Genomic DNA, 72089 nt, shown 5'->3' with positions numbered 1-72089 from the left:
CTAAGACAGTAGGCTAAAAATCCAAATTCAGGGTGTCAGCTCCAGCAGAAAGATTTGTCTCTCTGTCAGCTCTACAGGAAGGTCCTTCTCATCAATCTTCCCCTGGAGTAGGAGACTCTTCTGCAGGAACTCTGGGTCCAAAGAATGCACTCTGCTCCCTACAATGCTTTCTTGGTGGTATGAGGTCCCTGTCTCTCCGCTCGCTTCTCTCTTTTATATCCCAAAAGAAACCAGCTCAAGACACAATTCAATCCTGTAGATTGAGTCCTAACTCATCAACACAACTGCCGCCCATCTCCCCTTGTTAACATCATGGAGGCAGGATTTACAACACATAGGAAAATCACATCAGATGACAAAATGGTGGACAATCACACCATACTGGGAATCATGGCGTAGCCAAATTGATACACACAATTTTGGGGGACACGATTCAATCCATGATGTGGGGTGACCCAAAATTTTTATTCCCAAAAGATCTAGGTTGTCAGTTGTTCATTTTGTAATGAATTGGTATATTGTCTATTAACGTTAATAAGCATATATCAAAAAGCCAAACCCATTGCCGTCAAGTCGATTCCTACTTGCAGTGACCCTATAGGACAGAGTAGAACTGTCCCATAGGGTTTCCAAAGAGTGCCTGTGGATTCAAATTGTCAACCTTTTGGTTAGCAGCCATAGCTCTTAACCGCTATGCCACCAGGGTTTCTAATAAACATATAATCAGGTTAAATTATACTGGCCAACTTGGCATAGTTCTCTTTATTGATTCATAGGCATGAAGAGCCATGAATGGCTAGAGGGCAGTTTCAATTTCCAACTTAATGACACTGTGACTGTGTTCCTTGGTGAAAGCTTTCTCTTTCAGAAACAAGGAACTCACACTTACAAACGCCAAAGATGAGGGATTACAGAGAATCATTCTGTGGGTGAGTTGTTAGATACAATAGTAAAAAGGAACTCTCAGCTCCATGCCTTTGTTTCCAGTCCCGTGTATTGTGGCTATGGTGGAAACAACACCATAGATTAGTTTCTATTATAAATAAATAAATACAGCACATACAAAATCTTGTAGGAAGAACCCCTTACAGGGTGTTTGTTCTCAGCTGGGGCAATAAATGAGACTTCGGTCACCATTCTACCATTCCATCATTTCTGGGTGATGTGGTACTAACTGAGGCCAATGAATCCCATGGGAGTGAACTTACTTTTGTAGGTCTTTTACCATAAAATGAGTTCCTTGGTCAGAAGTAATGTTGTATAGGATACAATAATGGTGAATATGGCATTCTTTAAGAATATGGATAGTGATACTGGCTATTCCTGCTTCAGAATATAACTATTCTTAAATACTTATAACTGTACTTTCCATGATATAAGAGGCTCAGTGTAATTAACTTGGCATCATTGTGATACTGTATCAGGGGTCAAGCGTTGTCCTCTGCTACTGGCAGGTTGGTCTTCAGCAGTGGCAATAACAGGATCAGTTTTGATGAAAAATCTGTATCAGTGAACCCATACAAAGACTTCATTCCTCCTTCAAAAGCATCTTTTTACATGGACTCATTGATGAAACAGCAAAGTGAATGGGAGAGAGATTCACAAGATCGGTCATCTTGTGCATGTGATTATTGAAATCTTCCTCTTCTCTCTTTACCTTTTGGTGAGCATTAACATAGCATTAACATGAGATTTTCTTCACTCCTTGATAGTATTCAGAGAGATTCATACACATTTTCTTCCCCAGAAGATGCCACCAACTTCAAATTAAAGTTTTTGCCAAGTCAATCCTTAACTACAGCCAATTAGTCAATGCAGATCCATACCTCAAGACAACTTTCCTTCCTAATTTAGTGAAAAACCACAAGTGTTGTTTAAAAATGTGCCCACTGGAAAGATTTGCCTTAATAACTGTCTTTCATGGTACCTCTGGGTGAAGCTGTTAGACAGTAGCCATCCAGTTCTAGCTAGTTTCAACATATAGAGACCCATGTGTAAACTGAGCCCTCAGCTTTTCTCTTTTGCTAACTCTGTAGGGGCTGTCCAAATGCCAAAGGAGAGGTCAAAGAAAAGGCAACAAAGCAACAAAAGAAGATACTATGGGTATCTGAGCCAACTAGTTGTGGAATTTACTTGTGTTCTCTGGATCTATTTGCATTCAATCTCTCATGCATCATTTCAACTTAATGATCGAGTTATACTATCTATACCCGATTTAATTATTTATTGGACTCCAAAGGAGATAGTTCATGAAAGGCCACTCAAGTTTAATAACCACTTGATGTTTCATGGTCATATGTTCAGTATTTAACAGCGCCCATTAGCAAGCCAGGAGCTGCTTCCAAATGAAGAACAGTTGTTGACAGAGAATGTCAAGGCTCTGCCACAAATTATGGGCCTGCCCATTGTTTTTCCCATTGGAGATATCAGAGGCTCCATAAAACATCCCCAATTGCTACAGGCTCTTCAAATATTATTGGTCATAAACGCAAATTTCAGGCAGCTTACACAGCAGCTTGGAGTTGAAGAGTTCTTTCTTTTCCTGGGATCCATTTCAAACTGGAAGTCTTAGAGATTACTCAGAAAGGGTTGGAACAATATACTTGAGTGTGGTACATATTGCTTCTAAAATCCAAAAGGCCTACCAAGCATTGTGACTCTGTCTTTGTGGTGATCTGTAAAAAGTACAGCAAGCTGCATTTACCTTTGGAGAGTCTAGCCCAACAGGCCCCAGAAAAATGAACCTCACTACATTGATGTGGTAGAAGACTGGATTTTCTCCTGTTTTAATATCCCAGCCTCTAGCAGGCTTGTATCTTTCTAAGACACTTTGGTTGCTTATTAGCTCTTGCCTCTTGTCATAAAGGAAATAGATTATGTGAAGTTAGTCAATATCAAGAGATTCAAGGTTCCTATAGATTATATTATTACTAAAAGCATAGTTGACAAAATGTAATTTGGAACAGTGATGATGCACTGCATTTCTACTCAGGTAAAGATGACCTATCTGCTTCTGATTGTTCTTATTAATACAGGTAAAGAAAAATATTTGCAAGACAATAGCTACATCCAGGGTGCTAGAGGCTATATTGTTTGCTCAGTATAGACGGTATAGATACTATATCTGAGATGGCCAACTGCCATTAAAATCACTAACTTCTTAAAGTATGCAGTAATCTGAAACATGTCTCTTAAGACTCATCTGATTTCTGTACTGACCAAAAGAACATGTGGTAGGTATCACCACTCTTGGCATCTTTAGTTTCTGGTCTCTAATATCAGTAATTTCCACCTGAGATTACTTTTGGCTTAGTGTTATGTGGTGTATGTATATGAATGTGTGAGTGGGAGAAGGGAATAAGGAAGTTAATAAGGTGGAGGGGGTGGTAGTTCAAGGGGCTTCCACTTTAGCACTTCTTGGTATAAACGTCCTTACTCCATGAAACAGGGACTCAATGTGGAGAATGTACCAATTGTCAATTATGCCTATGCCAGCTGTATGTTCAGGAACTAGGGAAAAAATCACGAGTTGGTTCCACAGATCCACTGAGCCACAGTAAGAGGAAATTCAGCCAAAGCTCCACAAGCCCTTGTACCATTGAGTAGATCCTGGTAGCTGTTTTAAGTCTCAGATAGCTTTGTTAAGCTCACACCTATGATTTAATATCATGTCTCCTACACACAGAAAAAATGATTGTCTTGTTCTCATAACACACCAGATAATCAATATTTTATGGGTTAAGTTTACTTTTTTTGGTTAATTTCTATACCCTAAATGTTTTCTAATAAATATTTAATATTTAAATTATGAAAAAATGTTATTTCTAAGCTGAGTAAATGAGTCAGTTCCTTCTTTAAATAGACTCTCTTATTTTCTTTTTTGTGCAAGTTTTAATTTTTTCCTGGGTCTTTGCAATAGACAGACCTACTAGAAGTAACTTACAAAAGTAAATAGAAAGTTTCTTAATACTCAAAATATGTTTTAAAAAGACCAGTATCAGAGTCATTAAAACAATATTTTAGACAACATCAGATGAAAAAACAAGCAAACATATCCAGGAGTGGATTTGTTCAGAAAGAATGATTATTGTAAGGTGGGTTAGGGGCTATTACAATAATGCAACAGGTCTGTTGTAATAGGGAGAATACTCCAACCATAACATCACCAAGCAGCTGAAGAGTTACAAAAAAAAAAAAAAGATATTTTATAGTGATGAAAGGAAAGAGTGATGTGATTGGATAATAAATCAGAGGATTTTTTTACTGAGGCCAGCCAATTCTCTTGGAAGGGCTCTTAAGGATGGACTGTATGTTGGCTCAGGTGGAGGGTGGGTATGTTGGCTCAGGTGGAGGGTGGGCCAAAGTTCAGGGACTTGGGGGAAGGAGAGAAGCTTAACCAAAGTTTAGTTAGCAATCACTTTGTTTCTGATTTATCGGGGGGGACGAGCAGTTCAGTTATCATTTATGAGAAAAGAAGGGGAATTTGGAGGAAACCCTGGTGGAGTAGTGGTTAAGTGCAATGGCTGCTAACTAGAAGTCGGCAGTTCGAATCTATCAGGCTCTCCTTGGAAACTCTATGGGACAGTTCTACTCTGTCCTGTAGGGTCGCTATGAGTCTGACTCGACGGCAGTGTTTTTCTTTTTGTCTGGCCTTGTTATAAGTTAAAAAAAAAAAGGAGGGACATCCTTTAGTCTTATCTAAGTTATAGAAGGATGGGTATTTGTAATAAACCATTTTTATGAACACAATGGACAGGGACATTTTATAAACTATTGCTGTTTTCCAGTATCACAGGGTTCAGGTAGAATTCAACATTGTCAAGAAGCGTGGGATTAGTATGCACCATAAATTTCAAATTATGATAATAGAATAGTAATGTCTGGAGGACTGTGTTGAGAATGATTCAAAGTCACGTTTGGCTTCAGCTGGAGACTCTGTTGTGATGGTTTAGTGACAATTTTCACGGAGATTAGAGGGAGTACTGGTGGCTGATATTCATGTATTTGCTATCTAGGCTTAATGGCTGTATCTGGAGAATTACCAGTTTTGGGACAGGACCTTGTATACTCCATTTAATATGCTAGTCTATCTGGAAACAGAGGAGGATATTTTTGCATTTCTTAGATATATTTTCATGTTAATATGAATCAAAATATACAAATAATCTGAAGGCAGAAAAATGAGAGTTTAATAACTTTTATTATTTCCTCTTTTCATTCCTAATTTTATCCAGTTTCAGTTTTAAGTAGCCTCTATACCACACGGTAAGTTTGAAAAAATGTGAGTGACGCAAGTATCTTGTACAGACTAGCAATGAGCTGACACGGACCAATGCACAGGGCTGGCATTGAACAGTTTTTTTGGTAAACAATCACAATTTGAATTCTCTAGTGCCTTGAAAATGTTACGTTTAGTAATAGAGATGAAGTTGGTGAGTTAGTCTGTTGAAACATCTATCAGCCAGCAGTTTAGTTTCTTATGCTGTCTCTTGAAAAATGGAGACTCCTTGTGCATTTTTCAATGCCAAAATGAACCCAGTCCTGTCTGAATGCCTCAAACGGATTTATTCAAATTAAATAACTTCCTGAACATATTAACATCAGGTGCCATCTGGGCTGTGTTTACATCTTCAGATTAAGTCTTTTGATGTGAATGCTTTCAGAAACATTTTATTGAGATCATATTTTCATTTCCTTCTCTTTTCTGCATTGGTAAATAATGTTATTTGATATTCTTTCTTCAGAATATGCTATATGTTATCATAAAAATTTTTGTATTGATTAAGACTTATCCTGGATAGAGCAGAGGTAACATTATTCAGTCTGAGAATCTACAACAATTAACAAATTAGCTTTTAACACAATCTTATCAAGAGCACTCAGCAAAATGTTTCCTCCCATGATATATAAAAAAGAGTTATTTACAGGTTGAATTTATTAACTGATAATTGTATAAGACCCACTTGGGAGGCTATCATTACTATTTCACAAAAGTCCATAATTGAAAATAATTTCCATAATATTTTGAGGCCAAAACTTTTATATATATACACACATATGCATATACATATAGTTTTTATGATTCTAATACCCTGCTAGCAGAGCATTAATAACAAGAAAATTCTGGGACAGTTAATAATAAAATAATCCCTCTGACAATAACTGTAATTTTTAAATGCGCCAGTCACAAATAATTCCTTAAGCCAAAATAAAAAAGTGCTTGGAAAATATTTCTACCACTTTATTCTTTATATTTTGGGTAGTGGACATGTGTCTGTCTTTTTACACAGGTGTTCTCTGAAACTGCTTCCTATATTTGGAGATTATCCCACCGTATGAGAAAGGGCCTTACTTCACATCATGTTCTTAATTCTACATGTTATTGCCTCTTATTGTACATAATATTTAAAAGGATTAAGAAAGCAAAACAACACTTATTGTGAGGTAATTGTGGAAGTAGCTTCTCTAGTTTCATAAAGCAATTTGTGATCCTCACCAAGATGTAAACTTCTCTTTCCATAGTTTTTTTTTTTTTTTTTTTAGTCTGTTCCTCTCTCCTGGAACTACATGCTTTCTACTTTATTTCTGAACATGTCTCTCCTCCTTCAGTAGACTCTAATATCTTTAAAGAAGGCAAACAATTATTTGATTCATTTTTGTGTTTTCCATAATGCCTATTCCAGTGCTAGATACATGGTAAATGGTATGTAAACGTCTAAGCATGGAAAAATGAATGATTAAATGAAAGTGATATATGGCTCATGTCTTTATCAAAAATGCTAATTCCAATGGAACTCAACCATGACCGTCATGGATCAAAGTAATCTACTGGTTAAAATTCTAATTATTCCTAATTCACTCTAATACAGAGAATAAAAAACCACTGGATTCATGGGCCTTAGGAAGGGTTTAAGAAGCTTCATATTTTGGTGTCATGTATCTGAGTATTAGTGTCTTGTTTTTTTCACTGTCCAAGTATTAGTTGGAAACATACTGTTTAGTGTTATGTGACTTTTTTCATTGGAAGCAGGACTTGGTTTCTTTTCCCATTCCTTTTCAGAGACTAGTTCAACACTAAAGGCGTCTCTTGCCGTCAATAGAACACTGATTTTTCTGTGTGGTATTAGGATCAAACATTCTTAATACTCTTAATCATATGACCCTAAGTTTTTGAAGAACTGAGATTGTAGAACTTAAAAGAGTAAATGAAGGTCGTGTGTCTGAGTTTTAAAAAATGGGAAAGCACATGCACCAGCAATTTAATTAGAATGATCTAAAATTATTTGGGTTTTTATTTTTCTCACACTTTAATATTTGAATAACCTCAAAAATATTAATGCAGCATATTATTTCCATTCATCTTTTAGAAGATAGATGGAGTTTCATCTCACACTCATCAGATCTTTCAGAGAATTTTCTTAGAGCTTGAATTTATAAATGTAAAGTCTAGATTGTACTACTATATCTATAGATAACTTCCTAATTTGTTGCATATTATCTATCAATGTGTTCAATTTAATGAGTGATCAACCCCATAGCAGACACTGTGATTGACTGGGCAAAGTCAATCTCCCTTCTACTCAGTTGGAAGAGCTTATTTGGTTTAGGAATTTACCCCATGCCTAGAGTCTTGTGCCTCTAAGGAGTATCTTCAACCTAAACCTGAGTTAATTAATCATGATTGGCACTCTAAGTTAGTTGTGATTGTCCTATTCATCTGGCCAGTGATTAGAAAAGTCATAGGAATTTGATGAAATTTTAGTCAAGGAGGCAGGAGGGAAAATTCTGGAGGGTTTCTGGGAAAGGTTTCCTTGCTCCTAAAAAGAGATGCAAAGGAGGAGATAGTCCTTTTCTTCTGATGAACATTTGTGGTCTGTATGTGAACATCTGCACTGTCTTACAACCAGTATGACAAAAGTGACGTAACAAAGATGGCAAATGGAAAGATTAAAAAAACAAACAGACAAAAAATAAAACCAAGTGTGGTTTTATCACTAACTGACCGTGGAGCTGCCCCAATATGTTATATTTTTCTTATGATTTATGAATTTTTTTTCTTGTGGTTTTCTCTAATTGCAGGCAAAAAGCATCCTCAAACATTTGCCTAATTTTTATTTCTCTAATGTATCTACCTATTAAGAAATATGATATTTGAGATGGAATGGCTGTGAAAAGAAACCCCAAAATCCGAAACCCACTGCCGTCGACTCAGTTCTGACTCATAGCGACCCTACAGGACAGAGTAGAACTACCCGATAGAGTTTCCAAGGAGCGCCTGGCGGATTCGAACTGCCGACCTCTTGGTTAGCAGCTGTAGCACTTAACCGCTGAGCCGCCAGGGTTTCTGTGAAAAGAAAAGAAAGATATAAATTACCTGAATTTGCTTTAACTGTTACCAAATTTTCCAATTTCCTCTTTGACATTATGATTAATGTAAGTTCTAATATAGTCATTTAAGGAATTTTAAAATTGCATTTTTCAAAGTTTGATGTGTTCCAATAAATTGTAAAATAGTTTTGTTTTACACTTGTACACAAGGAGTATAATTTTATCACTTTTTCAGTAGTCTTTGTAATATGTTTTTATCTAATCATTATTCACAATGTTCTGACATATTATTATTGGAGTTTCTTTCTCTGCTTTTATTACAAAAACAATCTGGTTTTGTGAAAAGTTTAATTTTCTAAAATGTAATAAATGTACATCAAACTTTAACCCTAATTTGAAAAAATTTAAGAAAATTAGATATGCTGTTTGACATTTAACAGTATTAGACTTTGCAAGTTTCACATGTAATATGTGAAAATACACATATTTACCAAGATTCCACTTAGCAACTTCCATGTAATGTACATGTTTTACTTTAAAGAGACAGGAGTATGTAATTTTAATGTAAACCTCAGAATCACCAAAAAGTACCCTGGCAATCAGTGCAAAGGTTTAATAGGTTTTCTGTCTTGTTCTTAATTTGCTGAAATTACAAAATCAATACTTTCAGTTGTAGCTGCAGTTACCCGTTTTACTGCTTTAAGATAAAGTCTACAAGAAAGTAACCTTCACTTTCAATTTGTATCTCAGAACATCAGGTTGTTCTTGGCCACTACTTAAATAGCCTGTTCTCTGCCATCCTCTATAAGATATTCCAAACGTGTTGTCGTTCCTTTTCCAAAGAGATACACACTAAAACGAACTGTGATTAATACTGAACAAGCAGGGATTCAGACTTTTACACTCCCCCCACCATCCTCATCACAACACACTGATGTGCGTTTATTTCTTTAGCTTAAACTCATTGGAATTCTTACTATGATTCTCAACACCATATCTTAGATTGGTATCAAATGTCCACAAACACTCTCCATTCAAATAAGAAATAGTCACATACTGTGTGAACCCTGTCTTACCTCTAAGATACTTGTTACAAGGGCACATTCCTGCCACTTTTGAGATAAGGAAATCCTCCCCAGCTAGCTCAGGTTAACACAGAGTATACAAGTACATTTCTAAGATTTTAGTTTAGAAAAAAAAATGAGATAGTTCAAGCACTTTAAAATGTCATATATGGAAGTGACAAAGGGATTTTGAGTACTAGAGGTATACTTTTTTTTCATTAAAATAAGTGTCAATAAACATGCGCGAAATTGCTACTCTAATGTTTATCACATAAGTACGCATCGTTTTGCACATTAAGACCTACATACTGTGTATAAGAAAAAGACGAGGAATTTGGGCTTCTTGATTCAAATGACTTTCAGTCTCAAAGTTCAGGAAGGTTCTGCTCTAGACATTTTAGTAGAAAAGGAAAAAATTCGAGATTGAAGATTCCTTCATTGTTGCTTCTGTGATAGTCTATGTGTTTCCATTTCAACAACCCTCTTGGCTTCAAACACATGAGACTTAATATTTCTTTATCTCATAACCACGGTGTCTGAGCTACAATAGTACTAATCACATTCTGTTTTAATTTATCTGTTTCCATGCCTATCTGCTCCAATAGATTGTAGCTCTATGAGGGAAATAATTTCTTATTCGTCTAGCACAGAACCTGTTCAATATAAGGGACTCAGTACATGTTCTAGAATGGAAATAAATCAGGAAAAGAAAAACAAGACTTGAATTTGAATCGAATCATGATAAACTGCTAAAAAAAACTTAATGTATGAAAACGTATAGCAATTTTAAGGTTGCACTTTTTAGAAAATTCCTGGGATTCTATTTAAGAAAAAAAAAAATAGTTCTGTCACTGAACATATCACAATTTTATCTTGTTGTATTAGTTTGGACAGTATTTCTCAAACTGTAGGTTGTGACCCATTAGTGAGTCATGAAATTGATTTAAGGAGTGGTGACTAGTGTTGTTTAATAGAAGAGAGGGCAATAGGATAGAAAGGAATGGAAAATATCAGAGTACATTGTGGTAAACACAATCACAGTTGTGTAAAACTATTATTTAGTTATATCTTTGTGTATGCATTGGGCTGCAACTGAAAATGTATTTTTACTGAGATTAATGGCCAAAAAGGTTTTAAAAACACAGAGTTAGAATATGGGCATGGCTACTCTAAAAATTACCAAAAACAATTTTGGTTTCAATAGTAAGGGGGTTAATTTCTCTCTTGTTTAAAGGTTCAGGACTAACATGGCATCTCCACAGGGACAATTCCTGTGATCATTCTCAATTGTTGATTTGCTATCCCTGGAGAATTTCCATCACTCATGTGATCCAAGATGGCTTCTCTATGTCCACATTTCAATCATTGGAAGTTCAAAAAAGGAAATAAGAGGACATCACTCATGAGTTGCTCACAACATTTCACTCACATCAGCTACTATGACTATCTCAAAAAGATTGGGAAATGTGGTCTTTATTCTGGGCAGCCACACACATAGCTCAAAACTAAGCGTTCCATTAGTATTAGAAGGGGAGAATGGAAATTTGGGGACAACTAACAGTCTTGCCACACTTATGTTTGGTAGACTTAAAAGAAAGATATAATACAAATCAGATTACACTATATTCTGATTTAGAAGATAATATTGGAGCCGTTATTACCTGTCGTTGATCATAAAGAATGTCACCTAGCTGGAACTGGGCTCACAACAACCCTCAAGGACTCACAAAGACACAGCAAGTGGGCCCTGAGATACGACAATCTTGGAAAACATCTTTTAAGGAAACTTTCACATAAGCAAATCATAAACACAGCACAAAAGACCCACATACTTTCCACTTTCATCTTTTGCCATTAGCATTTAGTGAATAGTAAGATTTGTTGGACCCATGAAGACCCCCCGACTGTAGTTACTGAAACTTGTACCAATGATTATTAAGGAAGACCATTCAAAATGTAGAATCACAGTGATTTGGCAGTTTTTAGCCAATCTGTGAAAAGGTGAAATTTTCAATGCTTTTACCCATTTGTAAGGTTAATATATACTGATGATTCTGTAATGGTCCTTGGACTCAGACAGACATGGCTCTGACAGCATGCTTGTCCGTTTCCTACTTTTGCCTCTTTAAACATATGCCGGGTAAAATCTTTCTTTTGGCTTTACTATAACTTTGTGGTGTTTTTACCCTAGAACAATTCAAACAGCTTATTCAGCTTAGAATTTAAAGTCTGCCTTGGCTGGGCTTCTTTGTCACCTTTTGATTTCCTGGTATGGGTTTTGTTTTATTTTAAATGATTAGTAGCACATTGTGGTAAGCAGCCTCCAAGATGTTCCTAAATGATACCCACCTCCTGGTATTTACACCCTTGTGTAATCCTCTCCTGTTGAATGAGGACTGAATTTAGTAATTGCATAATGATCAATAAAATCTGGTAGAAGTGATGGTGTGTCACCTTTAAGACTCTGTAATAAAAGACACAGCAGCTTCTGCTTTATTTGCTCTCTCACATTCTCTCTCTCTCTCTCTCTCTCTCTCTCTCTCTCTCTCTCTCGGCTTACACACACTGAAAAAACCACGTCATGGTCAGCCCTGCGGACAGGCCCATATGGTGAGGGACTTTTGCCTCCTGCCAGTAACTACGTGAGTGAGCTTGAAAGGAGATCCTCCAGCCCCAGTCAAGTCTCCAGAGACTCTAGCTCCTGCTCACAGCTCGACTGTAAACTCATGAGAAATCCCGAACCAGAACCACCCACCTAAGCTGTTCCCAGAAATCTCAACCCTCAGAGACTGTTTAAGATAATAACAGGTTGTTTTAAGCAGCTAAGGTATGAGCTAATTTAATAGATAACTAATACATACGCTTTACAGTATATGATGGAGCCCCTGGGAGGTGCAGAGGGTTAACATGTTTGGCTGCTCACTGAAGGTTTGCAGGTTCAAGTCCACTCACAGATACCTCAGAAAAAAGACCAGGAGATCAACTTTCGAAAAATCAGCCATTGAAAACCTCAGGGAGCACAGTTCCACTCTGACACACATGGGGTTGCCATTAGGCGGAATTGACTTGACAGCAACTGGTAACAGCATATCGTGTATTTTAAAACAAGTTTAGAAACATATGGTGTCATTTTCTACACGCCCCCTTTTTTGGGGGAAGCATTTCCTTAGCAATTCATTCTTTTATTTTTTCATGTTTGACATGTAATAATATTCTGTGTCAGACACTTCCTAAAGGTTTTAACTACATTACTTCTCATAAATGTTTACAGAATAAATGAATGTACCGTGATTTTATAGCTGAGAAAGCTATAGCCTAGTAGTTGAACAATTTACTCAGGGTCACCGAGTTTGGACTTGATACCAGGTCTGTCTTAATCAAATTATTTCTTATTTTATTTTTACATGTGGACTTTGTAGATTAGATCAGTCACATGGATTTTCAAGTTGTTTTTGAAGCCAAGACTCTAAGAAAGCCATGTTATACCTGGGAATTGAAGCAAAAGGTATACCCTATGTATCCAAGATGCCAGGAACACACAAAATAAAGATAGAGGCACCAAGGTGGCTCTCCAAAGTGAACATCAAAATCCCAACTCACCACCACTTTCTGGCTGTATTAATAATGGCCTTTACCATTTACTACGTTAGTGAGTTTTAAGATCAGGAAAACAAACAAACAAACAAAAACCCCAAACCCGCTGCTGTTGAGTCGATTTCAACTCATAGCAACCCTATTAAGATCACGGGAGTGGGGTAAATTGGGAAAGGTTCGCAAAGAAGTTTAATATGGCATAAAACCCCAAAAACCCATTGCCATCGAGTGGAGCCCAACCCATAGCAACCCTATAGGCCAGAGCAGAACTGCCCCATAGGATTTCCAAAGAGCAGCAGGTGGATTAGAACTGCCAAATTTTTGGTTAGCGGCTGAGCTCTTAACCACTGCGCCACCAGGGCTCCAATCAGAGTGTGAAACCTTGATGGAACTAAATTCAGCAAGAAGCAGGAGAAACTAATTTCAGAACAGCAAGCAGTTTTCAGTCTCAAATACGGCAACGACTTTCATTCAAATTGGGGACAGTCTTCAAATTTCTAGAAAAGCCACAAAATGAGACTTAGTTTTGAACATGTAAAGCAAAGACCACAATCAAAAAGGATATACTGAGGAGTGATACCTCTAAGGAGTTCAAGTCTCCTGTGTGAAAATATAAAGGGTGATAGCTTAAAACAAATAAAAAAAAATAAAAGAAATAGACTATGCTTACTTCCTAAACATGGATTCTGACCACATGTGGATGCAAATTATTATTTATTTTGTGCATTGGAGTTGTGTTTTGGTCAGAACCTTAGATGTCAACAATTTTTAGAAAAATATACACAAGTGTGTCGTCTTCATGTTGGAGGAGGGAGTATGAAAAAGACCCAAAGATGGAGGATAAAACTGAACACAGATGTCACTATTTATGTCTTATAAATAGTATTACTTAAAGCTATAAAACTAAATATTCAGAAGATATATATACACATGTTTTAAAATCTGGAATTTCCTTGGAAATAACTAGACATGATCCATGCAGGATATTTTTCATTATTACATGACCTCTCTCCCCTCCACTTTTCTGTGCTTTCCAGTACGACAGGAGCTAGAGAACCGAAAACTACGTATTCCAGATTCTGTTACGCTTAAGTTTCCAGCAATTAGATACACACACGCATATCTGAAACCACAAATGAGATGAAATCCATTATATTAGCTTTTTTCGATTGTTATATAACAAATTATCACCATTTAGCAGTTTAAAAAAAACACAAATTTATTACAGGTTCAGTGGTTCAGGAATCCAGTCCTCTGTTCAGGATCTCATCAAACTGAAATCCAGGTGTTCACCAGGACTACCATCTCATCCAAAGTTCAGGGTTCTGTCTTTGAAGCTCACTGGATGTTGGCAGAGTTCAGGTCTTTATGATTTAGCAAATGAGGTCCTTGCTTTCTTTATATTTGTCACCAGGAGGCCATTCTCAGCTCCTAGAGACCATCCTTCCATCTTATAGACTCATGAGGGAGTTCCTTATGACCAGTAGACTGAGGAAGAGAAAACACCTGCCTGTTTTACAGATAGAAGGTTCTGTGTGATAATGCAGGCACCTCTTGAAAGTGGACAGTTGCAACACACAGACCCTTTCTGGGACTTCCCTGAAGAACAATGGGCAGAACTTTGAGCAGTGCACCTGGTTGTTCATTTTTCTTGGAAGGATAAATGGCCAGATGTAAAAGTTGTATACTGATTCATTTTCTGTGGCCAATGGTTTGGCTGAATGGTTAGGGACTTAGAAGGAACATGTTTGGAAAATTGGTGACAAGAAGGTATGTGGAAGAAGTACGTAGATAGACCTTACTGAATGGGCCAGAGAAGTGAGAATATTTGTACCTCATGTGAATGTTCACCAAAAGGTGACCTCAGCAGAAGAGGATTTTAACAATCAAGTGGATAGGATGGCACTTTCTGCGGATACCAGTCAGCATCTTTCCCAAACCACTGCTATCATTGCTCAATGGACTCAAGTACAAAGTAGTCATGATGGCAGGATTGGAGGTTATACATGGGCTCAGCAATGTGGACTTTCACTCACCAAGGCTGACTTGTCAACAGGCGCTGTTGAGTGCCCAGTCTCCCAACAGCAGAGACCAATGCTGAATCCCTGATATGACATCATTCCCTGGGGTGATCAGTCAGCAACCTGGGACGGATTGATTACACTGTATCTCTTCCATCATGGAAAGTGCAGCATTTTGTTTGTTCTTACTGGTATAGACACTTACACTGGATGTGAATTTGCCTGCCTTGCTCGGAACGCTTCTGTCAAAAACTACCATCCATGGACTTATCCACCATCATGGTATCCTATAAGGTATTGCCTCAGACAAGGAACTTATTTCACAGCAAATGAAGTACAGCAATGGGCCCATGTTCATGAAATTCACTGGTCTTACCATGTTCCCCAACATCCTGACGCAGCTGGCTGGATAGAATGATGGAATGGTCTTTTAAAGATTCAACTACAGTACCAACTAGGTACAAACACCTTGCAGGGTTGAAAAAATGTTTTCCAGGGGGCTGTATATACTCTAAACCAACGTTCAGTGTACGGTGCTGTGTCTCTTATAGCCAGGATCCACAAGTCCAGGAATCAAGGGTGTAAATGGAAGTGGCAGCACTCACTATTACCCCTAGTGACTAACTTGCTAAATTTTTGCCCCCTGTCCCTGTAACCCTGTGCTCTACTGGTCTAGAGGTTTTAGTTTCAAAGGGAGGAATGCTCCTACTAGGAAACACATCACTGATCCCACTGATGCCATGCAGCCACTGAATCAACAGGCAAAGAAGGGAGTTACCATATTGATTGGTGTAATTCACCCTGATTACCAACGGGAAATTAGGCTGTTATTACATAATAGAGGTAAAAAAAAAAGAGTATATCTATAATACAGGAGATCCCTTAGGGCATCTCTTAGTACTACAATGCTCTGTGATTAAAACCAATGAAAAACTACTACAACCTAGTTGTGACACAACTACTAATAGCCCAGACCCTCAGGAAAGAAAGTTTGGGTTACCCCACCAGGCAAAGAGCCACAAACAGCTGAGGTGCTGGATGCAGATGAAGGGAATATGGAATGGGTAGTAGAAGAAGGTAATTCTAAATAATAGCTATGACAAGATATGCAAATATCTTTGTTTTCTTCCCTTCCTTATCCATTACTTAAAATAAAAGATGTAAAAGGTGCTAGTGCATTTTCAGTTGTATACATGTTAGTTGTATCATGTAGATGCAAATATGGCTTTATAATTGTCTTTATTTTTATATTTTTGGTTTAAGGAGATGGGCATAGGTGGTCAAGTTGACAAGGGGTGGACTATGATGGTTAATGTTTTGTGTCAACTTGACTAGGTTATAATTCTCAGTGGACTAAGCTGGTCTAAGACACTGGTAATAATTTTTTTGTATGTCTTTGAATGTTTGGCTATATCAGAAACTGGCAGAGATTTTATTTCATTTGTTTAAATAAATGTAAAGATATATACTGTGTTAAGTTCTAGAAGTAATATGTGAATATAAAACACTAGTTGCTACAACCAGCTAGCAGAGAAAACAGTTGGTAAAAAAAAAAAAAAAAAAAAGTAATTATACTTGCAATGTATTTTATGAAAGACAAAACAAGATATATATATTAAACCTATCCTAGTCAGGAAGTTCTCCCCATGTAAACAATATTTCAACTGAGACTCGAAGGAGGAATAAGATGAAGGGTGAATTGGTAATGGTGTAGTAGACTAGAGGAGAATGTTGAAACATAGGAAAGAACCTAAAGGGGAAACAAAATATATATTAGACCTAATCCAGTTAGAAGCTCAAAGAAGTTCTCCCTGTATAAACGATATTTCAACTGTGACTCCAAGGAGTAATAAGATGAAGGATGACTTGGTGATGGTATAGTAGGCTGGAGGAAAGTGTTTAAAACTTAGGAAAGAACCCAAAGGTTGGGAAATAGATAGTGGTGAACGTTTCACAAGATTCTGAATGTAATTAACTCCACTGAATTATATATTTAAAAATGATTAAATCACAAATTTTATTCTGCATTCGTGTTAGCACAGTTAAATTTTTAAAAAAGAACAACTTCTGTATACTTTCAACTAACTTAGTACTTGGAGCAAAAGGTTTGCAGAAAAATTATTAAAGTTCATGAAAAATAATTTAATATTTTCATATATAGGATAAAAATTATTACTATTCAGAATATATAATAAATGTCTAGATATGTTAAGTAATTTAATATTTTAATGTTTTATTAATTTAATGCAAAAGTAACATATTGTGTAATATGCAGAAGAAAAATTATTACTATACGGAATGTTTAATGAATTTCTATAAATCAGTAATGAGAAGTAACTAGAAAAAATGTATTGGAAAATACCAAGATCAATAAACATTTAAGAAGCGTGTATACCACCTTATTAGTTTGGGAGATGGCGATTAAAACAACAGAGTTTTTGTTTTGTTTTCTTTTGCTCATTAGGGAAAAAAAAAATATATATATATATATACATACACTCCATTGTTAGCATGACTATAAGGAAACAGAATTTTCATATGGAATTGTTAGAAACTAAACCAATAGAGCTTTTTCCAAAGCAATTGGCCCACATTTATCAAAAAAAATGCACAAATCAACTTCTCGATAGCTCTTTAGCTTTAGCAGCTATTTACTGAGCACCTACTAAGAATCAGACACTGTGTTTTAGGCACTGAGGATATAGCTATTAATAAAGCATATAAGGTGCCTATCTTCATGGGGCTCACATTCTTATACACACCTTAGGAAAAAAAAGCCTATGTTCATAAAGAAGCATGTTTATCAAAGGACTTTATCAAGGAAGTAGAGAGACAACCGGCAGAATGGGAGATGATTTTTGGAAATCATCTATCAGATAAGAGTTTAATATGCAGAATATATAACTAACACAACTTGACAACAAATAGACAAAGAACCCAATCAAAAATGTGCAAAAGACTTGAGAGATTTCACGAAAGAAGAAATACAAATGTTCATCAGGATCGTGAAAATGTGCTCAATATCAGAGTCATGGAAATGCAAATTAAAACCACAATGAGATACCAGGAGACCTGGTGGTGCAATGGTTAAGTGCTTAGCTACTAACCAGAAGGTTGGCAGTTCAAACCCGCCCAGTAGCTCCACAGGAGAAAGACTTGGCAGCCTACTTCCCTAAAGATTACAGCCTAGAAAACCGTATGGGACAGTTCTACTCTGTCATATGTGGTCGGTATGAGTCAAAAACAGACTCAATGGCACCTAAAAATAAAAACTGGATGGCTATGATTTTTTAAAAAAGGAAAACAACAGGTGTTGGCAAGGATGTGGAGAAGCTGAAATCTTAACCCACTGCTGGTGGAAACGTAAGATGGTACAGCACTGCGGAAAGTCTGGCGGTTCCTCAAAAAGTTAAACATAGAATTACCATACTGGTTGCCATCAAGTCGATTCCGACTCATAGCGACCCAATAGGACAGGGTAGAACTGCACATACGATTTCCAAGGAGCGCCAGGTGGATTTGAGCTACTGACCTTTTGGTTAGCAGCCATACCTCTTAACCACTATGCTACCAGGGTTTCCAGAATTACCATATGATCCAGCAATTCCACTCCTAGGTATATACCCAAAAGAATTGAGAGCAGGAACACAAACAGATATTTGTACAACAATATTCCTTGCAGTGCTATTCACAAGAGCCAAATGATGGAAACAGCATCAATGTCCACCGACAGATGAATGGATAAACAAAATGTGGTACATACATACAAGGGAACATTCCTTGGTCATAGATAGAAATGAAGTCCTAATACATGCTACAACATGAATGAACCTTGAAAGCATTACACTGAGTGAAATAAGTCAGTCACAAAAGAACTAGCATACAGCCCATCCTGTCTCAACACTTCTCAATTTAAAACAGTTTCTTCTCTCTTTTCTATCTCTATAGAAATAGGTTTAATATTACTATTTAGTTAATAAGTTTCTAGTGGCTGTTCCTCGACAATAAGTGGGATAGTGGAGAAGGATGGAAAGGGAATATTATTATTTTTTTAATAAATTTTATTTTGCTTAAATTTTAAAAGAATATCTGTAATTCATACTGCAAACAAAGGCCAATAACCCGGGAACGTATACTCTACACTTGCTAGAGCAGCACTGGCCGAGACCAGTAGCAGCTGAGCAGGCCTCCAACTCCCATTTCTTCCGGCGCAGCACATAAAGCTCCACCAGGACTGCACGTCAGGTTCCAGGTGAGGAATCCTGAAGTTTGGGCTGAGTGGCTTTTTGGTTGCAGGTTTCGGAACATTCCAGCTGCTCTCCTGGTAACTCAGGGTTTGGAATACAGTAGAAACATGAGGTGGCAAAACCTTGATTCTAGTTCTAGTCTGCTACCTAATTAATTGTAGTTGGGGTATGTCTTAGTCATCTAGTGCTGCCATAACAGAAATACCATATGTGGGTGGCTTTCCAGTGTGGGTGGCTTTAGCAAATAGAAATTTTGTTGAAAATTAGGAAGCTAGAAGTCCAAATTCAGGGCACCAGCTCTAGAGGAAGGCTTTCTCTCTCCGAAGGCTCTGGGGTAAGGTCTTTGTTCTTTAGGTCCTTGGTGATTTTGTGTGATGTGGCATCTATCTGTCCCCGGTTCTGCTTCCTTCTCTGTGCTTCTCTGCTTGTCTTATATCTCAAAGGTGATTGGCTTAAAACACACCCTGCAAAGATATGGCTTCAACTACCAAAGAAAACCCTATTCCCAAATAGGATTATAGGGATCAGGATTTACAACACGTATATTTTGGGGACAGAATTTAATCCATAACAGGGTACCACCAGCATTCCTTAGTGTGATTAAGGGCTTGCAGTCCAAGCTTTGCTGTTTTACAATAATGTAGCCAGCTAGTTGCAGAATTTGTCACATCAGCTTTCTTGTTAGGGAAGCAACAGCTCCTTCCCTACCAAGACCAAGAAGCTGGGGTCCAAGTTTGAGGTTACTCATGCTCGATTGCTTTAAGCCCTCTGGTGTAACCAGTTTTCATGACATTTGGAAAGAGGTCATATTGTTTTCTTGGAAGCGAACCTACAGAACAGAAGATCAGTCTTGGACAAGTTATGTTACTTCTCACATATATTACTCGAGTAATTAATGTACTTTAAAAATTCAATTTAGAGGTAAGACGATAATTGTTATCTGTGGAATTTGAAGGTAGTAAGGTCAGTAGTCATCTTGGTGAAGGTGGTAGTGTTTGTGATAAAAGTCGGATTGAAGACGTATGAGAAGAAAATAGAGCTAGTAAGTGTAGAAAAGTATTTGAGAAATACAACTGAAGGAGGGGTGAGAAACACACAACTTCTTCAAGGTCTATCAGTGGATGAGAACAGACCTAAAAAGATAATTTACATTGTTTGTCAAGAGTGTGTGGTTGTGTGTGGGGTACTTGACTGAGAGGGAAATGAGAAGGGGCTAGATAAGCGGAAGAACAACATGGTAGGTGAATATGTGGGTACTGAAAGGCCCATGGGCACTACAGTGTAGCTGGAAGGACTATGCTTAGATGGAAGAATGTATTCCTCTTCCATTACAGCCTGAAAGAAGGAAGGAATGATGGTGCAGAGACTGAAGTTTTTGCAGATTTTTATGATGAAACATTGAGAGAGGTCCTGTCTGATAGCTTCTATTTTATCTGAAATGTTGAAGGAAATCTTTTTTTTTTTTTTTCCTGCCAATTAAAGAAAGAGTAATTGGGTTCAAAAAAGGAGGATATTTGAAATAGAATAAGAATGAGAGTAAGAGTTGGATATTTCCAGCAGTGTTACACCTGTATACAAATGGTAGCATCTTGTACTATTGTAGTAGTTCCCTAACGGTGCTAAATAGGCAGGGTGCACATAGATATTTGGATTGATACAGAACTGGGGAATCTTCCAACTTAGTGTGAGGGGGAAGCCATGGGCTAATGTTATCCACAGAGCCTGGAATATATAAAACACTCAACACATCTTAGTTATTATAACCATCAGTGGATTACAGTTTTCTGAAAGGATCTAAAAGCCAATGTGCTGGAAGTATCTGCGTGTCTAATCTAGAAGGTCAGAGAGGAGGATGTCTGGAAAAATTTGATTTCAGAAGTACAATGGTTTCAAGTTAAGAAAGATAGAGGTTAGGCATTAGATACGTAGCAAAAGTGGAGTAGGGTAGAAAGTCAATAAGATGAGGTGGATACTCAGTACTCCTAGGGTTTAATTGTGACATATATAGGTACACTGGCTTTGGAGTGACTGGACATTTCCTGTCTTTGTAGGCTTTGGGGATAGGTGACAGAAAATAGAAATTGTCAGGGAAATCAAGAAATCTTTATAGTGTTGGTATTTGGGGATTATCTATTTTTGGGGGATGTAGAATGTGGAAAGACACGATTCCAGCTTGTGGATTCATATTTTTTATGATCTGTATCCTAAATTTGGTTTTGTCTCAGAATGTTTGCTCAAGAAGTGTTATGCTATTTTGAAAAGGCTCACATAAAATAACACTGTCTTTTCCATGATGAATAGCAATTATTAAACTCCTATTATGGGCAAGCAGTTATGCTTCATACCTGAAGAAGATACAAATATCTGGCCTCCATCCTCAAAGAACTTTCAGTCTAACTAGAGACCTTGTACAGTAAGTACCCTTACAAGTTAAACAACTTTATTTGTGTCAAAAAATACTGTCAATAATGCATGTCTTTTGAATTCTCAAGACACTTTATTGATACTTCATTTATAAAACCCAAGCCTTGTGTCATAGATTTTTAGAGCACACTTCCTAACTCCCCTATTGTAAAATAAGCTTGTCATAGACTAGGTCTGTGGTTTTTTTTGTTTTTTACATATTTAAATTTAATGAAATGCTAGATAAAAAGATGACTACGAACTATCAATCCATGATAGACAAAGGAGGGCTCTGAGGAAAAAAAGTGCTTTAAGCTTAAAAGCGTGTTGAGACACAATGGGCTGCGTTATTCTGCTAGTAAGTTATAGCTGCATAGATGTGATAAAATTCAGTGTATCCTGGAAGAATATAAGACTAGTTTCTAAACATAAAGTTGTCACGGACATCTTTAAAGACTGGAAGTAGTTATATGGACTGACAGTATTTGTTTTGAACTTGGATATGATGACAACACTAAAAATAGACTAAGAATACAACCGGATTCACTGTGCTACAAAATCCCAGAAGGAAAGCAAAAGCAATGATGAAATTTGTTTCTCTTTAATGTCACTTTAATTGTAGTTTTAATGGAGCCCAAGAATTGGCTTGGTTAAAATGTAAACTCTGACTAAATCATCTTATCTTGACAACACTAAGGCCGTTTGTTTCAATTCAGGCTGAGAAAAAGTCAAATTGTTTGTTGACAAAATAAACAAGTGCCAACCAATTCAAGGACCATCATTGCAGTTTGTTGTGATTGGTCAGTTGATGTTTTCAGCACACTCGACTCAGCAGGCTCAGAACCCCAAATCTATATTTAATTTAAACATTGCACCATCACATAGAAATCTTTCAACAATCTCACTGCCAGTTAAAGGGAAAGGGCAAAAGCTATCATTTACCTAAAGTACTTCCTGGTTTCAAAAGAAAAAAAAAATTCCAAATATATGTCTTTTTCTAATCCAAGGAAAATAATAATAATAAAGCTACTCTTTTTTCCTTTCATTCTTCATCTTAACAAAATATTTTTCATTTTAAGAGTTTAAGAGAAACTTGCATTTTAACTTAAGAGAATTCTCATTTTAACTTATCTAAAGGTAGGAAGATAAAAAAAAAGATTTAAGAACCAAAAATAAACTTATTTAAACTAAAGTTACATTAACCTCAATTGAAAAGACTACCTATTTTTAAAATGATTATTTTATCTATTGTTCACATTTTAGTTTATCCTGGTGGGAAAGAGAAGCCAATTCAGATACTTTGAAGAGACTTTAAAGAAGGACCTATTAACAGATGATTTGTTGGATTTAAGAGAATAAAGTAGAGCTGCTGAGGACAGCTAGGCCTGAAAAGACAATAGGAGGAAAGAGAGTTACTGGAGCCCAGCTGGAGCCACTGGCATGGTGGAGTTGCTCAAGAGGCACTATAAAAAACCAAAACCCGTTGCCATCCAGTTGATTCTGACTCATAACGACCCTATAGGACAGAGTAGAACTGCCCCATAGGGTTTCCAAGGAATGCCTGATGTATTTGAACTGCTGACCTTTTGGTTAACAGCCATAGAGCTTAACCACTAGGCCACCAGCATTTCCAAGAGGCACTATAGCCCCACGATATTGGCCAAAAAATGAACCCCAAAGCAGGAGTGAGCAGAGAAACAATACTCAAAACTCTCCCCATCCCACCTGTTCACTCTGCCATCCTCTGCTGATGCCACCCATTAGCTGAAAACAACCCAAAGCTGGTAGATAAGGGAGACTGAGTGATGGGGAAAAAGAAAAAAAAAAAGTCTTTGTATTCCCAGAGAACAAAATAGAGTAGGGAAGGGTGAAGTCGAGATCTCGAGGAGGAAGGAAGGGGACCAAAGAATATCCAGCACAATATCACTTCATGATGAATGAGAGTTTCAGTCTCCCGTGGAACAGATGGTGATTGTTCAAATACTGACTCTGCCACTTAGTGGTCTTATTGTTGTCATTGTTAGTTGCCATAGAGTCAGCTCCAATTCATGGCAATCTCAGGTATCACAGAAGGAAATGTTGCCTGGTCCTGCACCATCTTCATGATAATTGGTATGTTTCAGTCCATTGTTGTGGCCATTGTGTAGTGGCCTCCACAATATAGGTGGCTCATCTTCCAGCACTATATCAGATATATTTAGCTGTGATACATGGAGTTTTCATTGGCTAATTTTCAGAAGTAGTTTACTAGGCCTTTCTTCCTAGTTGATCTTAGTCTGGAAGTTCTCCACTGAAACCTGTCCACCATGGGTGACCCTGCTGGTATTTGAAAAAATGGTGGCATAGCTTCCAGCATCACAGCAACACCTAAGCCACCACAGTATGACAAACTGACAGGGGTGTGGTAGTTTTATTGATGTGGGAAATTCACTTCCATTCTCTGACCACCACCCCCCTCCCCCGTTTGCCTTCATGGATGTCTGCAAAATGGTTGCATTCTTGAACAAAGGATTTTTAAATTTCCCTGGTATTAGAATTGAGGCTGGGGTAGGTGAGCTTGTATTGAAAGAAAGGAGGAAGAAAGAAGGAATGATGGAAGGGAGGGAGGGAGGAAGGAAGGAAGAAAAAAAGAAAAAGAAAGAAAGGAAGAAAGGAGAGAGAGAAGAAGGAAAGAGAAAGAAAGGGAGGGAGGAAGGAAGGAAGGAAGGAGGGAGGGAGGGAGGGGGAATGGAGGGAGGGAAGGAGCGAGGGAGGGAGGGGGAGGGAGGGAGAGAGAAAGAGAAAGATAGGAAGACAGAAGGAAAGAAAGGAAGGAACGAAGAGAGAGAGAAAGAGAAAGGGAGGAAGGAAGGGAGGGAGGGAGGGAGGGAGGGAGGGAGGGAGGGAGGGAGGGAGGAAGGAAGGAAGGAAGGAAGGAAGGAAGGAAGGAAGGAAGGAAGGAAGGAAGGAAGGAAGGAAGGAAGGAGAGAGGAAGGGAGGGAGGGAGGGAAGAAAGGAAGAAAAGGAAGGAAGGAAGGAAGGAAGGAAGGAAGGAAGGAAGGAAGGAAGGAAGGAAGGAAGGAAGGAAGGAAGGAAGGAAGGAAGGAAGGAAGGAAGGAAGGAAAATGCTGTCCATGTGGAGTTGAAAGCTAATAAGGAAAAAAAAAAAAGATTGAAAATGGTCTAGAGATGGAGTTGGTTGAAGCAAGCACGACTTTATTAGTCACCACTTACCATTGCTTTGTCAGACACCAGAGCAAGCAATGACTCCTTCATTAACGTTCGTGAATATGTGAGCTCGCCCTCCTAGGAAAGAGCAAAAAATGATGCCTATTGACTGAGTATATGTACCAAAGGCATGACAAGAATTCCTAAATGCTGTACTAACATTGTTTATACCCTTTGTATCATTCATATTTTCTCTTTTGGCTTTCATTAGTAGTTTCTTTCACTAGTCATGTAATCAGCATCTAGAGTGAGCCATACACTATGATAGTTTCCTAGGGCACAGAGGTGAAGAAGACATTATTGGTCCCTGGGAGGACATCTTACAGATGGAAGCTAACTTACAGTTGCACATTTGTCAATAAATTCTCTCCAAGGATAAGGGGAATGTTAACAGAAAACTCTCACACTATTATCCACATTTAAACTTTTTTTTTTTTTTTCCTACTTGCCTGGTTAATTTGTATGTAAAACTATCAAACTTATAGAATGTGTTGGAACTTAAGTGGCAAGTTACTTTTGATTCTAACACAGCAGTTGTTCTTACTGATGGCATGGTTCATTTTATTGAAATTTCTTCTGGATAAGTTTTTTCTTAGCATTTTGGAAACCCAAGGGATCATTTGGAAAATTAGGATTTCACAAAACAAAAACTGCAAAACAATATAGGTTTTTTTTAGCCTAAATACAATCCTGAAATAGTCATTGTATTTTACTCTGTTAGCTCTTGCTCATTTCTCCAACTTTTGAAGGTCTTTACCAAGCAAAAAGTGATCTCTAAAAAGTCAATATATTATCATTTTTAAATCATGAAAACATTACCCAGAAAACATTATAACAGTTTTTCCTTACTGCTGAGATATTTTAAAGTTGTCATCTAACCTGTTTATATGTTAGTTGCCATCTAACATAAAATAGAGACTATGTTTATAAAGTTGTCTGTGATTATAAGTGTGATAAAATTCTAAATGAATGACTGAGAGTTGATTGCTTTTTGAAAAGGTACCACACTTTTGTACGGGATTTGTTGGTTTTATTTGTTAGTGTTGTCTGTCTACTTTTGTTTATTTGGGAAAAGAGAACCACATTTGCAATGATACATATTGCCATGAATTTTAATTTTCAATAATTTGAATTCATGATAAACAACAAAATCAATTACAGGAGCCTAAAAATGCAATATATATGCAATTTGATTTAGCCCAAATGAGATGGTAAATTTATATTTAAAATCTCTATTGGGATCCCTGGTGGTGCAGTGGTTAAGAGCTCAGCTGCTAACCAAAAGTTCAGGGGTTCAAATCCACCAGCAGCTCCTCGGAACTCCTATGGGGCAGTTCTACTCTGTCCTGTAGGGTAGCTATGAGTTGGAATCAACTGGACAGCAATGGGTTTGGTGTGGTGGTGTGGGTTATTAGGTCAATAGCTACATGTGTGGATAGACTAGGCTCATCCAGGGCTACTACATTGCATAACCCCAGGTAGTACCATGTTGAATGAAGTGACGCCACTGTGATGAAATACTTTAGCCTTGGGCCAGCATTAGCTAGCACAGGTCATAATTACATATTATTTTCGTATTTATTTATTTATACCATACTTTTTTTCCCCAGACGATCTCAGGCAGCAGGATCGGCACAATGAAAGCTTTGAGACATGCGTGCCTTTTTTGGCTCCTACTCTATAACAGTTCTTATTCCCTCCTGTTTTGGCTCAGTCTTAAAGCACTGGGATTCTGTTTTGGGTTCCTTAATTAAGACTCCAATAATTAATATAATTTAGAGTCAAAACACATCACCAACATCATGTCATCACCATCACCACCATATTAGTTTTGTCAGTTCAGCCATTATTACCATCACCGGCACCAGCACCAAATTTCAAGTACCAACAACTTAAATCTCCTGTTTTCATGCCCTGACCAGTTGATTTGCTTCCTGTTGTTGTTAAGATCTCTAATCCTTGTCTGAGTTTATCATCCCATTGTGTTACATGTATTTGTCTACTCAAATGATTATATTCAGTTATTAGGTTGATTTCCCCAGTGCAAATATCCATAGTGTTTTGACTTTTGCATACCATAGTTTCTAACTGATCATATTTAAGTTAGGAAAACACAAAGCACTACATCACACTTATAGCATATAAGTAAAACCTGAGAAAGCTGGAAATTCTGTAAGGCAAAAACCTGTCAGAGAAAGGAAAACTCAAGTATTTTCTACTAATAGAGAGTAATAGAAAAATGGTAAGACTGCACTCTGTCAAAGGCGGAAACTTGCGAGACCTGGAAATATAAGGCAGTCCAATAAGAGTCCTGGTTCTCACTGGAAAAATTAGCCACCATAATTTATACAGGAACATTCTCCAAATGGATTGTGAATTAATTGTAAAACTGGACATTCTGTAACTTTCTTCTGGCTTCTATGTTAAATTCCATTTCAATGCCTATAATAAAACCCACCTCAATTCCATCACTTGGTCATTCACTTCTGCTGGCATTATAAACACAGCCTGTGCTCTGCTTTCTCTACATCTTGCTTCATTTGACCCCACTGACTTTTGTAACCTTTGTTTATTCACATATATTCTCTGCTCCACTCAGGCAGTTCTCTTTACTGTTTCTAAACCTACCATGTTCTTTTAGATTTCTACTAGAAACAAAAATTGAGCAGTTTTTTAGTATTTTATACCTCATAAAGTTGAAAGGTATATTTTAGAATACACATTTATATTTAATATGTTATTGTTGTTAGGTGCTACTGAGTGAGTTCCAAATCATAGCAGCCCTGTATACAACAGAACAAAACACTGCCCAGTCCTGGGCCATCCTCACAATCATTGCTATGTTTCAGTCCATTGTTGCAGCCACTGTGTCAATCCGTCTTGCTGATGGTCTTCCTCTTTCCTGACCCTTTACTTTACCAAGTATGAGTTCCTTCTCTAGGAACTGGTCCTTCCTGATAACATGTCCAAGGTAAGTGAGATGAAGTCTTGCCATCCTTGCTTCTAGGGCACATTCTGGCTGTACTTCCTCCAAGACAAATTTGTTTGTTCTTCTAGCAGTATATACAATATTCTTCACCAACACCATAATTCAAAGGCATCAATTCTTCTTCAGTCTTCCTTATTCATAGTAGCTTTTACATGCATATGAGGAGAATGAAAATACCATAGTTTAGGTCAGGAGCACCTTAGTCTTCAAATTAACACCCTTGCTTTTTTTAGAACACAGATTTAGCATCTGGAATTATGATAAACACTGAGATGCAACAAAAAGATGAAAAGTTAGGCCATAATCTGTCTTCAAGAAGCTCATAATCTATTTCAGGGAAAGAAAACGTGAAGAGAAAATAACAATAAATATATAATTCGGCACAATGATAGATTATCAGAAGGCTGCACAAAGTAAGCAATGAATTAGAAAATAACTGTTGCGACAGTTTAGATAAGGCTAGCTGGTGGATAGACAGGGAAGAGAATATTCTAGGTATGTGTAATACCACAAACACAAGTAATGAGATACATAAACACAAGGAGTATGAGTTACATTTTTACTGAAGAGAATAATTTGTTTAAACAAGAGGTGGGGAGTGGCAAGGCTGGAAGAAATGCAGTGGAAGGAATGAAATGTACAAAGTGTACAGGACCTTAAAGAACAAGCCTAAGCCATCTCACCTTTATGTGGTAAATAGTTAGATGCTATGGAATGTTTTGGAAGTGGATAGCAATATGATCATTCATCTAATAATGTATAATGGATGGCTTGGAGGGCAAAAGCTAGCAGGGAGAAAAATGAGGGTCTTAGGGTAAGTCTTAAAACTTACCAAGTAGATCTTAGGGTAGAGTAATAACTTCCAGAATCAACAGAATGGCAGTGGGAAGAGAAAGATGAGCCAATGTGCAGTCCTCACGGAGAGCAATTTAATTTATTAATTAGGAAAGAAGAGGAAAAATGAGGAGTCAAAGATGATCTTAAGCCTTTTGAGTTGAGAAAATGCTAGCTCTCTTTTGGAGCTGCTTTTGGAAAGTCATCTCAGGGAAAAAACAAATGCAGTCTTAAAGATTGTTATAGTCAGAGGTAGATTAGCCAATAAGCAAGGTAAGCATAGGCTTACTTGTGTTTACTTACTAATCTATAGTGAAAAAATTCACATGGGTTTCACCACACCACATCAAAGTGAAAACCATGTGAAACTGCTCAGTACAGATTAGTACGTAAGCACAAGTAAGCCCGTGTTTACCTTGCTTCCTCAGTCATCTACCCCTGTCAGCCTACCCCATGTGAAAAGAGGCTTTGATTCTGCAGGAGGGTGCTGAGGGGTTGAGAGAGAGACAAATGCCAGCCATATCTAGAAGCAGAATCTTTGACGTGGTGAAGAAATATGAAATTGTTCACTACAGATTAGTAAGCAAGCACAAGTGAGCCTCTGCTTACCTTGCCTGTTGGATAATCAGACTCTGACTACAGTAATATATATGCATGACATTTAGAAATGCAGGTCTGGAGCTTAGGGGAGAAGCAGAGTCTGAAGGTACGTATTTTGAAATTACAGCACAGAAGTGCTATTTGAAAGCACAACATGACAAACTGGAAACTCTAAGACAGGGGAAGAATGGAGAGATAAGCAGAGTAGTATCACAGTTTCAGTGCAGAGAGATATTCAATATACGTTATTTGGTGATCATGAAGTACCATGCCAAACAAACCTCTGAACAAAGAGGTTATAATAGAAACTTTGGCAAGCTCCTGATCTCTGATGGAACAGACTGTTCCCTAAGAAGATAACAGATGATTTATCAAAGCATCTAGGGTTTTGCAAAGTTAGCTTTAATAAGTATGCATTCTAGCTGTGGAATATGGAACTTCTGATGAAAGTATTATTAATTACCAAATTTAACTAGACAGTGTATGGCTTCATGTGTGAGAGGCAGATGAGCTAATACATTGACTTTAGCTATAGACTATGTCATTGAAATAATTATATTTATTATAAATATAAAAACTCTATTTTCTAGACATGTCATGGGATAGCAACATTATTATTCCCTGACATGTTAGATTTAACCATGTGATGTTTTGAAGGTGAAAAATAGTTGAATACTGACAATTTCATGTAGTTTCATCTATAATTTAAATTTGTATCTTTAATAGCTCTTTAAATTTTAGAATTTGAGTTAAAATATTTTTATAAGCTAATGACTATTTCCTGGTTTTGTTTTCTTCTGACTTACAAGTATTCTTTTCCAATTGTATTTAAATATCAAAAAATAAAATAATTTCTATAATAAATTAGATTTGTAAGCACATGAAAAAAATTATACATTGTCTATTCTACTACAGGACAATTTTGTCAAAATACACACTTTAACAAGTAGTCCCCAAAAACAAAGTGATACAACTTCTACTTAACGTTGTGTCTGCAATGATCATATTAACAAGATAATTGCCAAACTCTATTTTACTTTGTACACTGTGGACACAAACCCAGTTTATTGAAATATCTTGAAACGCTAAACAAAAAAAAAAACAAAGGATACAAAAATTACTTCTAAAATATTGATCTGATTTTAAAGTAGATTGAACAGTTTGGCATAGGTGTATCATAAAGCTCAGTACAAAATGAATTTTCTTCTTTCAGGGCAGACACTACCATAATATACTTGCTAAATGCATGCATTTGATATAAGAAAATTATGGTAATGTAACATTCCTACTACATGATAGAATATTCTTTTAGATAGCAAAACATATTAATAACACACATGATAGAGATCTTTTTGGCTCCTGACATTTAGAACCAAAATTTTCAAAGGTTGTCATTATGTATGTATACGATTAAGTATAAACTATACCGTACAAACACAGAAAAGCTTCTTAGCCTTTGCCTCAGTAAAGTTTTGCACAAGTCAACAGGTGACCACAATTTTCCAGTTTAATTGAAAGTAAAGTCTTTAAATAAAACTAAATGAAAACATTTCTTGAGAAATTATATGCACTGACACAACCTTTGGAGATAAGCCTGTCCTCTGTTGTGATAAAAGTATTTAGGGTGAAAAGAAGGTTAAAGAGCTACTCGAAATCCAATACAATTCTGTCTCCTGCTGAAAATGTGTAAAGCAAAATTTACTAGAAGATCTGTGTGTATTTTTTTGTATATACATGTATATATATATATATACAGACCTACTTACTATTACATATGCACATAGGTGTGTGTGCATGTCTGTATTACTAAAGTTAAATAACATTCTAGGGAAGTCATTGCAAAAGTCTTGTGTGTCACCAATCTGCTATCTTTGAGATTCTGATGAATTCTATGAACTGTTTCCCCACAAATGCACTCATCTGCACATATGGTACAGCATTTTGCATCTAATTTCAGGGGCTCCGTACAGCTCTGGGGTCTAATCACACAGAACTTGGCAGCTGCTGCATGCAAAATATAACATTCGATAAACTCAAATATTTGAACTCTAATCTCATTTTAGAATTGAAATTTTCCATATTCTAAGGCTGAGGTTTGGGTTTAAGGCTGAGGTAGAGAATATATCTCAAAATCCCTTGCTTTCGATTGCAGATATACCCTATCGATCATACACATAACACAGTTTTAAATACTTCATACTATCTTCCTACGGCATCAACACTATGACTTAACGATTTTGATTTCTTTTGTAGATTTGTTTTAGATGGTATAGTTAACCCATTGGTTGATTCCAACTCATAGCTATCCTGCAGGACAGGGAAGAACCATCCTATAGGGTTTCCAAGGAGCGGCTGATGAATTCAAACTGCTGACCCTTCAGCTAGCAGCCAAGCGCTTAACCACTGTGCCACTAGGGCTGTCTTTAAAAAATATATAAACTTACCCTATATAAATAAGTATTTTTAAAATTATCCATCATTGATAGTTATTCGAAATGACAAAGAGGCAGTTATGGAGCAATGACATGGAGCTTCAGGAATGAAGTTAGACTGTCTGGACTTGACTCTCAGCTCTCCTCTTATTGCCTTTCTGAGTACATTACTTGACTTCTCTGTGCCTCAGTTAGCTCATCTTCCAACGCTGGATAAACACAATCATAAGACATATAAAGCATACTCATATAAACATTTAAATACCCAGAGAGCATTTAAAATTGTGCCTGGCTCTTAAAAATATCAATCAAGATAAGCTGTAATTATTTCCAAAGCCTCTCTCTTAAAAGTATTACTGTCATTATTGCTCCCTATCTTCTTTTTTTGCCATCCACTAAACTTTCTTTTGTCATATTTTATTACATCCCATTGCTCTAAGCTGCTATCCATAAGGTTTTTGTTTGTTCCAATTGCTCTAAGTTATACTTTATTAAAATTTCCACTTTTGGTGACTAGAATTGGTTGGAGTTTGTATGTTTGTTTTTGTCAAGTGTCATGTCTTTTTGAGTTGAACTCCACAAACTGAGTAATAATTTGACATTGACCATAAGACATCATCAATTGGAAAATGTGGCAAGATGAATTGGAGGTCATACCTGCAGATTATAAACCATTTTTTCTTATGCAAAAAGGTAGATTTGTTTTATAATAAAAAAGCATAGTGTTTCTCAATGGAAAGTCAATTTCAGGATGTGCTTTCCTTTTCTTCACTTGTTTTTAGTCCTTAGTATCAAAGGTCAATTCTGAAAGTTCTGTCTCAATTCCCCCCCACCCCCACTTTAGAGGAGAATACAGTGAGAAAAGGAGGCCTGCGTGGTTCAGTGGTAGGATTCTCATTCTCCATGAAGGATACCCAGGTTTGATTTCTGGCCAGTGCACCTCATGTGCAGTTACCACCCATCTCTCTGTAGAGGTTAGCATGCTGCTCTCATGTTGAACAGATTTCGGCAGAGCTTCCGGACTAAGATGGACTAGAAAGAAAGGCCCAGTGATCTACTGAAAATCAGCCAGTGAAAACCCTATGGAGCACAATGGTCTAATACCCAACTGATCATGGGAATGCAGCAGGACTAGGCAGCATTTCATCCTGTTGTCCATGGGGTTGTCATGGGTTAGGAATTGACTCAAGGCAGCTAACAAAACAACAAGCAAAAAGATGAATAGACATTTTCTTAGTTATCTAATACCACAAGTGGATGGCTTTAACAAAGAGAAATTTATTTCTTCAGAGTAGAGTAGGTTAAGAGTCCGAATTCAGGGCATCAGCTCCAGGGGAAGGCTTTGTCTTTCTGTCAGCCTTCTCATCAATCCTTCCCCGAACTAGGAGCTTCTCCTCACAGGGACCCCAGGTCCAAAGGATCTGCTCTGCTCCCGGCAGCTCTTTCTTGGTGGTGTGAGGTCCCCAACTCTCTGCTTGCTTCCCTTTCCTTTTATCTCCTTTATATCTCAAGAGATTGCCTCAAGACACAATCCAATCTTGTAGATTGAGTCCTGCCTCACTAATACAAATGCTGCCCATCCTCCCTCACTAATATCATAGAGGCAGGATTTACAACATATACGAAAATCACACAGTACTGGAAATCATGGCCCAGTCATATTGATACACACACTTTTTGGGGGGAATAATTCAATCTATGACAGATATGTTTATATAACAAAAAAGTCAGTGTTCTGCTCTCAGCCAGAAAACAGTGACTTGAGTTTTATTTGTTTCTTGAATTTAACAAATCAGTAGAAATTTTAATAATACCTTATACCAACATTTGATGAAAGCTAGAAATTGGCTACTGGCTCTTGATAACTGGCTTACTATTAGAAGAAATTAGAAATATGCTGCCTTAATAAATTTAGCCAATGAGTTAACTTGCGTTTTGTTGATAACATGTGATTATCACCACAGTAGGGAAAAACTTTGATTCTGAAGCCTAATAAGTTGACTCAAACAGTAAAGACCTATGAGCATAGTACAATGTAAGTCAATCTGTAAACTGGTTGTCATTTTTTTTTTAATAGATTTTTGTTTGGCAGTGCTTTCATAGTTCAGCAGCACAAATATTTGACCAGAAAATGATATAAGAAGAGCACTACAGTAGAAGATCAGGGTGCTACACCCTATCATACGTCCCTTTCCAAGGCAAGGGTTTCAATTTTTCTAAACCTGAGTTTAGTGCCTCCTATGAAAAAAATTTTTTTTTTTTTTTTTTATGAACACACCCAGAGGCACCTTGGAAGACAGGCCTGTCAATCCTCTTTTGAAAAGTCACAGCCTGGGAAACCCTATGGATCAGTTCTACTCTGCACACATGGGGTTGCCAGGAGTCTGAATTGGCTTGACGATAACTAACAACAATAATTATAAAGGGAAGTGATTTAGCTAGATTTGAATAGTAAACAGGATTCAATATCAACTTTAATCAGTAAATGGAAACTCCCTGGAGTCCTGTGTTCAGGCTCATTTTTAGACTGCATCTGGCCATAGGGAGAAAGACGCCATGGATGAAGTTGGAGACAGTGGTAGCCCCATGTTGTGTTTTCACTACTGTGGAATTACAGAGATAAATAAGATCCTTTGTAACTGTTTTTAAAAGTATAAATTTCCTGTGGTCACCATAAAAATAATTTATATTGATACTGTTTGGTGCATCTTATTTTAATAATAATTTTTAATAAATACAAAATTCAACTGAAATTTCTTGGACTTGATGAAGGACTAAATATAATACAGTCTGTTTTTTAAAGGACCAAATTTTTTTACACAGAAAAATCTGAATTACCCAATATGACTTGGTTTAGATCACATCAATGTGTTTTATGCTGGGAAAATTGTTTGTTCCACACAGTTGACATCTATTTCCTCCTAAGTAACATGTTAAAAAAAAAAAAAAAAACAGAACACAAATGAATACGGGTTGTAAATAAGCTAAAAATGCTGCTGATCAAGCAGCTTCTTGAGAACAGGGGTCATATCTTAGCTAACTTCATATTCCTCCCAGGGACCTGCCGCATAAACAATACACAATAAACACGGACAAAATTATCCTGCTATACTGAGACCAGTCAATGTAGCATTCAATTCAAACTTTTTTTGTTGTTTTTGCTTTTGTTTTGATATTCTTATGTTCCAGTGTTAAGCAATGTTACGTGCTCGTGTAAAAGTTTTGATTCGTTTTCTTCAATCAGTTATTCACTTTTAAGATAATTTGTGGTAATAATAATAATAATTCATTTATTAAATGTTGGACAATGGTCTGATCTAGTTTCCGGCTGAAGAGCACGGTGGAGAGAACTTTCTATTACAAGGCCCTCTGGCTTCTAGTTCAATTGACATCTTATCTTAGTGTGGGGCAAAGATTGAGCAACCTTGGAGGCAGACTCAGAAATGGAGATTAATGTGCAAGAGGTTTATTCATGAACACCTGCAAAAGAGAAGAAAAGGGAGCAGAAATAGCAGAGGGAGAAGCTGAGCTATCTCAGTGAAGGTCTATGGGACGTTCTGCAGAGCCTTAAGAGTTGTCTCAAGTTGGTGCTAAGATGCCCCAGTGTTGACTTTTAGACATGGGTCTCCCCAGAAAGGAAGTGTGACCTTGGGCCAGAAGGCTCTGCTCAGCAGAAACAACCTCTGTAGAGCAATGACAGCTGAGGCCTATCTCAGGCAGCATTCACAGCAGGTAAGGAGGCAGGTTCTTGATTTCTAAAGGGACACGAGCATTCATGACACAGTCTACCATGGTGAATTAATAGCCATAGCTGAATCTACTCTGTAGAGACCTCGGTCTTAATAGAAGAGTATCATGCGTGTTGATAGACCATCTCTGACTTAGATCACTGTATCACTGATGTGGCTCTCTCTTGAGGTAGTAGAACTTGTCTAAACACAAAACAGCATAGTCACGAAGACCATCAAATTATATATTATATATCCAGCCATCAATCCTGAGAATTCTGAGAGTAATGTCAGTTGTTCATTTGTGTAACATAAATCAACTTGCAAGGCCTCGTGCAAACTGTTGCTTGAACCAGGCCACATTGCCAAGGTGGCGGAGAGGCATGGCTGCTGAGATAAAGCCACATTCAATTCTGCAAGCCTTGTCCTCGTGACAGCTGTATCTGCCCAGAGATAGGGTGGCCTTACTGCCATTGGTCTTCTAACATGGACAAAGGTGCTGCATGTGCTAGCAAGGACTCAATCCTTATTGCTTATTCTCACTCACATATAAATACTGTGAACATACACCCCATTTTATTCTTTTTTTTTTTTTTTCTTCAGATATTAACAATGACCATGTTGTCAGGAGAGATAGAATTCCATTTCTGTACTGTCCTCCTAATGGGTCACATATTGTCCAGCATCACAATATCTAACATTTAGAGATACAGACAGACAGAGAGATCGCCTTACAGCCTTCTTATTTGTACCACTGCACAAAACAACTCCAGAAAAAACACGTCAGTGAAAATGAATTTTATTAATCAACTTAAGCATTCTGAAATGTCGTTTGATTTTCAGAACACCTTAAATTTTCCAATACTAGATTCCATAGAATTAGGAATTTATAAAGTTTTTTTTTTTTCAGGAAAACAAATTCTGTTACTCAGATTAAAAAGTTGAACATTTTTGTGAATTATATTAAATGTGTGCCCATTTAATCATATTTATTGCCATAAATTTTAATCTTCATTTCTATTTGACATGCTGCTAGTTGTATGAACAAAAATAATACTAAGCAATTAATAATGGTAGTATATGCCCAGAATTTTTAAAGTTTTCATCAGTGTTTTCGTTTGTTTACATATATGAAATTATATACAGATACAGCTCATTTCCACTGTTGTTCAGTTCAAATCAAAGAGTATTTAGGTAACAGTGCCACCTATTGCTATAAAGTTAAAGTAAACCTATTTGTTATCATTCCTTTAGTATTTGATACTACAATTCTAATTTATTTTCTGACTGCTTCTGTTTCTTATCCTACGTTTTTATTTTCATTGTAAAGTAATAGAAAATTTCAAGTAATTTATATATACGTGTGTTTTCGGGAAAACTATAATTAAATAGAAAGATTCATCTGAAGGTTTAAACATACAATGTGTCAATGACAAATTTTTAAATAATTCAAGCTTGCATTTTTTTTTATTTTAGCTGTGACGGTATGTACTCACATATATTAAAAGCAGATCATTGGATTAAGGAAATCACATTTCCTTTGCCACAATAAAAATGATGATTTTCTTTTCTAAAAAAAGGGATCATAGTATTAATTTGGTCTTCATAAGAATATTTAACCAAAAATAATTTTAGATTTTTTTATTGTTTCTATTCTGTAATAAACAGACTTCAACATTCATCATAAATATATATTCGTATAGATTAATAACAGTAGATTACTTTCAAAAAATATTATATAATACAAAAATATATTTGGGGGATGTAATTAAGTTTTTAATGTAAGTGTATAAATAAAATGGGTTTGCTAAATTTTAAAAAAAGACTATCAGCTCATTTAGCTATATTGTGATATTTTCTGTTTATTCTTTATCTTATATTAGAAAATAACTGCTTATGGACTTGTAAATGATGAGACTGCTTAACAACGTAGGGGGACATCTTGAATTTTCTAGCAGTAAAATCTTCAGGGAAGTTAAATAAAAGAAAAGCAGGATTTCCTTTATCTCCCCAAAATGACTGTGGTATAAAGTGGTAATTATATAGCTTAGAATTTAAAGATACTGTAAATGAGCAAAAGAAGGGTTGATTTTTAACATACACTTCTCAATTCTTAGAGTAGATGTCATAAATCATGTATTTCTAAAACCTAATTATATAGATTATATAATTTTCAAAATTGCAGTTATTATAGTTTGTGTGTAATCATTGTAACTTAAATATAAAAATTATTTCAATCCTTACTTTCAGTTATATTGGTCAATTTTTTATATTAAATTGTATTGAACTGATTTGTCAAGTGTATATGTCAGCCTGAGAAACAGTAAAATTCTTAGATCATATCAAATTGTATTCTCTTTAAATCCAAAACAAGCACTATGAGTACCGTAAAAAGTCTAAGTATGCTGAAATATTGAATTAGTTTAATATCACTGAGTGACTGAGAGTGCGTATAGCTGTGGATGTGTTCAGAATACACTCAAATTTAGTGAAAATATCATCAATTACATGTCTAGGAGACTGATATATATATATTTTTGTTTGTTTTTTCTGGATTCTTAAATCATTTGTGCTATGCTAAAATGTAATATAATATCTTACATTTTGTTCATAGCTATAGCCACGATATCTAGCAGAGTTCCTGGCACATAGTAGGTGTTAAATAAATATTTATTCAAAGTTGAAAATAAATATAATTACCATTTGGCCTTAGAAGGAATAAACACATGTTTTTTCCTTCTTTGTTTTTGTTTTTTCCCTTAATTTCAGCCCCCTTTTCTGGGTTTTCTTATATAATGGGTCTTCTTATTTGATGCAACTAATTATTTTAAACAAAATTCCATGCAAGTTTAGATTGTTTTCAGAAATATATTAACTGAACCATACAAGACAATATATATATTGAGCTAGAGAAAAAAAAAAATGTGAAAAAGCCCTGACTTTGTTTCAAAAATCTAGTCTACAAAATATTTTTTAAAAGACCTTTGAAAAACATTGTCAGTGTCTCCACAAACTTTTTCAAATCCCTTATCTTTGGAATAATTATATTTCACCTGAAAAAATAGAAACAACATAAAATAAAAAGGACAAGTTAGGGAAACAGTGAAAATGTTCTAAACATCTATTTTAAATATCTTCATTCAGCTCTGTAATCTAAGGTGATCTGTAAGAGACATTGCTTATGAAAAACCTATAATACTGTTAATTAAGGAAAAGAACACTGATGATATATGTTAAAAACAAATAGCATGCTTGCTTGAGGAAAAATAAGCTTTTATAGATTTATATAGGCTGATCTTGCTCATTTTTGGACTCTGAGTAGATTGGTTTATTTCATACTGTTGGAATTAAAACAAGTATTTTATATAAAGATCTTCAAGGTCTTAAATTTTAGGGTCATGGTCTTCTATATAAAATTCTCATTAGGGTATAATTCAATTTGGGATAAGGGTGGGGAGAGATGGGTAATTAGATCTAATTTAAATTACGGGTATTTTGTGCTGGCTTCCCTGAATAATTTGCTAAGAATGCAGACCAGGAATGCAAGTAAAAGTGCAAGAGACGATGGTTATACACCAACAGCTAACATCATCATTGCCGTTATATCTTGCTTTCCTAGATCATTGCTTTAAATGAGCATCACAAAACCAATGTGGCCTTAGTCTCCATATTACCTTCTCCTCATTATCATTTTCAATTTATTTATTTTTCTTGCATGTCATCATTTTAATGTAAATTTTTCTTTTTCTTTTCAATAAAATGAAATGATTAAGCAATTCTGCCTTTTGCATGATTAAAGATGACGGATAAGCTTGCATGGATAAAAACCAAGGCTTCTAACAGAATCTGTGCACCTCGCATGTCAGAATCTTTTCAGCTTGCTCACTGTTAATGACAGGAAAAATTAGAATGTCTGTGGAGGGCCTAAGAAGAATCAGAAGATAAGAAGACTATCTTTTTTCTTACAAAAATCTAGATTGCTCTCAGTTTTTTTGCTGTAATTAATCCCTAGCATAAAGAGAAGAAATTAAATTATATATAAGTCCTAGCCACAAGGCAGGTTCATGTAAAACCAAAAAGTCAGTAGCTAATAATTGTTTAATAAGTAAACATGTATAAGCAAATAGAGAATAAAGAGAAACTATTCAAATGTGAGGGCATTTACAAAATTATCGACTATATAAAACATTGATAGCTGTAGTAGCATTATTTTTGTCATTTTATCATAATGATTTAGGGGAGAGAAAACACAAATAAAATTAATGGTATTTATTCCTTTTTTAAATAACTCCTTTATCATCTGTCTTTGGATAGTTTACTCAGATGTACAGATGAGAAAGACTCAAAAATCATGCCAAGAACTGGGCTATTGGACATTAACTAGCCTCTCGTAATCACTTCGTTTTTTTCTTTTACTTTAACCCTAGAGACCTAGATTATTTAGTTGATTTAACATTTTAAGAACTCAGCTATAGTTTCCTCAGCCAGTCTTATTTTTACAAAAGGAAAACCACTAATTTCTAAGCATATGCGTGTGCTAACAGCAAAACATTCCCTGAATTAGCTTCCCCGAGAAGGATCACGCAGCCACCGATCCTGACCTAAGTTTTGTAGATATCCGTACCATGGTAGCTCTGTGTTCCTTTTTCGACAGATGAAATTACTATTCTTTGATTTTTTTTAATCTGAGTATGTTCTGGATGGCAAAATTTGGGCCACAAAATGCTAATTTCTAACTTAACACCAAGACAGCAATCACAGCCGTCACAAGGATGGAATAAAGAGAGCAATCCAGCATCCAGGGATATGAGTTTCTCATCAGTGGCTGGCAGACTGCCGTGAAGGCTTACAGTAATCCCATTGGACAGCCCTGGTTGATGAAGCCTGGGAACAGGCAGCCACAATGTAGGGAGTTCACAATTGCAAGCATTTGTCCATAATTTAAAGCTATACGAGAAGTGGAGAGTATTCATCTGTACAATAAACTGTAATTTTACTGGAGTAACATTTACACAGTTTTTAACCCATTAACTCCTTCCTTCCCTACACACACCGAGTTTCCTGTTTTATAAAATACCTCTCTCCAAAGCAGCATGCATACCTGTAACACGGTTTATCTGCTACGCTGTGAAAACCTGCCCTAAGAATAAAAGCTTTTTGTTTGGAAACAGCATCAGTGAGTGACATTTCTAAATCTCAAACTTGGCAGTTTTTTGATAGTTTCCTCTTATGTATTGCTTTTAGTACTTGAAATTCATTTTTAGCATATCAGAAGCATATCTAGGCTGGTATTTAGTTTTTTTTTTTTTTTTTCATTTTCCTGTCTGCTGGGTCTGGCCATCTTTTACTCTATCCTCAGATGTTGCCAAAATGTAATAATTCAAGTAACTCCAAGTTTGCCATTCTCTCAGAACGGTTTTATTTTTCCCTTGCTATTGTACAGCAATACTGTATACTTTTACAACTTATAACTTATTTGCTTTTCTTATTACCTTAAAAGTTGGGCAACAAGAAAATGAAACAACAAGTTGTGTTTTGTCAAAAATACAGAATGAGAACCATTGGATGTAAAAAGTACTTCTGCTTTTATGATCATTACTAGTTATATTATCATATAGGTCATACTGAATGAAAGAATTTTTCATCATCTAAAGCTCAAAAGTTTTTTAAAGCTCAAAATAGGAAAGTTGAGACTACTTTCTCTTCTTCACACAAAATCTTCCTTTATTTCCTCCTTCCTCTCCTCTCACTTTCTCCTCAATACCCTCACATGTATAAATACTGTCATCAGACTAAATTTTCTTCTCTTTCCAGCCAAAAAGACCAAAGGCAATCATATATCCTGACATTGTCTCAACTATCCACCCACCACCCAGTGTTCAAAGAGATTCTATTTTTATGTTTACACAACGGCTACTTCTTCAGACCATCGTTTCTTAACCCTGAACTTCCTCTTTTCATGTAAAACCACAGAAAATTCAATGATAACTAATATTAAATTTTGTTTTCACTTTGGCCTTCTGATCCAAGTTAATTTCTTTTCTAATAAATTCATTGAAGGCTATAGTAATTTTGCTTGCCCATTACTACAACCATCTTAATAGCATGAAAACTATTTGAAACCAAGGCTATTATCTATAGTGTTAGAGCAGCAATACACAGGAAGAACATTGACAATTGTCTAAAAATTAGCATACTATTGGGGTAAAGATCACTATGGGCAAACTCTACCATCTATTGCTGCTGTATACAAGAACCCAAAAGACACGCTGACATTGAATCACGGCATATCTGGTATGCAGAGGTACTCCAACCCTTCGAACCAGCCTGCTCCTTTCGTGAAGCCACAAGGTTTGTAATGCCTGAAGAGACTTTTTTTTTAATTTAAATCTGATCTGCAGTCCTCAAGAATAACCAACTATTAATACCAGATGGCCCCCAAAGTGATGCTTCTTTTCACTCTGCTATTCTCAAATTACACTTTGTGATTTAGATTTAACCTCATTTTTCATGCAAACCTGATCATTATATTAAAGATATCAATAAATAATTGTACTTTATTAAATTAAATTCAAATGCCTTACCGTGGTAATCAAGGCTCTGACTGCTCTAATTTTTTTTTTAACTCTTTTGGTTTCTATTTTTTTTCCTTTTTGATTGTACTTTAGATGAAGGTTTACAAAACAAATTAGCTTCTCATTAAACAGTTAGTAAACATATTGTTCTATGACGTTGGTTAACAACCCCATGACATGTCAGCACTCTTGCTTCCTGATCTTAGTTCCCTATTACCAGCCTTTTTGTCCCCTCCTGCCTTCTAGACCTTGCCCCTGGGCTGTTGTGCCCTTTAGTCTCGGTTTGTTTTATGGGCCTGTCTAATCTTTGGCTGAAGGGTGAACCTCAGGGGTGACTTCATTACTGAGCTGAAAGGGTGTCTGGGGGCCATACCCTCAGGGTTTCTCCAGTCTGTCAGGCCAGTAAGTCTAGTCTTTTTTTGCAAGTTAGAATTTTGTTCTACATTTTTCTCCAGCTGTGTCCGGGACCCTGTATTGTGATCCCTGTCAGAGCAGTTGGTGGTGGTAACCAGGCACCGTGTAGCTGTACTGGACTCAGTCTGGGGGAGGCTGTGGTAGTTGTGGTCTGTTAGTTCTTTGAACTAATCTTTCCCTTGTGTCTTTAGTTTTCTTCATTCTTCCTTGCTCCCAATGGGGTGAGACCAGTGAAGTATCTCAGATTGCCACTCACAAGCTTTTAAGACCCCAGATGCTACTCACCAAAGTAGAATGTAGAACATTTTCTTTATAAACTGTTATGCCAACTGAGCAAGATGTTCCCCGAGACATCATTTTATTTCTTGACTACTGTTTCCGTGGGCACTGATTCTATCCAAATAAAATGAAAGCCTTGACAACTTCTATCTTTTCTCCATTTATCATGATATTGCTTATTGGTCAAGTTGTGAGGATTTTTGTTTTCTTTATGTTGATGTGTAATCTATACAGAAGGCTGTAGTCTTCGATCTTCAAGTCCTCTTCTCTTTCAGCAAGCAGAGTTGTGTCATCTGCTTATCACAGGTTGTTAATGAGGCTTTCTCCAAACCTAATGCCACGTTCTTCTTCATATAGCCCAGCTTCTCAGATTATTTGCTCAGCATACAGATTCAATACATATAGTGAAAGGATACAACCCTGAAGCAAATTTTCCTGATTTCAAACCATGTGGTATCTCCTTGTTCTGTTTCAATGACAACTACCTCTTGGTCTATGTACAGGTTCCACACGAGCATAATGAAGTGCTCCAGAATTCCCATTCTTCACACTGTTATCTATAATTTGTTATGATCCACAGAGTCAAATACCTTTACATAAGTCAATAAAACACAGGTAAACATCTTTCTGGTAGTCTCTGCTTTCAGCCAAGATCCATCTGACATCAGCAATGATATCCCTCTTTCCATGTCTTCTTCTTAATCCAGCTTGAATTTCTGACAGTTCCCTGTTGATGTACTGCTGCAACCATTTTTGAATTATCTTCAGCAAAATTTTACTTGCATGTGATATCAGTGATATTGTTTGGCAATTTCCACATTCTGTTGGATCTCCTTTCTTTGGAAATATGTATCTCATCCAGGCAGTTGGCCAGATAGTTGTCTTCTAAATTTCTTGGCATAGATAAGTGAGCATTTCCAGAGTTGCATGCATTTGTAGAAACATCTCAGTTGGTATTTCATCAATTCCTGGAGCCTTGTTTTTCGCCAATGCCTTCAGTGCAGCTTGGACTTCTTCCTTCAATATCATTGGTTCTTGATCATATGCTACCTCCTGAAATGGCTGAATGTGGACCAATTCTTTTTGGTAGAGTAACTTTGTGTATTCCTTCCATCTTCTTTTGATGCTTCCTCTGTCACTCAATATTTTGTCCACAGAATCTTTCAAAATTGCAACTAGAGGCTTAAATTTTTTCTTCAGTTCTTTCAGCTTGAGAAATACTGAGGGTGTTCTTCCCTTTTTTGTTTTCTAACTCCAGGTCTTTGCACATTTCAAATACCTGCAGTGTCACTGTCTTAGTCATCTACTGCTGCTGTAACAGAAATACCACAAGTGGATGGGTTTAACAAACAGAAGTTTTTTCTCTCACAGTCCAGTTGGCTAGAAGTCCAAATTCAGGGCGTCAGCTCCAGGAGAAGGTTTTCTATGTTGGCTCTGGCAGAAGGTCTGTGTCATCAATTTTCCTCAGGATGAGGAGCTTCTCAGGGCAGGGACCCCAGGTTCAAAGGACATGCTCTGCTCCCAGCATTGCTTTCCTGGTGGTATGAGGTCCCCCTGTCTCTCTGCTTGCTCTCTTTTATATCTCAAAAGAGATTGGCTCCAGTCACAATTCAATCTTGTAGATTTCATCCTGCCTCATTAATATAACTACCGCCTTTCCCACCTCATTAACATCATAGAGATAGGATTTATGAAACTTAGGGAAATCACATAAGATGACAAAATGGTGGAAAATCACATAACATTGAGAATCATGGCCTAGCCAAACTGATACATGTATTTTTGGGGGACACAATTCAATCCATGACAGTCACCCATGGTGGACAGGTTTTAGCACCGCTTTCCAACTAAGATAGACTGGAAAGAAGATCCTGGTGTTCTACTTCTGAAAAAATTGACCAGTGAAAACCTTGTGAATAGCAGCAGAATATTGTCTGATACAGTGCCAGAAGATGAGCCTCTCAGGTTAGAAGACACTCAAAAATACAACTGAGGATGAGCTGCCTCCTCAAAATAGAGCCCCCCTTCTTTTTTTTTTTTTCTTTAATAACATAGATGGAGTAAAGTCTTGGGGATCTTCATTTGCTGATGTGTCAAGGCTCAAAATTAGAAGAAACTGCTGCAAGCATTCATTAATAACCAGAGCATGGAACGTACAAAGTAGGAATCTAGGAAAATTGGAAGATGTGCAAAATGAAATATCCTAGGACATCATGCTTGTTAAAGTAGAGGGCCAGCAAAAAAGAAGACCCTCAACAAGATGGATTGACACAATGGCTGCAACAATGGGCTCAAGGATGGTGCAGGACTGGGCAGCATTTTTTTCTGTTGCACATGGGGTCAATATGAGTTGGAAGCAACTTGATGGCACCTAACAATAAGCTGAAATTGACTGGTGGTTGCCATTTGGAATTGGACAGTCTTATGGTCTACTATGCCAAGAATGACAAATTGAAGAGGAATGGCATTGCATTCATCATCAAAAAGAATATTTCGAGGTCTATCCTGAAGTAAACCACTGTCAGTGTTAGAATAATTTCCACACTCCTACAAGGAAAACAAGTTAATAAGACTATTATTCAAATTTAGGCACCAACCACTAAAGCCAAAGATGAGGAAATTGAAGATTTTTACCTACTTCTGCAATCTGAAATTGATCAAACATGCGATCAAGATGCATTGATAGTTACTGGTGATTAGAATGGGAGAGTTAGAAACAGAGAGGGTTTGGTACTTGGAGAATATGGCCTTCATTATAGAAACAATGCCAGAGATTGAATGATAGAATTTTGCAAGACCAATGGCTTATTCATTGCAAATACCTTTTTTGAATAACATATATGGCAACTATACATGTGGACCTCACCCAGTGGAAAATACAGGAATCAAATCAGCTACATGTGTGGATAGAATGGTGCACAAACTCAGTATCATCAGTTACAAGAAGGCCGGGGGCCAAATGCGGAACAGATCATCAATTGCTCATATGCAAGCTTAAGTTGAAGCTGAAGAAAACTTTTAAAAAGTCCACGAGAGCCAAAATACTACCTTGAGTATAACCCACCCGAATTTAGAGACCACCTCAAGAACAGATGTGACGCATTGAGCACTAATGACTGAAAACCAGATGAGTTGTGGAATGATATCAAAGACATCATACATGAAGAGAGCAAAATGTTATTAAAAAGACAAGAAAAAAGGAAAAGGCCAAAGTAGGTGTCTGAAGAGACTCTGAAACTTGCTTTTGAATGTGGGTTAGCTAAACCAAGTAGAAGAAATGATGAAGTAAAAGAGTTGAACAGAAGATTTCAAAGGGAGGCTTGAGAAGGCAAAGTATCGTAATGAGATGTGCAAAGGCCTGGAGTTAGAAAAGACCTACCTTAGGAAACCTAATTTCTTCCTTCCACAATTGCTTCTCTCTCCTTTAACCTCTTTCAGCACGTTAGCTGAATGGAGTACTTTACTGTGTATGACAAATCCAAACTTCTTACCTACAAAATTTAAATTTTTCTTCTTGTATTTATTTCATGAAACAGTTTTCCATTGAACAGGACTATTGAGGAAATGAGTACTCACAGTTGCCTCTAATATCCCTAAATTCCAAATGTATTCCTTTCAGCTCACATTATGTAGCTGCAGACCAATTTCCTTCATGATAGTTGAGATCAGTTTCCATGGTCAGTGCATGGCCTCTCTCCTTCTTAGGCCTTTCTTCTTTTTCTTTCAGGGTTTAAAGTAAGGAGAGAATTCATTGGAATCATTTTCATTTTCCACTGGAGGCCTTGGATCTCCAATCTATCAAGTCCATAGTCATAAGGACAGAAATTGTTGATATAGTCCACACACATCGACCTCTAGGGAAAGAGAGCAGGATAAAAAAGGAAGGAGAGCTGATCTGGATGGAAAGCCAAAGACAACTGGCAAAATTCATGGTCTATATATTGTTTTATAATCTGTTTTGTTGTTGTTTTACTTACTTTGTCAATAACTTTTCATCAAAACAGTATTGCAATTACTGAAAGTTATCCCATTACATGCATGTTCTGCTACCGTACTCAACTAAAAAAACTAGTAGATATTTAATCTCCTTGTTTGTCTTAATTTCCTACTCTTATAAAATCAGAATGAAACTATGATGAAAATCCATGTGACTAAGTGTTTGAAAAGATTTATAGCTATGCCTTAGGTTAACTTTTAGAAATCTAATACATGTTCCAAAGAGTATGTACGTTTTTGGTACTTTTGGGATATTTTGTGAAATTGCTCTCTAGAATTATGTACCACCATACACTCTCTTCAACAATATTTTTTCATAATTTTGCCAATATTGGAAGCACAAGCAAGTCTTGATTAAAACTGTAAGCTATGATGTCAGATATCCTCCACTACTTATTAGCTATATACTCACTTATTGGCTCTCTCAGTCACTTAACCTGTTACAGCCTCATTGTTCTGTAAACAGAGATAGTAGTAATGGTATCTACTTATATCATTGTCAGAAAGATTAAACAGAGTATTGAATGTTTAAAAAATTTAACATATAGAAAGTACTCAATAAATGTCAGCTAAATAATAATGAGTATTATAACTATAAAAATCCATCTTTATGAATTTGATGAGTACAAAAGTGATTTATTATTGTTTTCACTTGAACTTCTTTAATAATTATATTACTGATCATTTAGGTTTGTCCTTTATGAATTTTCTATTTATCCTTTTTCACATTATTTTTATTTCATAGTATTTATTTTAAATATTAAGGAGCCCTGGTGGTGCAGTGGTTAAGCACTTGGCTGCTAATGGAAAGGTTGGTGGATTAAAACCACCAGCTGCTCCTGGGGAAAGATATGGCAGTCTGATTCTATAGAGATTTTCAGCCTTGAAAACCCTGTAGGAGCAGTCCTACTCTATCCTACAGAGTCGCTATGAGTCACAATAGACTTGAAAGCAGTGGGTTTGGTTTTTGGTTTTGGTATTTTAAATATTAAGCCAAACATCTTTATATTAGAGCTAGTTTGTATATTACATATTTGTAAGATTATTTTCATTGTCATTTTAATTTTAATTCTGTTCATAATATTTTTAACATATAACTGCAAATTGTAGGTAATTCTATCATATTTTCTTTATGATTTCTACTTTTGTCTTTTGTCTAGAATTACCTTCCACAGTCCAAGATGACACGGCCTTTGTGCTATAGTACTATCCAAGCACCCTAACAATGTTGTTTTCATGCCTATATCTTTAACAAACCAGTTTATTTAGATGTCAGTTATAAAATAGAGGATCTATCATTTTTCCAACATGATTAAGGCCTACCCTAGCAACGATTTTTTTTATAAAATATTATCACTGATTGAAATTTCTACCTTATTGTATGTCAGATTGTTTATGTAAACATAGGTGTAATTTGGGACTTTCTATTGTTTCGCCCATATGCCTACAGCTTTATAATACATACAAACATATGAAATGGTAAAGATTCCTTTATCGCTCTTATTTTTTTTACAATTTTATTGAATATTTTGCAAGGTGGTGTGTTTTAAGTTTAGGTCATAGATGATTTGAGAGTCTGGAAATTAATATATTGGAATATGGTCAATATTAAAAAAATAAATCCAATAGAAAATATTCCACTTCACTACATGTATTTAGGGTAAATATTATATTATCTTGTGAAACTTTGTTTTCTTTTGTGTGTGTGCTTATGTATGTGTGCACTAGGTCACAATTCTCAATCTTGTCACAGACCAAAAAGATTGAAGGTCACTGTTGTAAATTCTTTCAGATAGCATTAGAAAATTTTTTCAAATTACACGTTCTCCCAAATTTTTCTATTGGGGTTTTTACTGGTATTATATTAAGCAGTTCTATCTTTACTTTCTATTTTAAAAAGCAATTTTGTCCAAAGAAATCTGCAGCCTTAATCCACCCCCACTACACTTAATTTTGTTCGATGTGTTAAAACTAATTTTGAAATAATATGAATTTGTCTTCTGTAATTTCATCTTGGCATCTCTCTGAATTTTATTCACTACTTAGCAAAGTAGCATTTACTCATACTGAATTTACAGCTTCCCTTGGCAGTTGGAAACCCTGATGGCGTAGTGGTTAAGTGCTACAGCTGTCGACCAAAGGGTTGGCAGTTCAAAGCCACCAGGCACTCCTTGGAAACTCTATGGGGTAGTTCTACTCTGTCCTATAGGGTCGCTATGAGTCGGAATTGACTCGACGGCACTGGGTTTTCGTCTTGGCGGTTAAGATACACTTAGTCCATTGGCATGCAGGTAACAACCATATCCCATGCCAAATGGGTGAATAACAAATTCCACCTTGGAGCATTTGTGCCCTAAGATTAACAAAGCATTTGGCATATCACTGAGATATCCAGATAGCAAAGAATATTGCATAACATTTGCCTACACTAAGAAATTGAGAAAATGAGACTTTCACATATCACCTGGTGTTATACATACTTGTAACAGGGAAACAGTGTTGGGTGAACATTTAAAAATTAAGTGCTTAAAAGTCAAATATATACACACATATATATATTTATATGTCCAGAAAATACATCTTTATATTTGCACAGAATATATATATATATATATATATATCCAGAAGATAAAGGTAAAACAACAGTACAACAAATAAAAGCTTCATCTACTAGTTGCCACGAAGTTAATTCTAACTCATGGTGACCTCATGTGTGTTAGAACAGAACTGTGCTCCATAGGGTTTTTAATGGCTAATTTTTTGGAAGTAAATTTCCAAGGCCTTTCTTCTAGAACGTCTCTGGGGAGATTCAAACTTCTACCTTTTCAGTTAGCAGCTGAGTGTGTTAGTCACTTGTAGCCCCAAACCAAAACAAAAACTAAACCTGTTGCCGTTGAGTGGATTCTAACTCATAGCAACTCTACAAGACAAAGTAGAACTGCCCCATATGGTTTCCAAGGAGAGGCTGGTGGATTTGAACTGCTGATCTTCTAGTTAGCAGCTCTAGCTCATAATTACTATGCCACCAGGGTTTACTTGAACTCCCAGGTACTTCAAAAAAAATCTTTATAACCCATTGCCATCCAGTCCACCCGACTCTGACTCATAGCAACCCTACAGGACAGAGTAGAACTACCCCATAGGGTTTCGAAGGAGCAGCTGGTGGATTCAAACTGCTGACCTTTTGGTTAGCAGTCAAGCTCTTAACCACTGTGCCCTAGTACTGTTGGTTTTTTTTTTTTTTTTTTTTTGGTAGTACTGTGCTAAGAGCTCTTCATTCATTGTCTTGTTTAAACCTACAGCATGAGGTTTACGTCTTCATTGTATAAATAACAAAGCTGATACTTGTGAATTAAGAAACTGATCCTAAGGAAAATCAAGCTGGTATATTGGCAGATCCAGGCTGAAAGTCAGATTTGCTGACACTTAACCACTGTAGGTGACTTCCAAAGGACAGAAAAAGAGTTGCTTCATGGTTTTACTGTTTTGGAAAACCAATGGACAGAATTTTTCTTTCAAGTCCAGAGTCCCTTGCGGCACTTAATGTCCCCATTGAGTGGATTGGGACCTAACCAGCCTCTTTTTGCAGCAGTTACCCTAACTCTCTTCACTTCAAATGTACTGGCTTTCTTTTCCTTTCTCGATCTCATGTTTGCCATTGGTATGCCTTTTTGAGAGAATAAATGATTTGTTTAATTGAACTTCATATATGGGACAAAGCAAGACAAGTTGAATGTTTTCATTTTTCACTTTGAGGGAAAAAAATAAGCTTTTAGTCAAATCAACTTAAGAAACAGCTTGAATTGCAAGATAATACTGCTCCTATAAGTAATTGCTTATGTGCTTGTCCTATTCATACTGGAAGTGCTCTGATTTATGAACATTTTTATTTAAAGTATAATCTTGGATTTATTCCAAATAATTGTCATCTTTGAAATGTTGTCAACCTGTGCTAGCCACAGGGATGCCAGAATTAAAGTATTATATCAGCTCACCACATGGTCTGCCCATTGGGCTCAAGTACTTTTTTATCCGCCTCTCTTTTATCACATTTTTCCTTACTTCACATTTATATTTAATCCATTGCCTTCCATGGTTTCCTTTTATACCAGAAAGCATGTAAAACACAGGAGAAAATGAGTAGACATATTCACTTAGCAGCAGCTTTCTTCCTGGTTCTTTCTCTCTCTTTCTGGTTGAAATTCCATTAGGTAAAAGTGCCCCTGGTATTAATCTAAAATGATTAGCTGTGAAGTGGAACACAAAGGCAAGCCTGGGGTGGAGCCATCTGAGGGCAGAGGATACTTTAGCGCAAAAGGATCAAGAAAAAATATGAGGTTAAGGAGCAAACTTTCAAATGATACCAGGCACAGGAAATAATGTTAGCTACAGCTGAAAACCAAATTGGAGGGGGGAAAAAAAAAAAACCTGTACACTCACATTCACCAGTGTGGACATTTACTGGCCTTGCATTAGTTGATCACAGGGCCCAGAAATCACGCTGGCCAGTTTCTCACTCTTCTCTTTCCTATCCTCACTCCTTTATATTCTCTCTCCTTTTTCCTTTCTTCTCTGCTCTCTCTCCTCTCTCTGTTTTGTTTTGTAATGTCCTGGCCTCTTTTTCCTACACCTCTCCACATCTTATTCCTATAACTTACCTATGTGTTGTTTTGTATGCCGTCCAGTTGATTCCTATTCATAGCGACCCTAGAGAACAGAGTAGGACTGCTCCATAGTGTTTTCTTGGCTGTAATCTTGATGGAAGCAGATCTCTAGATCTTTTCCCCTAGGGAATGGTTACTGGGTTCAAACCTCCAACTTTTCTGTTAGCAGATGAGTGCTTAACCATTGAGCCACCAGAGTTTCTGTAACCTACTTAATTTGCCAGTATAGTGGCAAGGTGGTATGGCTTCCCAAATATGTTTGGCTGTGTGACCCCTATATCATCCAGCCACCCTTGCAATTATATCAGGCCATAAGACTAGTGCCGGCCAATGCAAATTCAACAGAAATAAATTGTTTTTCGTTTCTAGGCCAAACATTTAAGAGCTAGTTTTTTGCCACCTCTCTTACTCCTCCCTCAAAGTACATTACTCTGGGGAGAGGGCAGCATCACAAAATGTAGGGAACCTGGATCTCTGAGTCACCAGATGAAGGAGCAGCTCCACTGGTTGGTATCAGGCTTTCCATGAATAGTAAATAAAAGTTGTTATGTTAAATTACTGAGAGGTTGGAGTTACTTTGTTCCTACATCATAATCTAGTTTATACACTAATCTACTTTATAAACTAATGTATACATTGGTATTCATTACTAAAAATATCAATGAAGTGGAAAGAATATGCAGGTTGCAAATTAGGACACCAGGATTTTCCTGCTACCCTTTCTACATCAAACAATTTGTATGGAGTACCTACAGTATTTGAATCATTGTTACAGAGAGGTCCTGAGGATATGGAATAAGACAGATAAGGTTCCTGTTCTAAGAAGCAGAGGATCAGACACAAATTGAGTAAACAAATCAGTCTGATAACTCAGAGATTGGTTAAGTACTTGAAAGGTAAGTCCAATATTATGTAATTGGGGTAATGGGTGGGAGGGGTGTTGAGGGGGTGCTTTAAATTCCACTAATTAATTCTATTAATTTTCATTGAATAGTTAAGGAAGGCCTCTTTGTCCTGGAGTCAAGACTTGGATGAAATAAAGGAGCTAGCTTATGTTTTCCAGGGAAGAGGTCCTTAAGTATAAATGAGTTTGATGTATTAAGGAAGAGAAGTTTAAGGTGATCTAAGCATCAACCATGAACCCATACTGAATTTGGAAGAGCAGTATTAGATGAAGCTAGAGAGTGGCATGGAGCATCTCGAGTCCATGGTAAGGCCTTGGAATTTTATTCCAAATTTTATGGGAAAATATTGGAGAAATTGAAGTAGGAAAATAGCAATGCCATTTGTTTTTGTAAACATATTCTGGGCATGATGTGAAGAACGGATATATTTTTAAGGCAGAGCTAATCAGACTCACAAATAAATTAGATATTTCTTATTTGAGGTTAAGAAATAAAGACATAAGGAGTAACTCCTAGAATCAGGCTTGTACAACTGGATGCACAGTGATGCCTTTGGCTAACATGGAGAAGGCTGGGAGAAGAACATCCTTTCAGACAGGATTTGTGATGCATATTGAACATCAACTGGAGTTTTTTAACAGGAAGAAACATATAAGACATAAAATGTGGAATTCTGACTAATACAGGTTGTATTTATAATGGCATAAGATTAGTTAAAATCACTTAGAGACAGGGTTTAGGCAGAGAAGAGGAATGGTTTGAGGACAGAGTTCTGGAATATTCTAGCATTTGACAATTGAGTCTTAATTCCTTAATCTCTTACTCCCCCCTCAAAGTACATTGCTTTTATCATCTAAAAGCTAGAGGTCTTCAGAGGATCCATTAGGAGTGATTCTAGTGAAAATTCCAAGTATGGTGGTCAGCCATTCGGAGAGATATAATCAGTGAGGCAATGCTTTTGAAAAGTCTATAAATCACATTTCTTGGGTGGTTGTTTACTCTGTCTATCTGCAGCCCTACTTCATTATGAAATAAGTCACCTAACTCAGAGAATCCACATCCTATGGCTCTCCACAGAGAAAGTTAGGGCAAACTACTTCCTTTAATATATACTGCAATACCATCATAAATTTGAAATAAATTATCACCATGCCACAAATCTTGATTAGCTTTCCATGAACAGCCCACTAGTGAAATATTCACTTGGCTATCCAAGGAAGTGATAAGGGGGCCACAGAAATGAGTAATTGTTCTAAGAGCGATCTGACCTCGTTTGTTATAAGGCTTGGGGACATTACTCAAATTTTCTCTGTGTATTTTCAAGCAAGTGCTTTGAATGACCAGCAGCAGAAGTTCCATTTGCCATCTTTGTGTCCTAAATTCACAGGCAAAGCACAGTCATTGCTCACCAGATAGCTCAGATATTGTTTTTATTGGTAGCAAAAGAGACATCGGGGTAGGGGCAGAGGATGTCTCAATGAAATAATGACGTTCAGCTCTTGAAAGTCCACTGATAAATTCCACAATGCCAACAACAGCCTTCTTTCTGTAGCACAGTGAACACTGTAACAGAGAAACTAAAACCAAAACCAAACCCAGTGCCATCGAGTTGATTCCGACTCATAACGACCCTATAGGGCAGAGTAGAACCACCCAATAAGAGTTTCCAAGGAGTGCCTGGCGGATTCAAACTGCCAACCCTTTGGTTAGCAGCCATAGCAATTAACCACTACACCACCAGGGTTTCCAACAGAGAAACTAGGGGAAGGAAGATATTAAATAAAATGCCTCTATCACAGTCTTAATTAACAATCTCATGAAGAAGCTTAGTAAGAAGAACTTGGGGAGAAGAAACATTTATTGACTCAATTTATTTCAGTATTTTCCACATATGACTACTAAATCTTTTATAGATACACTTAATAAAAGACTAACAGAATGATCATAAATTGGTTTGATTCATCATGAGCTATCTTAGTACCACGGAACGAGTGCCACGATTAACTCTCACTCCTTACTATATAACTCAGACAACATTGAAGTGTAAACACAATCATATTCATACATCATCTAATTTGAATATAAACCACTGCAACTGAGTTGATTCTGACTTATAGCAACCCTATAGGATGGAGCTGAACTGCTTCAGAGGGTTTCCAAGGCTGTAAATCTTTTTGGAAGCAGACTGCCACATCTTTCTCCTGTTGAGGGGCTGGTGGGTTTCAACCACCAACCTTTCAGTCAGCAGCTGACTTATTAACCACTACACCACCAGGCCTCCTAATTTGAAACCAAAAATGAGTAAATAAATAATTGTTGTCAACTCAATTCTGACTCATAGCAACCGTATAGGACAGAGCAGAACTGCCCCATAGGGTTTCCAAGGAGCAACTGGTAGATTCGAACTGCCCGTCTTTTGATTAGCAGTCGAGCACTTAACCACTGCCCCACTAGGGCTCCAATTTTAGTATAGTTGCATGGAAAACATTAAAGATGTCTCCAGTATTCACTACATAGTAAAACAAAACTCTCCAGTTCTAATTTCCTGATTAAAACAAACAACCAAAAATAACGCAGCATGCATGTTAGAATAACATTAGTTGCTTAAAAAAAAAAAAAATTAACCTCTTAAAACAATAGAAGTTTATTTCTTCCTCACATAACAGTCCAAGGCAGGTTTTCCTGTTGGTACAGGGTTTTGACATTAGATTTTATTGACATTTGGGTGCTGATAATTTTATATTGTGGTGAGTTATCCCATGCATTATAGTATGTTTAGCAATACCCCTGTCCCCTACCCACTAGATGCCAGACTTAATATTCCCCAGTTGTGAAAAGAAAAAAATATCAGACATAGGCAAATGTCTGCTGGGGGTCAAATTGCCTCTGCTTGAGAACTGCTGTGTTGATGGGTAGCAGACCTCCATCTGGCGATTCAGGGTTCTTACACCTGAAGCCCTAAAATCTTCTGTCACCAGTCAAGGAGAAGATGTGTCCTAACTGTCCCGGTATGGGAGCAGTACACATCACTTCCACTCATGTTCCCTTGTCAAGAACTTGCTACGAGTCCTTATAGATGCAAGGACATTGAAAAATGTAATCCCCTCTTGGGAAGCTGCTTCACAGTAAATATTCTACATTAGAAAACCAAGGGGAGCATGAATCTCCGGCAGCAAGTTATCCACCTCTGCCACATTCAGGTTTAACTAGAAATTTCTGGTCAACCCAATAATCCAATCAATTGAAAATGCAAGATAATAGCTTGTTAGCAAAGCAATCGTATTTTATAACAACCAGGTCTGGGAGGGAAGTTAGAAAGAATGAACTATGGGTAAGATTAAGGATAGACTATTGGTAATATGATGATAACACTACATTCAGTTGGTGTGTTATATACAATGTTGCTGTTGTTAGATGCCATTGAGTCCGTTCTGACTCATAGCAACACTGTGTACAACAGAATAAAACACTGCCCAGTCCTTCACCATCCTCACAATCACTGCTAAGTTTGAGCCAATTGTTACAGGCACTGTGTCAATTCATCTGGTCGAGAGTCTTCCTCTTTTTCACTGACCCTCTACTCTACCAAGCATGATGATCTTCTCCAGGGACTGGTCCCTCCTGACAACATGTCCGAAGTATGTAAGACAAAGCCTTGCCAGTCTCACTTCCAAGGAGCACTCTGGCTGTATTTCTTCCAAGACAGACTTGTTCATTCTTCTGGAAGCCCATGTTATATCTAATATTCTTCCCCAATGCCATAATTCAAAGGCATCAATTCTTCTTCAGCCTTCCTTATTCACTGCCCAGCTTTCACATACATATGAGGCAATTGAAAATACTGTGGCTTGGGTCAGGTGCATCTTAGTCCTCAAAATGACATCTTGCTTTTTAACACTTTAAAGAGATCTTTTGCAGCAGATTTGACTGCTGCTTCTATGGGCATTGATTGTGGATCTAAGTAAAACGAAATCCTTGACAACGTCAATCTTTTCTCCGTTTATCATTCTTTGGTTATATACAATAACTACTACAAATTTTAGGAGGAGTAAAAACAAGGAGATAAAGGAAAAAGCAGAAGAGTATAAAGGGAGAGATGGGTCTTCATCTTACTTGAAGATTTGTCTCCAAGGATCTCTAAGTCCTCAGTTCCATTTGAAACTTAGGATCCTGGTACTCACTATCCCTTCTCCAAAGCTTCTCCCTTCACAAACTTGGAGAAACACATGCATACTTTACTTAATTATCACTTATCATGGTCCTTCTTCATTTTCCAGTTATGCATCTACTCTTGGAATTCTCCATTTCCCTCTACTTCTTCAGGATGATTTCAGTTGGTAAAAAAATTTAGTTTTTGAACATAGCCAAGTCTCTATTCATTCCTAGGTATGAAACCTCTGAAAAGCCAACATAATATCTAGGCTTATCCTGATGAATATGCTATATCCAGTAATCTTATCTAGCAGTTATATTTAGGTTTTTATTTAATTTTGCCTGCACTTTTGAATACCAAGTGCCTTCATATAATCATTCATTAATTAATTTGTTAAATACTTATAGAGCCCTTCTGCTATACCAGGTATCCCCTTATGATATACTAGTGATATAGCAGTGAACAAAACAGGCATGTTCTATGCCCTCAGAGAATGTATAGCCTAATATAGATGCAGGAATTATATAAGAAATTACAGAAAATTTTGATTACTGTTAAAAGGTACAGGATGATTCTGGAATTCATTAGAATGATCCTCAGGCATATCAGTAAGTTATGGTCTATTTTAATCTATAGTAGACCTCCAGGAGACCTAATCCCAGACCTTCTCCTGAATTCTGACTCACACTGGGATATTTCCTGATGCTCAAATAAATTCATATGATCAAACTCTTTGTCTTCAAGATAATCTACTTACACATTTTCCTGACATGCCTAGCATGTGTATTCTTTGCTCCTCATTCATGTAAATCTGGAATGCATAACCTCTGAAATGGCAGGGATAACATACGATTAGGATTGTCCGTCAAATAAAGGATGGCAAAGTAGTTTCAGCTCAAATGCTGACAATCTACACTTGTTGAGAAAGAGTCTGGAGTCACACTTGAGATCTGCAAGAAACCCATGAAAATATTTGTCTCATTTGCCATCCCTGTACTAGATTGAAAACGCCCTCTCTTACTAGACCAGGACCTCCTCTATAAGACCTTGAGTTCTCTGAGGACAAGAAGATGTCTTATTCACTTTCTTTAGGTGCTTAATAATTGTAAATAAGAGAGCAATATTATATAGATGACTTCCACTGAGAATTATTTGAAGAAGAATTCTTTCTTTTCAAACTCTGTACCACAGTTTTTAAATAAGTAGAGGGGAATTTGTTTGGTTTTTTTGGAAATGACCTATCATCCCAGTCTTCATTTCCATGTGATCAAATTTTACCTCTTTAGATCATATGTTGTCTTTCACATTAGTATTTTGATGCTATAATTTTCTAAATTCATATTCCATCCAGAAAAGATGGCAGTACCAAATTCAAGAAAATTGTTATATCAAATTGGCAAAGGAAGACATGCATGCAATAAAAGAAGCATTTTCTTCTATTTTTCTGTTATATTTACTCAACTACCCAAGATACTTACAGGATAAAGAAATCCATCTTGTAGAGAGAAAGAAGAAAAAAGCTATACACTCATATTCTAATAAAACACGAGCAACCCCTTATAAACCCTTTCCCCAAATTCCGATATTTTTCTCTCCAATAAAAACGTTTTATCAGTATAAAAGTATGATAATTGCATTTTTTTACCTAAACAAAATGGCATATCATTGTGATGTTTGTTCTAATAAGATTCTTCTACTAAAGACAATTATGTTTTTACAATGTTCTCTTTACCAGCACACTTCTTGGGTTTTTCTCCGCCAATGCACTGTTCGTTCTGAGCAACTTGTCATTTCACATGCTTATTTGGCACGTTAACCATATTAAAATTTTAGAAGAGAAAGAAATTGGTACTTTTTTTGGGTGTAATGTAGGCAATATTAAAAGAAAATTGTTAATGTTGCCTATATCACTTACGTTGATTCATGATGGAAAATGTTTCTTAGTTTATTGCCTCCATCTGAACAGCAAATCTGTGTGGAAAATCTGATCAAAGCACTACTCTTTAATAATGCGTCATCTCTTGCTATTGATATTCTTAAGTTGCATTGACTTTCACAACACTGGTAATGGTAGAAGAAGCCTACCATTAATAAATGGACAGATATTTAAATTATATAAGCTCCAACTGAGTATTTGGAAAGTCATTTCAACGTTTTCTCAGGTCAAATATTATAGGAAAAAAGATCCCTTCCAATGGCTAATGCAGTAACTGTAGATGAATGTAGACTGGTATTTGCACATTTCTTCCCATTCGGTAGAAAAGAGAAGGCATGCCCTGCTATGGATCAGGGCTGCACTTTAGCTCTTGGGTACCCAGTGGACTGGTCATGAAGTGGCTGATTTGTGAGTGGTGAGTTTTCTGATTTCAACACTAGCAAAGGTGTTCCAAGAGTGTTGTCTTCTCAGTCAGTATTCTAATGACCTTTCAACACTGAATTGAGATAAAGCAACGGACGCTAGTAATGGAACTTACTGCAGGGAGGCCCATGGTGAATTGCTGACTTCCCCGTGAACTCTAGTGCTCCATGACACTAAAACAAAGCTATGGCGAAGGAAACAAAAGTACACAGAGAATAAAGAGGACACGCTTTTTAAAAAAAAAAAATGAATCTGAATATTCAGAGGTGATGTAAAACATTATACGACTTAATGTACAACAATTTTGTTTGTTAAATCTGAAGCCAGGCTGGTGCCTTCTTAGGTGAAATAAGCATTATGGCCATGCACATGTTTTTATGCTGCTTAGCAGTACTTAGGATGGTATTATACATTATAATAAACAAAATGCTGGAATGTCACAGTTGGCTAAATCCCTATCAATTATGAACTTAATTTTTACACACATTTAATATTTATCTCATTTCAGACTTGGCTATAGTGAGAAATTTTCTTTTAAAGAAAAATGGTTTATACAGTTCACTTCCTGCCATAATCAAGGTCTTTCTAACCTGATATCTGAAGGTTATGCTTCAGTGAATAATTCAGTAGGTTAGTGAAACTCTGGCAGCAAAGAAAGTGCTAATCTTAGATGGAAGCTGTGAGGGATATTAAGAAACAATTGCAAAAAGTGACATATTTAATAGAGAAAGATTACGCTGTGCTACATCTATTTAATTTGAATTGAATAAATTTTGCCAGTATTTTATGAGATGCAGACTAGAAATTATGTGAAACTTCATAGTGTCACTGAAGTCTGGGAGAGAGAATAAAGACCTTAAAAAACATTTTAGTGTGATTTTGAAGACTTCTCAGTCACCTAAAAGAATTTTGAAGAAACTGGAAAAGGAGTCACAGCAGGGCTTCATTAATTTTAACTAAAAAATAAGGGATAGAGAATATTATCAAAAGATAAATAAGGTGTGGACCTGAGGAAATAGTATCTCGTAAGTCCTTGAAATCAGGGAATTCCTTCTGGACTGTGACTGAGTGAGGCTAGCTTCGTTCTCCATTTTTCAAGGGAAATTTAGTTGATATGGCTGAGACAAGTCTGAAATTATGAAGAATTGCAAGTGTGAAAAATGATTGCAGACACTTTGTGGCCTTAATCGCCAAATAGATCCTCCGAGAAGCCCATCTCTGACATTTATAATTACTTTCTGCAATGTGTTCACCTGACCTAATTTCTAAAAAAGAAAACATACATACTTCCAGTGCTTAAGTTAGTGCTATTTAATTTCACAACTTTAAAATGACCAATTTATTAACAAATTAACTTGAACAATATTTATCTGTGGAGAAGATAGCTACAATAAAGATGTCTCAAGATCTATTCTCTCCATCCAGCATGTGTTCCATGGAAACAAGGAATCCGTGTCAAACAATTTGGAGAAAATGTATACTCTATCTTCTTCTTTGACATTCACAATATAATTTAGCATATTTAAAAACACTGAAATGTTCTGCAGAAAAATAAATTAAATTTTAAAAAACTACCTCAAATAGCATTGCTTAACCCTACATTTCCATAATTTATTTGGCTTCAGACGTCTACCCTCCCATATATAATACCTACTAACGCTGGCAGTTCGAATCTGCCAGGCTCTCCTTGGAAACTCTATGAGGCAGTTCTACTCCTCCTATAGGGTCGCTATGAGTCGGAATCGACTCGAGGGCACTGGGGTACTGGGTTAACATTTTTTAGAAATCGTTCCTAACATTGCTTTATCATTTCTCATTCTATATCATATCTTATCCAAATCATATCCCCCCACAAAAAACAAGGTCACCATCAAAGTTTCTTCTGTCCGTATTTGACATAGGGACACACATCCCAGCCTTTTAAAAGGCAGTGTTTTATAGTGGAAATGACAATGTTCTTGCCATCTGTCTTCAAGCCCAAGTTTCCAGACCTCTCTGAGCATTAGTTTTCTCATTCAAAAGTGAGCATAATAACACTACCTTGTTAAAGTAATATAAAGATTAAATGAGTCATCTTGTATAAAAATTTAAGAACAGAGTTTATAGATGCTAGACTCTTAGTGTGTGACAAGATATTATTATGACAATTATTAAAGAAAATCTAAAAATCAAACCAACTAACTAGAGTATGATTAGTATGCATTTTGTGCTATAATCATACCACAACAACTTTGAAGCACTGTAATATCACAGACAGCCTTAGAAAGACTTCTCCTGGGTTTCTGATTTCTTTCCTTCTGAAGCCCTATGGCAGACTGATCAGGAGAAAGAAGGTTGCCTATTTATTACATCCTTCAGCTCTTACCAACTAAGTATATTCCTGCCAACTTTTATTCCCAGCCTGCTGCACATGGGCTAAGTATGCCTGAGGGGGCTTTTCTCCGGCCACTTGGCCCACATAAAAGAGTCTTGAAATCAACCCCCAGGAGTCTTTAAGAAATGTCTCTTGAGAGTTGGGTATAAATACCCAGCTAACTTACCCTTGGATGGGATAATTCTGAGATGTGTGTCTTTCTCAGAGCTTTCTTGAGGGATTAAGTTTACTTCCTCACTTCACTCAGTGTTGCCTATACTTCCCCAAAAAATGAGTTGCCCTGGAAGCTTTGTCTCAAGTTCTGCTTCTGGAAGAACTCAAAACAACTGTGACTCCTTAAAGCAGGTTATCATTTTGTGCCATTGAGTAGATTCCAACTCATGGTGACCCCTTGTGTTATGAAATAGAACTACTCCATAGGGGTTTTTTGGCTATAATATTTATAGAAACAGATTGCCAGGCATTTCTTCCACAATGCCACTGGATGGGTTCGAACCATCAGCCTTTTGGTTGGCAGCCAAGTGCAAACTATTTGTACCACCCAGAGATCTTAGAATGAGTAGGAGGCAGCTTAGTAGGTTGTGATGTGTGAAGAGCTCCTCTTCAGGAGCGCTACTTTCTTGGTAAAACTCTGAATTCTAGAGCTTTGTCTGCAACTGTGAAAAGTTCCACTTGATTCTATTACATTTTCCTAAAAATCATAAAGCCTTCTTTTCTGGGAACATTAGGAAAAATTAACAATAACAAAAGTAAACGGGGAATCTGTGTAATAGAAGCACTGACTGTAATATGATTGACACTTCAGTTCTAAATCATCTCCTTCCCCTGAATTCCACCCTGAGGGAGCCCAAAGTCCTTCTTGAAGGTCCTGAAATTCCCAGAGAAGAATGCAAATTCTCACAGCCACCTGTGCCTCAGTGTAGCAGACTTTACTAAAAACTGGGCAGTGTGGGAAGTGAGAAGTAGTTTGTGCTGCAACCGTAAGAGCCATTGTTCTCCCATCGAGCGTTGGGCAATCCGTTTTCAATGTTTTTGGGCCACCTCCCTCTAACAGATTCTGCCCTGGCTTTATCCCAAAACCATCCCCTGAAGCACACTAGCGCTCATTTCCAACCCATCTTTCTTTCTTCTGTCTTTACTCCTATTCTGTGGGAAACGCATTATTTGTTGCTTAGATCCTCTGAGTTTCACCATCTCCCCTAAAGACAAGGCAAGGTTTTTTTTTTCCCCCCCTTCTAAGAAGAATCCTGGTGCCACCTTGTTACATATATCTTTATTTACATACAGGAGCACTGGGTGGTGTAAACAGTTAATGCGATTGGCTGTTAACCGAAAGGTTGGAGGTTCGTGTCCACCCAGGGGTACCTCAGAAGAAAGGCCTGAGAATCTACTTCTGACAAGTCAGCCATTGAAAACGCCATGGAACAAAGTTCTACTCTGACACATGTGGGGCGACCATGAGTCAGAGCTGATTAGATGGCAATTGTTTTTTCTTTTTTGTTGTTTTTTTTACATATATACTGTTTATTTAAATTATCTGACAGCCAAAGTGGTCATTTGGTTACTTATTACTTATCCCTTTTTATTAATTAGTCATCCCTTTAAGTTATTAATTACTTATCCCTTTTTATCATGCCAGAGATAACAAATATGGCATGATAAAAAGGGATAAGTACTTAATAACTTAATTTTATGGGATAAACAGGTTACTATTGTATATTTTATTAGTTATAAATTTATTTTATGTGTATTAGAAGCAATATAACAATAACGTCAAACTCAAGAGCTTAAAGAAATTGTTGTATAGGAAGAAACTACTTTTAAAAATTTTGATTCAACTTAATATAAATAAAATTAATATGAAGAAGTCAGCAATATGGATAGCCAACAAATAAGACAAGAATTATGAAGATGGCATTTGACTTACTGGCTTGTGAAATATTTCCTTAGTTTACTGATGAAGTACTTAATCAAAAAATGACTGGGAAAATGTTTTCCAGGATCTGGGTGCTGTTTCATTATCTCAAACTTTTATATATTCCTTGAATATATATGCTACTCTAAATGGGCTAATAAATTTATCAAACCTAGTATACTAATTTCAATTAGTTGTGACTACCCACTTTCATAATTGTGCAAAGTTCAATAATAACTATACTGGGGAAAGTTCTACTGTTCTAGTGATTTCTTATTTGATATTTCCTATTGGAGCCCTGGTGGTTAAGTGATAGGGCTGCTAACCAAAAGGTTGGCAGTTCAAGTCCACCAGCTGCTCCTTGGAAACCCTATGGAGCAGTTCTACTCTGTCCTCTAGGGTCACTATGGGTCAAAATTGACTCATAGCAAGAGGTTTTTTTTTTTTTTTTTGTATACTCACATGCAAATGCAGACATACACATAGACACATATATATATATAATTATGGTAACTTCAACCGTAATGTCCTTTCAATGCATTTTCTTCAATATTCTCACTTTCAAAATGTCATCTTCTATGCTCCTCTAAGGTGAATCTGCTTCTATGGACTGCTGTGGATTTGAAAGAGATTCAATCCCTGGCAAAGTGCTCCCTGAAAGAGGCTTTCTCTTTAATTATTTCATGGTTCCTTAGTAATCCAAGATTGTAGTTCCCTGCCCCCAAAACTTCAGAAACCATGACTGAAAATGAACTGTCCCGTCACTGTACTGGGTGTTTGCTATTTAACAGCGTGTGGCAGAATTGACTCGATGGCAACAAATTTGGTTTGGTTTTTTTGGGCTACTTTCTCAGTTATGTTTAGACTATTACCCAAAATATAAAAGAGGAGTGGGTGAAGGTCTTGGCAACCTTCCCAAATGCTTCTGAACGTCAGCTGCATCACTCATTCAATAAGTATGCATCAAGCATTATCCTGAGATCAACAGAGATGAAAACAAAATGGATCCTGACATGGAACAAAATCAAATTTTGTTTTTATCTTCAAAGTGAATGCAATAAAGTGCAAACATTTATGCTAAATATAAAAAATAGTTGTATTGATTGAATAAGCCATAGCCCAATTTCAAACCTTGCCATCATGGCAAATTATTTCAAAGAAGGGACTAAAATAGTTAAGTATGGGTACCACATGTGTTTCTTTTTACCTTGGTCTTGGCTAACATTTTAATAGTTTCTCCAGAATATTACCCAGTATATTACCTAATATTACCCACGACAAACAAATGAACTGGGAGAGATATGCCGTTGCACCCAATTCATCAATGAGGTAATAGTCATATAGGAAGGAGTATGTGGCCCTTAAAAATCATAAGCATGTTTATTTCTACAACTGCACCCCACTTCCTCTCACCTTGCCTATATCTTATGTCTCCTGTTTGCCCACGACAGGTCTTTCTACAAAGACGTAGTGCTTAGGGCAACCAAATAACCAAATCCATTGCCATCGAGTCAATTCTAACTTATAGTGATCCTACAGGACAGAGTAGAACTGCCCCATAGGGTTTCCAAGGCAGTAAATATTTACGGGAGCAGACTGCCACATCTTCTGCCCATGGAAAGGCTGTTGGGTTTGAACCACCAACCTTTTGGCTAGCAGCCGAAGGTGTAACCATTGCACCACCAGGGCTCTTCAGTGCCTAGGAAGCAGACATTAAATTACAGATCTCAACCATCCAGCTATTACCTTAAAGCAATCTGCATTGCTCAGGGCCTCTCTGATGAGGACTGTACCCTGACCTTTGCACTAGGTAAAGCATTCAACCCATATACAATTTACCCCAGTCACTGCTATTGATACAAAGAAAAGAATAACCCATCAGGTTTTGTCCAAAATATGTGATTCAGTGGCTCCTTTTAGACACCTTGCAGAAAGAACATTCATCTTCTAAGATACCAGCCTTTCCACTTCTGCCCTAAATCCTATAATTTTCACTTACCTTCTATTCCATTTCCTCTCCATCCATCCATCTCTCCACTTCTGCCTTCAAGCATACCCAGGGCATATACTATTAAAAGAAAAAGAAAAAGAAAAAAATTCAACACTCCAGCTTCCAACCAGTATATATTTTATTTTGCCTTGAAAGACATTCTTTCTCAATTTCTCCCATTGCATTTTCAAAAACTTAACTCGCCACAATGTCCTTAAATAATCTTCAAATAATATATATTATAAGTAGTTGACTATGTACAAAATTTGAAATATACGAAATAGAACACAGTGAAAAATACCTCTTCCTCACAAGCTTCTACAGGCAGCCCAAATTCCTTTTCCAGAGGCAATCATGTCTATTACTGTGCGTTCACCTAGAGCAAGTCTAAGCAGATTTAAGCACGTATGTTTATATCTTGCTTATTTTTTACACAGTTGATGATATATAATGCACTTTGTTTCATGTGTTTTTTTTTTCATTTGACACTATTATGTATCTTGGAGACTGTACATATGAAACTTTGAGGTTTGTTTTTTCTTTCATTTGTTTGTTTTTTCAGCTCCTTAGTAGTCATCGTATGGAATTACCATAATTTATTTACTCATTGACGAGTATTGGAATGTCTCAAATATTTACGATTGCAAATATGACTTCCTATCTGTTTTTATTGTTCACATGGGCATGTATAAGATAAATTCCAAGCACAAAATTGCTTGCTTAAATACAAAAAAACGCAAAACTTTAAAAACAAATCTTTTGTCTCAGTGTATTAATGATCCTATGCTCCCACCAAAATAAAACACCGAGCTCTGCAACCCTCTTATTGGCCTGTCTTTCTACTGGCATTCGTTTGGGGCCCTTCTCTTTAATTCCTCTTGCCACAATCTCCACAAACCCAAGTTACCTTCTTTTGGGTTAACTGACATGCTTCTTCATGAACGATTTCCTCGTTCTTAGTTCTGTGAGACACACTCCTGCTTCCTAACCCCCTCTTGTGTTTCACTTACAGTGCTACTCGCATGGCATTTTCAGGTCTCAACCTTGTAGAGTAATTATTTGTATTAATACTTAAGTTTCCTCCCAAATTCTTTGAGGGCAGTCTGTACATTTTTTTTCCCCTCCTAAGTTGCACTTAGCACAGGCCTATATAATTGTTGTTGCTGTTGTGTGCTGTGGAGTCGATTCTGACTCATGGAGACCCTATAGGAAACAGAAAAGCTGCCCCTTGGGTTGCCGAGACCATAATCTTTACAGAAGCAGATTGCCACATCTTCTCCAATGGAGCGGCTGGTGGGTTCAAACCGCTGACCTTTTGGTTGGCAGCCAAGCACTTAACCACTGTGCCACTAGGGCTTCTTATGTATACTTAGTAGACTATCAAATATTTGTTGCATAAAGGAGGAGTCCCAGGGAGGCACAAACGGTTAAGCACTAGGCTGTTAACCAAAAAGCTGGTGATTCGAACCCACCCACAAGTTCCTTGAAAGAAAGACCTGGTGATCAGCCTCTGAAAAGTTGCAGCCTTGAACACCCTATGCAGCGGTTCTACTCTGAGACACACGGAGTGGCCAGGAGTCAGAGCCAACTCAATGGCAACCTGTTTTTTGTTGTTGTTTGTTTTGTTGCATAAATGCATTAATAAATGAATCAAATCTATGTTTTTAAAAGGACCACGTTTAATTCAGTCTCAGAGGGCTATGCTCACCCTTCCGGACATTTCTCTTTGCATCTAGTTGATCGTTTTTATCTTCAAAGCCTTGTGAAATGTATACAATCTTAGGCTGCTTCACATACAACAAAATGGAGATAAATGGCAATCCCTTCAAACACAGTTTTACCCATATGAAGTTGGCATCCAAATGCAGATGCTTAGGAAAATGTCATCCACTCCGGTAGTGAATATCGGGTCCACAAGTTAATATCTTACATAGTAATTGAGAATAAATGCACTGTACCTGGAGAAATGTCTCTCCTACTCTATCACTGCTTAAGGAATCAGGCACTCTCCTCTGGGTCCCCTCCATTGTTTTCTTCGGAGTCTAGATTCTAATAGAGCTTGGGGAAAAAAAGCCAAACCTGGTCTCCATATAGTTAGCTAAGAGCTTCTAACACGTTCTGTGAGAGATCCACAATTGAAAGAACTGCTCTCATAAGGCATCACTCTCCACGTTTGCTACCCGACTGTGCAAACAACAGAATTTGGGATCTTATGTGGTGAAGCTGTGATCTTCTGAACAAGGTAGCTTATAGAAACCATTTCTTTTGTCTCTGGATCAGAGGACTGGGTCAATTGTGTAATATTGTTTTGAGTACTCTGAGATTTTTTTCCTTCTTGATTTTAGCCATTCTTTATCTAGAAGAGAGAGAGAGAGAGAAAAAAAAGCATTTAAAGTGCACATTACAGGATATTGTGGTATAGGAGAAAAACCAATGAATTGGAAATTACAAAGAAAGAGTTTTAATCCAAACTCTGCCACTGTGTCCGTTCTCCAAGTCCTGTCCCTCTCCATCCTCCACCTTTTCATTGAATAGGTAACGATCAGGACTAGAGAATTTGAAGGTCCCTTTAAGACCTGATAATCTATTTTGGAGTGGGAGCTCTGGAGATAGAAAACCTGCCTCCCAGATAGTTTTACTATTTCGTGCTTGGTGAGTCTTCACAAGTTATCTAAGCCTCTGAGCCTCCGTTGCTTAATTTTTATTTAGGGCTAAACATGCCTACTTAACACAGCTATTGTGGGGTTCATATAAAACAAAGTCAGTCCAGGAATATTGGTAAACCTGAATTCACTACATACAAATAGTAGTTATTACAATAAAATTGTTATCTCTTAATTATGATTAGAGGCGGTTATCATTCTTATTGTGCCATGTATTTTTAGGTAGAATATATGGTGAATAAGCATTGTGTGGAAACCCTGGTAGTGTAGAGCTTGAGAGCTATGGCTACTAACCAAGAGGTCGGCAGTTCAAATCCACCAGGCGCTTCTTGGAAACTCTATGAGGCAGTTCTACTCTGCCCTATAGTGTCACTATGAGTTAGAATCTACTTGATGACAATTTTTTTTTTTTTTTAAGCATTGTGTGTCACACATTCATCTTCATAACCTATGTGCTGTCTTATGTATAAGGCTTAAAACTTTGGGAAAATCACACTATCTCATTTAGCCATAAGCTTTGAATACTGCTAAGAAAAAAAATGTGGTTGAGTTGACTCCGATTTCTGGAAACTCAAGTGTTTCAAAGTAGAACTGTGCTCCTTAGAATTTTTGATGGCTGTGATCTTTCAAGAGCGGATTGCACAAACCATTTACACCACCCGGGGACCTTCAGACATTACTGAGCTCCATGTGTTGTTGTCGTTGTTAGTTGCTGCCAAGTCAATTTCAACCCATGGTGACCCCATGTGGGTAAAGTAGAACTGCCCCATAGGGTTTTCAAGGCTGTGACTTTCCATAAGCAGATCACCAGGTCTGTCTTCTGAGTTGCCTCTGGATGGGTTAAAACCATCCATCTTTCTGTAGTCTAGTGCTTAACCATTTCCACCACCTAGGGACTTCATAAAAAAAAAAAAACATTCCATCTATTCCCTATATGATAATAATAACAGCAACATTTTACATTTGAGTTCTAGGCCGGGCACTTTTCTAAACAGTTTGCATACCTTCAACCAATCCTAAAACCACCTCACCAGTGTAAGTGGAAATCACTATAATTTTCCAGTTAAGTTTAATTGAAAAACATATCAAATTAATTTGTTCAGAGTTGCACAGATCAATGGACTCACCATTTGAGTTCACACACCACAGTTCATAACTGAAGATTATAAATGTAAACAACCTAGTTCATATTATGTGTTGAATTAAAAAAAGTAACTAAATAATAATATGTTCTCTAGGCTTGGATGGAAGTGCCTAGAAAGGGCAAAAGGTTAATCACGTAAATACAAACTGAAAGGTTAGCAGTTTGAGCCCACCCAGAGGTACCTCAGAAGAAAGACCTGGCAATCTGCTTCTAAAAGGTCACAGCCACGAAAACCTCATGGAGCAGTTCTATTCTGCAACACATGGGGTTGCCATAAGTTGCAATCGACTTAACAGCAACTAGTTTGGTTTAATATGGTTTTAGACTTAAGTATCTTCAGTTACAGAAATAAAATTTAGTTTGGAAACTTTTTCATTACTCTTGTGCTTTTAAATAGAACATCTAAAGAAATGGAGAGACAGAGAGAGAGACAGGGAGACTGTTTGAGCCTAGGGGCCGTGCATGTAGCAGAAGAAAGAGTTGAGAAAAAGATATTTGAAAATTCAGGATGCTTCTTCTCCCTTTAAGGTCAATTAAATGCCATTTTCTTGACTGTGCCATTTCTGAGGAAGACAAACACTGATGGAGACGGCATTGGTGGAGCCAATATCAACAACAGCAGTAGTCGTATTGGTGTCAGTGTAGTGCAGGAAAGATACGCTGGAATCTGAAGTGTAAGCCACAATGCGTTACCCAGTTGTTTTCTTCGTTTTTGTTTTTCTTAATTATTTGCACATCTTAAAAAGGTTGATGGAAAAAGTAGAGGAAATAATTAGTAAGAAAATGCTTATTGTTAAGCCCATGCACCTGCCCTTATAAATAGCCATAGTATTTTGTTGTTGTTGCTGTTTATTCCTTATATAAAAGTGGAGGTTGATCTCATATTTGTCTTTTTTTTTTTTTTACGATTTATGTAGTTTGGTGATAGAACATAGCATTTTCAAAATCAGTAACATTTGTCTTTATTCCAATTAGGCATAACTGAAAAGCCTAAAATCATCAAACAGTATCATTGCAATAATGCTACCAACTAGAAGGAATTGAAAGATTTGAGAAACTCTAACTTGCTTTAAATGTTGTAGGCTTAAAAAGCTTTCAGAATCTTCGGCCAATTATATCATTGATTTTAACAATATGGGTTGGTCAGATTCTCAAACTGGAAAAAGGTTATGTTTCACCGAGCATAATGTATTTTTTTTCCTCGTAAAAAATGGTGTTTTTAAAATAACAGGGTGCTTGAAATATGGCTAGTTAAGGTTACGGTGAGCACAGTCATATAGAATTAAAGGACCATGGGGACAAACAAACACAGAGAAAGGGAAGAGAGTAATGTTTCCTCAAACTCTAAAATAGAGGGTGTATTTACATATGATCAAATGCAGTTAACAGGCCTAAATAATTTACCAAGGCAAACAATCCCGTTTCCGTTGTCGTTACTTGTTTGTTTAGAAAATGTCTTTGTATAGGTGTTGTAATTTACAAAGGCACCTCATTTGTATGTCTCTATAGAAGCCCTGGTGGTGCAGTGGTTAAGTGTTCGGCTACTCACCAAAAAGTTGGCAATTCGAATCCCCACCAGCCGCTCCAGGGGAGAAAGATGTGGCAGTCAGCTTCCATAGTTTCCAAAAAACAAAACAAAAACAAACAAACCAGTTGCCATGGAGTTGATTCCAACTCATAGGGACCATATAGGACAGAGCAGAACTGCCTCATAGGGTTTCTAGGCTGTAATCTTTACAGAAGCAGAGTGCCACATCTTTCTCCCTCAGAGCAGCTGGTGGGTTCAAACCACTACCTTTCAATTAGCAGCTGAGCATTTTAACCACTGTACCACCAGGGCTCCTACCCATAAAGATTACAGCCTTGAAAACCCAATGGGGCAGTTCTACTCTGGCCCATAGGGTCACTATGAGGAGGAATGGACTTAAAGGCAATGGGCTTGGGTTTTTGGCTATAGATAAACAGTTGTATTGTCAAAATGATCGTTATTTTATTTATTTAGCCTCAAAACAATGGAATTACATTTCCTGGGAGAAGTGAGAAATGTTCTCTACCAATTGCCAGTGACCGTGTTTGGTAACTCAGAACTTCACATTAAAAAGGCTCTTGAAATGTTGGCCTCTCTTAGATTTAAGACAGTTACTGTAGGTTCCCTGTTTTAAACCTAGTTCTTTGCTCTTAAGTAGGGAAGTGCATCCTCTGCGTTTTGTCCAAAAAGCTTAAAATCACTCATTTCCGGGAAGGCACTTGAACAAATCATCAAGCTGAATTTCTAGAAAGGAAACATTTTGTTCTCTTGAAAAACAGGGGAGAAGGAGAAATACAGAACTTAGATTTCTAGAAATAAGTAATCAGCAAATAGTTTTCCACAAAACAAACATCCACATGAAATACAAAAATATATAAGGAATTGTCTAAAAATTGGGTATTCTTTTATCTCTTGCTTTTTTTACAATACAAAAACTGTGTATGTATGATGTGTATACATGACAAATTTTATTATATAAAAATCTAATATAGATGTATGTGTATATCTCTGCATGTATATCTACCAATTTATCAATATATATATATGCATATATACATAGACAGAGGAGATACATAGAGAGAGGAGATAAAGGAAGAGAAGGGAAGGAAAGAGAGAAAGAAAAAATCAGAGAAGGGAAGAAAAGAAAAGGGATTTTATGAAGAGGAGATCTTACAGTATCTGGGAACCCCTTCAGATGCTGTCATACCCTCTGCTTCCTGGCAGCCACAGAGCTGAGTGGGGCATTCTCAACCGGCTTAGAAGAAAAAGAAAAATCTCTTACCTCTTCTTCTCTAACTCCTCCAATTAAATCCCTGTCAACAACCCATACTTAGTCTCCAAGCATCTCTACATAATGCTGGGGATTACATTTAGCTATACTCTGGAATTGAGAACACTCGTTCAATTGTATATTCCCATATATGGAAGGAAATTATAAAAATGAAATCCATTCAATCAACAGTCTATATCCTAGAATCAGTAATAAAACACAGAAACACAAAAGAAAATGTATTCTCATTTAAAAATAATACTCAGAAAAAATAGATTGACATCAGAGCCTTTATTAAAGAGCAATTAAAGTATATATGCTCAGGTTGTTAAAATGAATATTACTTTCATACAGCAGAATAACCTTCAGGTTGTCCTAAACCTAGGAAAAATATAATTACATCTCCACCTAGT

Source organism: Loxodonta africana, chromosome 14 (assembly GCF_030014295.1).
Source record: "Loxodonta africana isolate mLoxAfr1 chromosome 14, mLoxAfr1.hap2, whole genome shotgun sequence".
In the NCBI taxonomy this organism is placed as follows: Eukaryota; Metazoa; Chordata; class Mammalia; order Proboscidea; family Elephantidae; genus Loxodonta; species Loxodonta africana.
The sequence above is the reverse complement of the archived record's forward strand: the minus strand, read 5'-3'. Positions refer to the sequence as shown.